This window comes from Phyllobates terribilis, unplaced genomic scaffold (assembly GCF_046119375.1).
Source record: "Phyllobates terribilis strain yellow unplaced genomic scaffold, ASM4611937v1 Scaffold_12__6_contigs__length_324123572, whole genome shotgun sequence".
Classification (NCBI taxonomy): Eukaryota; Metazoa; Chordata; class Amphibia; order Anura; family Dendrobatidae; genus Phyllobates; species Phyllobates terribilis.
The window spans coordinates 103,132,743-103,198,443 of NW_027362772.1; positions in this window are offsets into that span (position 1 = coordinate 103,132,743).

The following is a 65,701-nucleotide window of genomic DNA, read 5'->3' on the forward strand; positions in this document are numbered from 1 at the left end:
GTATGTGCGAGTGTTTGCGAGTGTGTGCGAGTATGTTTGAGTGTGTGTGAGTGTGTGTGCGAGTGTGTGCGAGTGTGTGTGCGAGAGTGTGCGAGTGTGTGCGAGTGTGTGCAAATGTGCGCGAGTGTGCACGAGTGAGTGGGTGTGAGTGTGTGCGAGTGTGTGCGTGCGTGTTTGTGCGAGTGTGTGTGCGAGTGTGTACGAGTGTGTATGAGTGTGTGTGCGTGTGTGTGCAAGTGTGTGCGAGTGCGTGCGAGTGAGTGTGAGTGTGTGCAAATGTGTGCGAGCGTGTGCGAGTGTGTGCGAGTGTGTGTGAGTGTGCATGAGTGTGAGTGAGTGTGTGTGAGTCTGTGTGAGTGTGTGCTTGCGAGTGTGTGCTAGTGTGCGTGAGTGTGTGAGTGTGTGTGAGTGTGCGCGAGTGTGTGCGTGTGAGTAAGTGAGTGTGTGTGTGAGTGTGTGCGAGTGTGTGTGTGAGTGTGTACCACTCTGTGTGCGAGTGTGTGCGTGTGTGTGCGAGTGTGTGCGAGTGTGTGTGCGAGAGTGTGCGAGTGTGTGCGAGTGTGTGCAAATGTGCGCGAGTGTGCACGAGTGAGTGGGTGTGAGTGTGTGTGAGTGTGTGTGCGAGTGTGTGCGTGTGAGTGTGTGCGAGCATGTGCGAGTGTGTGTGCGAGTGTGTGCGAGTGTGTGCGATTGTGTGTGTGAGTGTGTTTGAGTGTGTGCAAGTGTGTGCGAGTATGTGTGTGAGTGCGTACGAGTGTGTGCGAGTGTGTGTGCATGTGTGCGAGTGTGTGTGATTGTGTGCGAGTGTGAGTGAGCTTGTAGGACTGTATGTGCGATTGTTTGTGAGTGTGTGCGAGTGTGTGTGCGAGTGTGTGCGAGTGTGTGTGCGAAAGTGTGTGCGTGTGTGCGAGTTTGTGCAAATGTGCGCGAGTGTGCACGAGTGAGTGGGTGTGTGTGTGTGTGAGTGTGTGTGCGAGTGTGTGCGTTTGAGTGTGTGCGAGTGTGTGTGAGTGTATGTGCGAGTGTGTGTGCGTGTGAATGTGTGCGAGTGTGTGCGAGTGTGTGCGAGTGTGTGTGTGCGAGTGTGTGTGAGTGTGTGCGAGTGTGTGCGAGTGTGTGCGAGTGTGTGCGAGTGTGTGTACGAGTGTGTGTGTGCGATTGTGTATAAGTGTGTGCGAGTGTGTGTGTGAGTGTGTTTGAGTGTGTGCAAGTGTGTGCGAGTGTGTGTGCGAGTGCGTATGAGTGTGTGCGAGTGATTGTGCGTGTGTGTGCGAGTGTATGTGATTGTGTGCGAGTGTGAGTGAGCTTGTAGGACTGTATGTGCGAGTGTTTGCGAGTGTGTGCGAGTATGTTTGAGTGTGTGTGAGTGTGTGTGAGTGTGTGTGCGAGTGTGTGCGAGTGTGTGTGCGAGAGTGTGCGAGTGTGTGCGAGTGTGTGCAAATGTGCGCGAGTGTGCACGAGTGAGTGGGTGTGAGTGTGTGCGAGTGTGTGCGTGCGTGTTTGTGCGAGTGTGTGTGCGAGTGTGTACGAGTGTGTATGAGTGTGTGTGCGTGTGTGTGCAAGTGTGTGCGAGTGCGTGCGAGTGAGTGTGAGTGTGTGCAAATGTGTGCGAGCGTGTGCGAGTGTGTGCGAGTGTGTGTGAGTGTGCATGAGTGTGAGTGAGTGTGTGTGAGTCTGTGTGAGTGTGTGCTTGCGAGTGTGTGCTAGTGTGCGTGAGTGTGTGAGTGTGTGTGAGTGTGCGCGAGTGTGTGCGTGTGAGTAAGTGAGTGTGTGTGTGAGTGTGTGCGAGTGTGTGTGTGAGTGTGTACCACTCTGTGTGCGAGTGTGTGCGTGTGTGTGCGAGTGTATATGAGTGTATGTGCAAGTGTGTGTGCGAGTGTGTGTGCGAGTGTGTTTGAGTGTGTGCAAGTGTGTGCGAGTATGTGTGTGAGTGCGTACGAGTGTGTGCGAGTGTGTGTGCGTGTGTGTGCGAGTGTGTGCGAGTGTGTGTGCGAGAGTGTGCGAGTGTGTGCGAGTGTGTGCAAATGTGCGCGAGTGTGCACGAGTGAGTGGGTGTGAGTGTGTGTGAGTGTGTGTGCAAGTGTGTGCGTGTGAGTGTGTGCGAGCATGTGCGAGTGTGTGTGCGAGTGTGTGCGAGTGTGTGCGATTGTGTGTGTGAGTGTGTTTGAGTGTGTGCAAGTTTGTGCGAGTATGTGTGTGAGTGCGTACGAGTGTGTGCGAGTGTGTGTGCATGTGTGCGAGTGTGTGATTGTGTGCGAGTGTGAGTGAGCTTGTAGGACTGTATGTGCAATTGTTTGTGAGTGTGTGCGAGTGTGTGTGCGAGTGTGTGCGAGTGTGTGTGCGAGAGTGTGTGCGTGTGTGCGAGTTTGTGCAAATGTGCGCGAGTGTGCACGAGTGAGTGGGTGTGTGTGTGTGTGAGTGTGTGTGCGAGTGTGTGCGTTTGAGTGTGTGCGAGTGTGTGTGAGTGTATGTGCGAGTGTGTGTGCGTGTGAATGTGTGCGAGTGTGTGCGAGTGTGTGCGAGTGTGTGTGTGCGAGTGTGTGTGAGTGTGTGCGAGTGTGTGCGAGTGTGTGCGAGTGTGTGCGAGTGTGTGTACGAGTGTGTGTGTGTGATTGTGTATAAGTGTGTGCGAGTGTGTGTGTGAGTGTGTGTGTGAGTGTGTGTGTGCGAGTTTGCTCGATTGTGTGTGAGTGTGTGTGAGTGAGTGTGTACGAGTGTGTGCGAGTGTGTGCGATTGTGTGTGTGAATGTGTGCGATTGTGTGTAGGGCTGTATGTGCGAGTGTGTGCGAGTGTGTATGAGTGTGTGTGCGAGTGTGTGCAAGTGTGTGCGAGTGTGTGCGAGTGTGTGTGCGTGCGAGTGTGTGCGTGCGAGTGTGTGCGACTGTGTGTGTGAGTGTGTGCAAGTGTGTACGAGTGTGTGTGCGAGTGTGTGCCAGTGTGTGCATACGAGTGTGTGCAAGTGAGTGCGAGTGTGTACGAGTGTGTGTGCGTGTGTGTGCAAGTGTGTGCGAGTGCGTGCGGGTGTGTGTGCGAGTGTGTGCGAGTGTGTGCGAGTGTGTGTGTGCGATTGTGTATGAGTGAGTGTGTGCGAGTGTGTGTCAAAGTGTCTACGAGTGTGTGCGAGTGTGTGCGAGTGTGTGTGCGAGAGTGTGTGAGAGTGTGTGCAAATGTGCACAAGTGTGCACGAGTGAGTGGGTGTGTGTGTGTGTGAGTGTGTGTGCGAGTGTGTGCGTTTGAGTGTGTGCGAGTGTGTGTGAGTGTATGTGCGAGTGTGTGTGCGTGTGAATGTGTGCGAATGTGTGCGTGTGTGTGCGAGTGTGTTTGAGTGTGTGCAAGTGTGTGCGAGTGTGTGTGCGAGTGCGTATGAGTGTGTGTGAGTGTGTGTGCGTGTGTGTGCGAGTGTGTGTGATTGTGTGCGAGTGTGAGTGAGCTTGTAGGACTGTATGTGCGAGTGTTTGCGAGTGTGTGCGAGTATGTTCGAGTGTGTGTGAGTGTGTGCGAGTGTGTGTGCAAGTGTGTGCGAGTGTGTGTGCGAGAGTGTGCGAGTGTGTGCGAGTGTGTGCAAATGTGCGCGAGTGTGCACGAGTGAGTGGATGTGAGTGTGTGCGAGTGTGTGTGCGAGTGTGTGCGTGTGAGTGTGTGCGAGCGTGTGTGAGTGTGTGTGCGAGTGTGTGTGCGTGTGAATGTGTGCGAGTGTGTGCAAGTGTGTGTGAGTGTGTGCGAGTGTGTGTGTGCGAGTGTGTGTGAGTGTGTGCGAGTGTGTGTATGAGTGTGTGTGTGCGATTGTGTATAAGTGTGTGCGAGTGTGTGTGTGAGTGTGTGTGCGAGTGTGTGTGAATGTGTGCGATTGTGTGTAGGGCTGTATGTGCGAGTGTGTGCGAGGGTGTATGAGTGTGTGTGCGAGTGTGTGTGCGAGTGTGTTTGAGTGTGTGCAAGTGTGTGCGAGTGTGTGTGCGAGTGCGTATGAGTGTGTGCGAGTGTGTGTGCGTGTGTGTGCGAGTGTGTGTGATTGTGTGCGAGTGTGAGTGAGCTTGTAGGACTGTATGTGCGAGTGTTTGCGAGTGTGTGCTCGTATGTTTGAGTGTGTGTGAGTGTGTGCGAGTGTGTGTGCGAGTGTGTGCGAGAGTGTGTGCGAGAGTGTGCGAGTGTGTGCGAGTGTGTGCAAATGTGCGCGAGTGTGCACGAGTGAGTGGGTGTGAGTGTGTGCGAGTGTGTGCGTGCGTGTTTGTGCGAGTGTGTGTGCGAGTGTGTACGAGTGTGTATGAGTGTGTGTGCGTGTGTGTGCAAGTGTGTGCGAGTGCGTGCGAGTGAGTGTGAGTGTGTGCAAATGTGTGCGAGCGTGTGCGAGTATGTGCGAGTGTGTGTGAGTGTGCACGAGTGTGAGTGAGTGTGTGTGAGTCTGTGTGAGTGTGTGCTTGCGAGTGTGTGCTAGTGTGCGTGAGTGTGTGAGTGTGTGTGAGTGTGCGCGAGTGTGTGCGTGTGAGTAAGTGAGTGTGTGTGTGAGTGTGTGCGAGTGTGTGTGTGAGTGTGTACGACTCTGTGTGCGAGTGTGTGCGAGTGTGTGCGAGTGTGTGTGTGCGAGTGTGTGTGAGTGTGTGCGAGTGTGTTCGAGTGTGTGCGAGTGTGTGTACGAGTGTGTGTGTGCGATTGTGTATAAGTGTGTGCGATTGTGTGTGTGAGTGTGTTTGAGTGTGTGCAAGTGTGTGCGAGTATGTGTGTGAGTGCGTACGAGTGTGTGCGAGTGTGTGTGCATGTTTGCGAGTGTGTGTGATTGTGTGCGAGTGTGAGTGAGCTTGTAGGACTGTATGTTCGATTGTTTGTGAGTGTGTGCGAGTGTGTTCGAGTGTGTGAGTGTGTGTGAGTGTGTGCGAGTCTGTGTGCGAGTGTGTGCGAGTGTGTGTGCGAGAGTGTGTGAGTGTGTGCGAGTGTGTGCAAATGTGCGCGAGTGTGCACGAGTGAGTGTTTGTGTGTGTGTGTGAGTGTGTGTGCGAGTGTGTGCGTTTGAGTGTGTGCGAGTGTGTGTGAGTGTATGTGCGAGTGTGTGTGCGTGTGAATGTGTGCGAGTGTGTGCGAGTGTGTGCGAGTGTGTGCGAGTGTGTGTGCGAGTGTGTTTGAGTGTGTGCAAGTGTGTGCTAGTGTGTGTGCGAGTGCGTATGAGTGTGTGCGAGTGTGTGCAAAAGTGCGCGAGTGTGCACGAGTGAGTGGGTGTGAGTGTGTGCGAGTGTGTGTGCGAGTGTGTGCGTGTGAGTGTGTGCGAGCGTGTGTGAGTGTGTGTGCGAGTGTGTGTGCGTGTGAATGTGTGCGAGTGTGTGCAAGTGTGTGTGAGTGTGTGCGAGTGTGTGTGTGCGAGTGTGTGTGAGTGTGTGCGAGTGTGTGTACGAGTGTGTGTGTGCGATTGTGTATAAGTGTGTGTGTGAGTGTGTGTGCGAGTGTGTGTGAATGTGTGCGATTGTGTGTAGGGCTGTATGTGCGAGTGTGTGCGAGGGTGTATGAGTGTGTGTGCGAGTGTGTGTGCGAGTGTGTTTGAGTGTGTGCAAGTGTGTGCGAGTGTGTGTGCGAGTGCGTATGAGTGTGTGCGAGTGTGTGTGCGTGTGTGTGCGAGTGTGTGTGATTGTGTGCGAGTGTGAGTGAGCTTGTAGGACTGTATGTGCGAATGTTTGCGAGTGTGTGCTCGTATGTTTGAGTGTGTGTGAGTGTGTGCAAGTGTGTGTGCGAGTGTGTGTGAGTGTGTGTGCGAGAGTGTGCGAGTGTGTGCGAGTGTGTGCAAATGTGCGCGAGTGTGCACGAGTGAGTGGGTGTGAGTGTGTGCGTGCGTGTTTGTGCGAGTGTGTGTGCGAGTGTGTACGAGTGTGTATGAGTGTGTGTGCGTGTGTGTGCAAGTGTGTGTGATTGCGTGCGAGTGAGTGTGAGTGTGTGCAAATGTGTGCGAGCGTGTGCGAGTGTGTGCGAGTGTGTGTGAGTGTGCACGAGTGTGAGTGAGTGTGTGTGAGTCTGTGTGAGTGTGTGCTTGCGAGTGTGTGCTAGTGTGTGTGAGTGTGTGAGTGTGTGTGAGTGTGCGCGAGTGTGTGCGTGTGAGTAAGTGAGTGTGTGTGTGAGTGTGTGCGAGTGTGTGTGTGAGTGTGTACGACTCTGTGTGCGAGTGTGTGCGAGTGTGTGCGAGTGTGTGTGTGCGAGTGTGTGTGAGTGTGTGCGAGTGTGTTCGAGTTTGTGCGAGTGTGTGTACGAGTGTGTGTGTGCGATTGTGTATAAGTGTGTGCGATTGTGTGTGTGAGTGTGTTTGAGTGTGTGCAAGTGTGTGCGAGTATGTGTGTGAGTGCGTACGAGTGTGTGCGAGTGTGTGTGCATGTGTGCGAGTGTGTGTGATTGTGTGCGAGTGTGAGTGATCTTGTAGGACTGTATGTGCGAGTGTTTGTGAGTGTGTGCGAGTATGTTTGAGTGTGTGTGAGTGTGTGTGAGTGTGTGTGCGAGTGTGTGTGCGAGAGTGTGCGAGTGTGTGCGAGTGTGTGCAAATGTGCGCGAGTGTGCACGAGTGAGTGGGTGTGAGTGTGTGCGAGTGTGTGTGTGCGTGTTTGTGCGAGTGTGTGTGCGAGTGTGTACGAGTGTGTATGAGTGTGTGTGCGTGTGTGTGCAAGTGTGTGTGAGTGTGTGCGAGTGAGTGTGAGTGTGTGCAAATGTGTGCGAGCGTGTGCGAGTGTGTGCGAGTGTGTGTGAGTGTGCACGAGTGTGAGTGAGTGTGTGTGAGTCTGTGTGAGTGTGTGCTTGCGAGTGTGTGCTAGTGTGCGTGAGTGTGTGAGTGTGTGTGAGTGTGCGCGAGTGTGTGCGTGTGAGTAAGTGAGTGTGTGTGTGAGTGTGTGTGTGAGTGTGTGTGAGTGTGTACGACTCTGTGTGCGAGTGTGTGCGTGTGTGTGCGAGTGTATATGAGTGTATGTGCGAGTGTGTGTGCGAGTGTGTGTGCGAGTGTGTTTGAGTGTGTGCAAGTGTGTGCGAGTATGTGTGTGAGTGCGTACGAGTGTGTGCGAGTGTGTGTGCGTGTGTGTGCGAGTGTGTGCGAGTGTGTGTGTGAGAGTGTGCGAGTGTGTTCGAGTGTGTGCAAATGTGCGCGAGTGTGCACGAGTGAGTGGGTGTGAGTGTGTGTGAGTGTGTGTGCGAGTGTGTGCGTGTGAGTGTGTGCGAGCATGTGCGAGTGTGTGTGAGTGTGTGCGAGTGTGTGTGCGAGTGTGTGCGAGTGTGTGTGCGAGTGTGTTTGAGTGTGTGCAAGTGTGTGCGAGTGTGTGTGCGAGTGCGTATGAGTGTGTGCGAGTGTGTGTGCGTGTGTGTGCGAGTGTGTGTGATTGTGTGTGAGTGTGAGTGAGCTTGTAGGACTGTATGTGCGAGTGCATGCGAGTGTGTGTGAGTATGTTCGAGTGTGTGAGTGTGTGTGAGTGTGTGCGAGTGTGTGTGCAAGTGTGTGCGAGTGTGTGTGCGAGAGTGTGCGAGTGTGTGCAAATGTGCGCGAGTGTGCATGAGTGAGTGGGTGTAGGTGTGTGCGAGTGTGTGTGCGAGAGTGTGCGAGTGTGTGCAAGTGTGTGCGAGTGTGTGCGAGTGTGTTTGCGAGTGTGTGTGCGAGTGTGTTTGAGTGTGTGCGAGTGTGTGTGCGTGTGTGTGCGAGTGTGTGCGAGTGTGTGTGCGAGAGTGTGCGAGTGTGTGCGAGTGTGTGCAAATGTGCGCGAGTGTGCACGAGTGAGTGGGTGGAGTGTGTGTGAGTGTGTGTGCGAGTGTGTGCGTGTGAGTGTGTTCGAGTGTGTGCGAGTGTGTGTACGAGTGTGTGTGTGCGATTGTGTATAAGTGTGTGCGATTGTGTGTGTGAGTGTGTTTGAGTGTGTGCAAGTGTGTGCGAGTATGTGTGTGAGTGCGTACGAGTGTGTGCGAGTGTGTGTGCGTGTGTGCGAGTGTGTGTGATTGAGTGCGAGTGTGAGTGAGCTTGTAGGACTGTATGTGCGATTGTTTGTGAGTGTGTGCGAGTGTGTTCGAGTGTGTGAGTGTGTGTGAGTGTGTGCGAGTGTGTGTGCGAGTGTGTGCGAGTGTGTGTGCGAGAGTGTGTGAGTGTGTGCGAGTGTGTGCAAATGTGCGCGAGTGTGCACGAGTGAGTGGGTGTGTGTGTGTGAGTGTGTGTGCGAGTGTGTGCGTTTGAGTGTGTGCGAGTGTGTGTGAGTGTATGTGCGAGTCTGTGTGCGTGTGAATGTGTGCGAGTGTGTGCGAGTGTGTGCGAGTGTGTGCGAGTGTGTGTGCGAGTGTGTTTGAGTGTGTGCAAGTGTGTGCGAGTGTGTGTGCGAGTGCGTATGAGTGTGTGCGAGTGTGTGTGCGTGTGTGTGCGAGTGTGTGTGATTGTGTGCGAGTGTGAGTGAGCTTGTAGGACTGTATGTGCGAGTGTTTGCGAGTGTGTGCGAGTATGTTCGAGTGTGTGTGAGTGTGTGCGAGTGTGTGTGCGAGTGTGTGCGAGTGTGTGCGTGTGAGTGTGTGCGAGCGTGTGTGAGTGTGTGCAAGTGTGTGTGCGTGTGAATGTGTGCGAGTGTGTGCAAGTGTGTGTGAGTGTGTGCGAGTGTGTGTGTGCGAGTGTGTGTGAGTGTGTGCGAGTGTGTGTACGAGTGTGTGTGTGCGATTGTGTATAAGTGTGTGCGAGTGTGTGTGTGAGTGTGTGTGCGAGTGTGTGTGAATGTGTGCGATTGTGTGTAGGGCTGTATTTGCGAGTGTGTGCGAGGGTGCATGAGTGTGTGTGCGAGTGTGTGTGCGAGTGTGTGTGCGAGTGTGTTTGAGTGTGTGCAAGTGTGTGCGAGTGTGTGTGCGAGTGCGTATGAGTGAGTGTGTGCGAGTGATTGTGCGTGTGTGTGCGAGTGTATGTGATTGTGTGCGAGTGTGAGTGAGCTTGTAGGACTGTATGTGCGAGTGTTTGCGAGTGTGTGCGAGTATGTTTGAGTGTGTGTGAGTGTGTGTGCGAGTGTGTGCGAGTGTGTGTGCGAGAGTGTGCGAGTGTGTGCGAGTGTGTGCAAATGTGCGCGAGTGTGCACGAGTGAGTGGGTGTGAGTGTGTGCGAGTGTGTGCGTGCGTGTTTGTGCGAGTGTGTGTGCGAGTGTGTACGAGTGTGTATGAGTGTGTGTGCGTGTGTGTGCAAGTGTGTGCGAGTGCGTGCGAGTGAGTGTGAGTGTGTGCAAATGTGTGCGAGCGTGTGCGAGTGTGTGCGAGTGTGTGTGAGTGTGCATGAGTGTGAGTGAGTGTGTGTGAGTCTGTGTGAGTGTGTGCTTGCGAGTGTGTGCTAGTGTGCGTGAGTGTGTGAGTGTGTGTGAGTGTGCGCGAGTGTGTGCGTGTGAGTAAGTGAGTGTGTGTGTGAGTGTGTGCGAGTGTGTGTGTGAGTGTGTACCACTCTGTGTGCGAGTGTGTGCGTGTGTGTGCGAGTGTATATGAGTGTATGTGCAAGTGTGTGTGCGAGTGTGTGTGCGAGTGTGTTTGAGTGTGTGCAAGTGTGTGCGAGTATGTGTGTGAGTGCGTACGAGTGTGTGCGAGTGTGTGTGCGTGTGTGTGCGAGTGTGTGCGAGTGTGTGTGCGAGAGTGTGCGAGTGTGTGCGAGTGTGTGCAAATGTGCGCGAGTGTGCACGAGTGAGTGGGTGTGAGTGTGTGTGAGTGTGTGTGCGAGTGTGTGCGTGTGAGTGTGTGCGAGCATGTGCGAGTGTGTGTGCGAGTGTGTGCGAGTGTGTGCGATTGTGTGTGTGAGTGTGTTTGAGTGTGTGCAAGTGTGTGCGAGTATGTGTGTGAGTGCGTACGAGTGTGTGCGAGTGTGTGTGCATGTGTGCGAGTGTGTGTGATTGTGTGCGAGTGTGAGTGAGCTTGTAGGACTGTATGTGCGATTGTTTGTGAGTGTGTGCGAGTGTGTGTGCGAGTGTGTGCGAGTGTGTGTGCGAAAGTGTGTGCGTGTGTGCGAGTTTGTGCAAATGTGCGCGAGTGTGCACGAGTGAGTGGGTGTGTGTGTGTGTGAGTGTGTGTGCGAGTGTGTGCGTTTGAGTGTGTGCGAGTGTGTGTGAGTGTATGTGCGAGTGTGTGTGCGTGTGAATGTGTGCGAGTGTGTGCGAGTGTGTGCGAGTGTGTGTGTGCGAGTGTGTGTGAGTGTGTGCGAGTGTGTGCGAGTGTGTGCGAGTGTGTGCGAGTGTGTGTACGAGTGTGTGTGTGCGATTGTGTATAAGTGTGTGCGAGTGTGTGTGTGAGTGTGTTTGAGTGTGTGCAAGTGTGTGCGAGTGTGTGTGCGAGTGCGTATGAGTGTGTGCGAGTGATTGTGCGTGTGTGTGCGAGTGTATGTGATTGTGTGCGAGTGTGAGTGAGCTTGTAGGACTGTATGTGCGAGTGTTTGCGAGTGTGTGCGAGTATGTTTGAGTGTGTGTGAGTGTGTGTGAGTGTGTGTGCGAGTGTGTGCGAGTGTGTGTGCGAGAGTGTGCGAGTGTGTGCGAGTGTGTGCAAATGTGCGCGAGTGTGCACGAGTGAGTGGGTGTGAGTGTGTGCGAGTGTGTGCGTGCGTGTTTGTGCGAGTGTGTGTGCGAGTGTGTACGAGTGTGTATGAGTGTGTGTGCGTGTGTGTGCAAGTGTGTGCGAGTGCGTGCGAGTGAGTGTGAGTGTGTGCAAATGTGTGCGAGCGTGTGCGAGTGTGTGCGAGTGTGTGTGAGTGTGCATGAGTGTGAGTGAGTGTGTGTGAGTCTGTGTGAGTGTGTGCTTGCGAGTGTGTGCTAGTGTGCGTGAGTGTGTGAGTGTGTGTGAGTGTGCGCGAGTGTGTGCGTGTGAGTAAGTGAGTGTGTGTGTGAGTGTGTGCGAGTGTGTGTGTGAGTGTGTACCACTCTGTGTGCGAGTGTGTGCGTGTGTGTGCGAGTGTATATGAGTGTATGTGCAAGTGTGTGTGCGAGTGTGTGTGCGAGTGTGTTTGAGTGTGTGCAAGTGTGTGCGAGTATGTGTGTGAGTGCGTACGAGTGTGTGCGAGTGTGTGTGCGTGTGTGTGCGAGTGTGTGCGAGTGTGTGTGCGAGAGTGTGCGAGTGTGTGCGAGTGTGTGCAAATGTGCGCGAGTGTGCACGAGTGAGTGGGTGTGAGTGTGTGTGAGTGTGTGTGCAAGTGTGTGCGTGTGAGTGTGTGCGAGCATGTGCGAGTGTGTGTGCGAGTGTGTGCGAGTGTGTGCGATTGTGTGTGTGAGTGTGTTTGAGTGTGTGCAAGTTTGTGCGAGTATGTGTGTGAGTGCGTACGAGTGTGTGCGAGTGTGTGTGCATGTGTGCGAGTGTGTGATTGTGTGCGAGTGTGAGTGAGCTTGTAGGACTGTATGTGCAATTGTTTGTGAGTGTGTGCGAGTGTGTGTGCGAGTGTGTGCGAGTGTGTGTGCGAGAGTGTGTGCGTGTGTGCGAGTTTGTGCAAATGTGCGCGAGTGTGCACGAGTGAGTGGGTGTGTGTGTGTGTGAGTGTGTGTGCGAGTGTGTGCGTTTGAGTGTGTGCGAGTGTGTGTGAGTGTATGTGCGAGTGTGTGTGCGTGTGAATGTGTGCGAGTGTGTGCGAGTGTGTGCGAGTGTGTGTGTGCGAGTGTGTGTGAGTGTGTGCGAGTGTGTGCGAGTGTGTGCGAGTGTGTGCGAGTGTGTGTACGAGTGTGTGTGTGCGATTGTGTATAAGTGTGTGCGAGTGTGTGTGTGAGTGTGTGTGTGATTGTGTGTGTGCGAGTTTGCTCGATTGTGTGTGAGTGTGTGTGAGTGAGTGTGTACGAGTGTGTGCGAGTGTGTGCGATTGTGTGTGTGAATGTGTGCGATTGTGTGTAGGGCTGTATGTGCGAGTGTGTGCGAGTGTGTATGAGTGTGTGTGCGAGTGTGTGCAAGTGTGTGCGAGTGTGTGCGAGTGTGTGTGCGTGCGAGTGTGTGCGTGCGAGTGTGTGCGACTGTGTGTGTGAGTGTGTGCAAGTGTGTACGAGTGTGTGTGCGAGTGTGTGCCAGTGTGTGCATACGAGTGTGTGCAAGTGAGTGCGAGTGTGTACGAGTGTGTGTGCGTGTGTGTGCAAGTGTGTGCGAGTGCGTGCGGGTGTGTGTGCGAGTGTGTGCGAGTGTGTGCGAGTGTGTGTGTGCGATTGTGTATGAGTGAGTGTGTGCGAGTGTGTGTCAAAGTGTGTACGAGTGTGTGCGAGTGTGTGCGAGTGTGTGTGCGAGAGTGTGTGAGAGTGTGTGCAAATGTGCGCGAGTGTGCACGAGTGAGTGGGTGTGTGTGTGTGTGAGTGTGTGTGCGAGTGTGTGCGTTTGAGTGTGTGCGAGTGTGTGTGAGTGTATGTGCGAGTGTGTGTGCGTGTGAATGTGTGCGAATGTGTGCGAGTGTGTGTGCGAGTGCGTATGAGTGTGTGTGAGTGTGTGTGCGTGTGTGTGCGAGTGTGTGTGATTGTGTGCGAGTGTGAGTGAGCTTGTAGGACTGTATGTGCGAGTGTTTGCGAGTGTGTGCGAGTATGTTCGAGTGTGTGTGAGTGTGTGCGAGTGTGTGTGCAAGTGTGTGCGAGTGTGTGTGCGAGAGTGTGCGAGTGTGTGCGAGTGTGTGCAAATGTGCGCGAGTGTGCACGAGTGAGTGGATGTGAGTGTGTGCGAGTGTGTGTGCGAGTGTGTGCGTGTGAGTGTGTGCGAGCGTGTGTGAGTGTGTGTGCGAGTGTGTGTGCGTGTGAATGTGTGCGAGTGTGTGCAAGTGTGTGTGAGTGTGTGCGAGTGTGTGTGTGCGAATGTGTGTGAGTGTGTGCGAGTGTGTGTATGAGTGTGTGTGTGCGATTGTGTATAAGTGTGTGCGAGTGTGTGTGTGAGTGTGTGTGCGAGTGTGTGTGAATGTGTGCGATTGTGTGTAGGGCTGTATGTGCGAGTGTGTGCGAGCGTGTATGAGTGTGTGTGCGAGTGTGTGTGCGAGTGTGTTTGAGTGTGTGCAAGTGTGTGCGAGTGTGTGTGCGAGTGCGTATGAGTGTGTGCGAGTGTGTGTGCGTGTGTGTGCGAGTGTGTGTGATTGTGTGCGAGTGTGAGTGAGCTTGTAGGACTGTATGTGCGAGTTTTTGCGAGTGTGTGCTCGTATGTTTGAGTGTGTGTGAGTGTGTGCGAGTGTGTGTGCGAGTGTGTGCGAGTGTGTGTGCGAGAGTGTGCGAGTGTGTGCGAGTGTGTGCAAATGTGCGCGAGTGTGCACGAGTGAGTGGGTGTGAGTGTGTGCGAGTGTGTGCGTGCGTGTTTGTGCGAGTGTGTGTGCGAGTGTGTACGAGTGTGTATGAGTGTGTGTGCGTGTGTGTGCAAGTGTGTGCGAGTGCGTGCGAGTGAGTGTGAGTGTGTGCAAATGTGTGCGAGCGTGTGCGAGTATGTGCGAGTGTGTGTGAGTGTGCATGAGTGTGAGTGAGTGTGTGTGAGTCTGTGTGAGTGTGTGCTTGTGAGTGTGTGCTAGTGTGCGTGAGTGTGTGAGTGTGTGTGAGTGTGCGCGAGTGTGTGCGTGTGAGTAAGTGAGTGTGTGTGTGAGTGTGTGCGAGTGTGTGTGTGAGTGTGTACGACTCTGTGTGCGAGTGTGTGCGAGTGTGTGCGAGTGTGTGTGTGCGAGTGTGTGCGAGTGTGTTCGAGTGTGTGCGAGTGTGTGTACGAGTGTGTGTGTGCGATTGTGTATAAGTGTGTGCGATTGTGTGTGTGAGTGTGTTTGAGTGTGTGCAAGTGTGTGCGAGTATGTGTGTGAGTGCGTACGAGTGTGTGCGAGTGTGTGTGCATGTGTGTGCGAGTGTGTGCGTTTGAGTGTGTGCGAGTGTGTGTGAGTGTATGTGCGAGTGTGTGTGCGTGTGAATGTGTGCGAGTGTGTGCGAGTGTGTGCGAGTGTGTGCGAGTGTGTTTGAGTGTGTGCAAGTGTGTGCTAGTGTGTGTGCGAGTGCGTGCGTGTGAGTGTGTGCGAGCGTGTGTGCGAGTGTGTGCGTGTGAGTGTGTGCGAGCGTGTGTGAGTGTGTGTGCGAGTGTGTGTGCGTGTGAATGTGTGCGAGTGTGTGCAAGTGTGTGTGAGTGTGTGCGAGTGTGTGTGTGCGAGTGTGTGTGAGTGTGTGCGAGTGTGTGTACGAGTGTGTGTGTGCGATTGTGTATAAGTGTGTGTGTGAGTGTGTGTGCGAGTGTGTGTGAATGTGTGCGATTGTGTGTAGGGCTGTATGTGCGAGTGTGTGCGAGGGTGTATGAGTGTGTGTGCGAGTGTGTGTGCGAGTGTGTTTGAGTGTGTGCAAGTGTGTGCGAGTGTGTGTGCGAGTGCGTATGAGTGTGTGCGAGTGTGTGTGCATGTGTGTGCGAGTGTGTGTGATTGTGTGCGAGTGTGAGTGAGCTTGTAGGACTGTATGTGCGAATGTTTGCGAGTGTGTGCTCGTATGTTTGAGTGTGTGTGAGTGTGTGCAAGTGTGTGTGCGAGTGTGTGTGAGTGTGTGTGCGAGAGTGTGCGAGTGTGTGCGAGTGTGTGCAAATGTGCGCGAGTGTGCACGAGTGAGTGGGTGTGAGTGTGTGCGTGCGTGTTTGAGCGAGTGTGTGTGCGAGTGTGTACGAGTGTGTATGAGTGTGTGTGCGTGTGTGTGCAAGTGTGTGCGAGTGCGTGCGAGTGAGTGTGAGTGTGTGCAAATGTGTGCGAGCGTGTGCGAGTGTGTGCGAGTGTGTGTGAGTGTGCACGAGTGTGAGTGAGTGTGTGTGAGTCTGTGTGAGTGTGTGCTTGCGAGTGTGTGCTAGTGTGCGTGAGTGTGTGAGTGTGTGTGAGTGTGCGCGAGTGTGTGCGTGTGAGTAAGTGAGTGTGTGTGTGAGTGTGTGTGAGTGTGTGTGTGAGTGTGTACGACTCTGTGTGCGAGTGTGTGCGAGTGTGTGCGAGTGTGTGTGTGCGAGTGTGTGTGAGTGTGTGCGAGTGTGTTCGAGTTTGTGCGAGTGTGTGTACGAGGGTGTGTGTGCGATTGTGTATAAGTGTGTGCGATTGTGTGTGTGAGTGTGTTTGAGTGTGTGCAAGTGTGTGCGAGTATGTGTGTGAGTGCGTACGAGTGTGTGCGAGTGTGTGTGCATGTGTGCGAGTGTGTGTGATTGTGTGCGAGTGTGAGTGATCTTGTAGGACTGTATGTGCGAGTGTTTGTGAGTGTGTGCGAGTATGTTTGAGTGTGTGTGAGTGTGTGTGAGTGTGTGTGCGAGTGTGTGTGCGAGAGTGTGCGAGTGTGTGCGAGTGTGTGCAAATGTGCGCGAGTGTGCACGAGTGAGTGGGTGTGAGTGTGTGCGAGTGTGTGTGTGCGTGTTTGTGCGAGTGTGTGTGCGAGTGTGTACGAGTGTGTATGAGTGTGTGTGCGTGTGTGTGCAAGTGTGTGTGAGTGTGTGCGAGTGAGTGTGAGTGTGTGCAAATGTGTGCGAGCGTGTGCGAGTGTGTGCGAGTGTGTGTGAGTGTGCACGAGTGTGAGTGAGTGTGTGTGAGTCTGTGTGAGTGTGTGCTTGCGAGTGTGTGCTAGTGTGCGTGAGTGTGTGAGTGTGTGTGAGTGTGCGCGAGTGTGTGCGTGTGAGTAAGTGAGTGTGTGTGTGAGTGTGTGTGAGTGTGTGTGTGAGTGTGTACGACTCTGTGTGCGAGTGTGTGCGTGTGTGTGCGAGTGTATATGAGTGTATGTGCGAGTGTGTGTGCGAGTGTGTGTGCGAGTGTGTTTGAGTGTGTGCAAGTGTGTGCGAGTATGTGTGTGAGTGCGTACGAGTGTGTGCGAGTGTGTGTGCGTGTGTGTGCGAGTGTGTGCGAGTGTGTGTGTGAGAGTGTGCGAGTGTGTTCGAGTGTGTGCAAATGTGCGCGAGTGTGCACGAGTGAGTGGGTGTGAGTGTGTGTGAGTGTGTGTGCGAGTGTGTGCGTGTGAGTGTGTGCGAGCATGTGCGAGTGTGTGTGAGTGTGTGCGAGTGTGTGTGCGAGTGTGTGCGAGTGTGTGTGCGAGTGTGTTTGAGTGTGTGCAAGTGTGTGCGAGTGTGTGTGCGAGTGCGTATGAGTGTGTGCGAGTGTGTGTGCGTGTGTGTGCGAGTGTGTGTGATTGTGTGTGAGTGTGAGTGAGCTTGTAGGACTGTATGTGCGAGTGCATGCGAGTGTGTGCGAGTATGTTCGAGTGTGTGAGTGTGTGTGAGTGTGTGCGAGTGTGTGTGCAAGTGTGTGCGAGTGTGTGTGCGAGAGTGTGCGAGTGTGTGCAAATGTGCGCGAGTGTGCACGAGTGAGTGGGTGTAGGTGTGTGCGAGTGTGTGTGCGAGAGTGTGCGAGTGTGTGCAAGTGTGTGCAAGTGTGTGCGAGTGTGTTTGCGAGTGTGTGTGCGAGTGTGTTTGAGTGTGTGCGAGTGTGTGTGCGTGTGTGTGCGAGTGTGTGCGAGTGTGTGTGCGAGAGTGTGCGAGTGTGTGCGAGTGTGTGCAAATGTGCGCGAGTGTGCACGAGTGAGTGGGTGGAGTGTGTGTGAGTGTGTGTGCGAGTGTGTGCGTGTGAGTGTGTTCGAGTGTGTGCGAGTGTGTGTACGAGTGTGTGTGTGCGATTGTGTATAAGTGTGTGCGATTGTGTGTGTGAGTGTGTTTGAGTGTGTGCAAGTGTGTGCGAGTATGTGTGTGAGTGCGTACGAGTGTGTGCGAGTGTGTGTGCGTGTGTGCGAGTGTGTGTGATTGAGTGCGAGTGTGAGTGAGCTTGTAGGACTGTATGTGCGATTGTTTGTGAGTGTGTGCGAGTGTGTTCGAGTGTGTGAGTGTGTGTGAGTGTGTGCGAGTGTGTGTGCGAGTGTGTGCGAGTGTGTGTGCGAGAGTGTGTGAGTGTGTGCGAGTGTGTGCAAATGTGCGCGAGTGTGCACGAGTGAGTGGGTGTGTGTGTGTGTGAGTGTGTGTGCGAGTGTGTGCGTTTGAGTGTGTGCGAGTGTGTGTGAGTGTATGTGCGAGTCTGTGTGCGTGTGAATGTGTGCGAGTGTGTGCGAGTGTGTGCGAGTGTGTGCGAGTGTGTGTGCGAGTGTGTTTGAGTGTGTGCAAGTGTGTGCGAGTGTGTGTGCGAGTGCGTATGAGTGTGTGCGAGTGTGTGTGCGTGTGTGTGCGAGTGTGTGTGATTGTGTGCGAGTGTGAGTGAGCTTGTAGGACTGTATGTGCGAGTGTTTGCGATTGTGTGCGAGTATGTTCGAGTGTGTGTGAGTGTGTGCGAGTGTGTGTGCGAGTGTGTGCGAGTGTGTGTGCGAGAGTGTGCGAGTGTGTGCGAGTGTGTGCAAATGTGCGCGAGTGTGCACGAGTGAGTGGGTGTGAGTGTGTGCGAGTGTGTGTGCGAGTGTGTGCGTGTGAGTGTGTGCGAGCGTGTGTGAGTGTGTGCAAGTGTGTGTGCGTGTGAATGTGTGCGAGTGTGTGCAAGTGTGTGTGAGTGTGTGCGAGTGTGTGTGTGCGAGTGTGTGTGAGTGTGTGCGAGTGTGTGTACGAGTGTGTGTGTGCGATTGTGTATAAGTGTGTGCGAGTGCGTGTGTGAGTGTGTGTGCGAGTGTGTGTGAATGTGTGCGATTGTGTGTAGGGCTGTATTTGCGAGTGTGTGCGAGGGTGCATGAGTGTGTGTGCGAGTGTGTGTGCGAGTGTGTGTGCGAGTGTGTTTGAGTGTGTGCAAGTGTGTGCGAGTGTGTGTGCGAGTGCGTATGAGTGTGTGCGAGTGATTGTGCGTGTGTGTGCGAGTGTATGTGATTGTGTGCGAGTGTGAGTGAGCTTGTAGGACTGTATGTGCGAGTGTTTGCGAGTGTGTGCGAGTATGTTTGAGTGTGTGTGAGTGTGTGTGAGTGTGTGTGCGAGTGTGTGCGAGTGTGTGTGCGAGAGTGTGCGAGTGTGTGCGAGTGTGTGCAAATGTGCGCGAGTGTGCACGAGTGAGTGGGTGTGAGTGTGTGCGAGTGTGTGCGTGCGTGTTTGTGCGAGTGTGTGTGCGAGTGTGTACGAGTGTGTATGAGTGTGTGTGCGTGTGTGTGCAAGTGTGTGCGAGTGCGTGCGAGTGAGTGTGAGTGTGTGCAAATGTGTGCGAGCGTGTGCGAGTGTGTGCGAGTGTGTGTGAGTGTGCATGAGTGTGAGTGAGTGTGTGTGAGTCTGTGTGAGTGTGTGCTTGCGAGTGTGTGCTAGTGTGCGTGAGTGTGTGAGTGTGTGTGATTGTGCGCGAGTGTGTGCGTGTGAGTAAGTGAGTGTGTGTGTGAGTGTGTGCGAGTGTGTGTGTGAGTGTGTACGACTCTGTGTGCGAGTGTGTGCGTGTGTGTGCGAGTGTATATGAGTGTATGTGCAAGTGTGTGTGCGAGTGTGTGTGCGAGTGTGTTTGAGTGTGTGCAAGTGTGTGCGAGTATGTGTGTGAGTGCGTACGAGTGTGTGCGAGTGTGTGTGCGTGTGTGTGCGAGTGTGTGCGAGTGTGTGTGCGAGAGTGTGCGAGTGTGTGCGAGTGTGTGCAAATGTGCGCGAGTGTGCACGAGTGAGTGGGTGTGAGTGTGTGTGAGTGTGTGTGCGAGTGTGTGCGTGTGAGTGTGTGCGAGCATGTGCGAGTGTGTGTGCGAGTGTGTGCGAGTGTGTGCGATTGTGTGTGTGAGTGTGTTTGAGTGTGTGCAAGTGTGTGCGAGTATGTGTGTGAGTGCGTACGAGTGTGTGCGAGTGTGTGTGCATGTGTGCGAGTGTGTGTGATTGTGTGCGAGTGTGAGTGAGCTTGTAGGACTGTATGTGCGATTGTTTGTGAGTGTGTGCGAGTGTGTGTGCGAGTGTGTGCGAGTGTGTGTGCGAGAGTGTGTGCGTGTGTGCGAGTTTGTGCAAATGTGCGCGAGTGTGCACGAGTGAGTGGGTGTGTGTGTGTGTGAGTGTGTGTGCGAGTGTGTGCGTTTGAGTGTGTGCGAGTGTGTGTGAGTGTATGTGCGAGTGTGTGTGCGTGTGAATGTGTGCGAGTGTGTGCGAGTGTGTGCGAGTGTGTGTGTGCGAGTGTGTGTGAGTGTGTGCGAGTGTGTGCGAGTGTGTGCGAGTGTGTGCGAGTGTGTGTACGAGTGTGTGTGTGCGATTGTGTATAAGTGTGTGCGAGTGTGTGTGTGAGTGTGTTTGAGTGTGTGCAAGTGTGTGCGAGTGTGTGTGCGAGTGCGTATGAGTGTGTGCGAGTGATTGTGCGTGTGTGTGCGAGTGTATGTGATTGTGTGCGAGTGTGAGTGAGCTTGTAGGACTGTATGTGCGAGTGTTTGCGAGTGTGTGCGAGTATGTTTGAGTGTGTGTGAGTGTGTGTGAGTGTGTGTGCGAGTGTGTGCGAGTGTGTGTGCGAGAGTGTGCGAGTGTGTGCGAGTGTGTGCAAATGTGCGCGAGTGTGCACGAGTGAGTGGGTGTGAGTGTGTGCGAGTGTGTGCGTGCGTGTTTGTGCGAGTGTGTGTGCGAGTGTGTACGAGTGTGTATGAGTGTGTGTGCGTGTGTGTGCAAGTGTGTGCGAGTGCGTGCGAGTGAGTGTGAGTGTGTGCAAATGTGTGCGAGCGTGTGCGAGTGTGTGCGAGTGTGTGTGAGTGTGCATGAGTGTGAGTGAGTGTGTGTGAGTCTGTGTGAGTGTGTTCTTGCGAGTGTGTGCTAGTGTGCGTGAGTGTGTGAGTGTGTGTGAGTGTGCGCGAGTGTGTGCGTGTGAGTAAGTGAGTGTGTGTGTGAGTGTGTGCGAGTGTGTGTGTGAGTGTGTACCACTCTGTGTGCGAGTGTGTGCGTGTGTGTGCGAGTGTATATGAGTGTATGTGCAAGTGTGTGTGCGAGTGTGTGTGCGAGTGTGTTTGAGTGTGTGCAAGTGTGTGCGAGTATGTGTGTGAGTGCGTACGAGTGTGTGCGAGTGTGTGTGCGTGTGTGTGCGAGTGTGTGAGTGTGTGTGCGAGAGTGTGCGAGTGTGTGCGAGTGTGTGCAAATGTGCGTGAGTGTGCACGAGTGAGTGGGTGTGAGTGTGTGTGAGTGTGTGTGCGAGTGTGTGCGTGTGAGTGTGTGCGAGCATGTGCGAGTGTGTGTGCGAGTGTGTGCGAGTGTGTGCGATTGTGTGTGTGAGTGTGTTTGAGTGTGTGCAAGTGTGTGCGAGTATGTGTGTGAGTGCGTACGAGTGTGTGCGAGTGTGTGTGCATGTGTGCGAGTGTGTGTGATTGTGTGCGAGTGTGAGTGAGCTTGTAGGACTGTATGTGCGATTGTTTGTGAGTGTGTGCGAGTGTGTGTGCGAGTGTGTGCGAGTGTGTGTGCGAGAGTGTGTGCGTGTGTGCGAGTTTGTGCAAATGTGCGCGAGTGTGCACGAGTGAGTGTGTGTGTGTGTGTGTGAGTGTGTGTGCGAGTGTGTGCGTTTGAGTGTGTGCGAGTGTGTGTGAGTGTATGTGCGAGTGTGTGTGCGTGTGAATGTGTGCGAGTGTGTGCGAGTGTGTGCGAGTGTGTGTGTGCGAGTGTGTGTGAGTGTGTGCGAGTGTGTGCGAGTGTGTGTGCGAGAGTGTGTGTGTGTGTGCGAGTTTGTGCAAATGTGCGCGAGTGTGCACGAGTGAGTGTGTGTGTGTGTGTGTGAGTGTGTGTGCGAGTGTGTGCGTTTGAGTGTGTGCGAGTGTGTGTGAGTGTATGTGCGAGTGTGTGTGCGTGTGAATGTGTGCGAGTGTGTGCGAGTGTGTGCGAGTGTGTGTGTGCGAGTGTGTGTGAGTGTGTGCGAGTGTGTGCGAGTGTGTGCGAGTGTGTGTACGAGTGTGTGTGTGCGATTGTGTATAAGTGTGTGCGAGTGTGTGTGTGAGTGTGTGTGTGAGTGTGTGTGTGCGAGTTTGCTCGATTGTGTGTGAGTGTGTGAGTGAGTGTGTACGAGTGTGTGCGAGTGTGTGCGAGTGTGTGTGTGAATGTGTGCGATTGTGTGTAGGGCTGTATGTGCGAGTGTGTGCGAGTGTGTATGAGTGTGTGTGCGAGTGTGTGCAAGTGTGTGCGAGTGTGTGCGAGTGTGTGTGCGTGCGAGTGTGTGCGTGCGAGTGTGTGCGACTGTGTGTGTGAGTGTGTGCAAGTGTGTACGAGTGTGTGTGCGAGTGTGTGCCAGTGTTTGCATACGAGTGTGTGCAAGTGAGTGCGAGTGTGTACGAGTGTGTGTGCGTGTGTGTGCAAGTGTGTGCGAGTGCGTGCGGGTGTGTGTGCGAGTGTGTGCGAGTGTGTGCGAGTGTGTGTGTGCGATTGTGTATGAGTGAGTGTGTGCGAGTGTGTGTCAAAGTGTGTACGAGTGTGTGCGAGTGTGTGCGAGTGTGTGTGCGAGAGTGTGTGAGAGTGTGTGCAAATGTGCGCGAGTGTGCACGAGTGAGTGGGTGTGTGTGTGTGTGAGTGTGTGTGCGAGTGTGTGCGTTTGAGTGTGTGCGAGTGTGTGTGAGTGTATGTGCGAGTGTGTGTGAATGTGTGCGAATGTGTGCGAGTGTGTGTGCGATTGTGTTTGAGTGTGTGCAAGTGTGTGCGAGTGTGTGTGCGAGTGCGTATGAGTGTGTGCGAGTGTGTGTGCGTGTGTGTGCGAGTGTGTGTGATTGTGTGCGAGTGTGAGTGAGCTTGTAGGACTGTATGTGCGAGTGTTTGCGAGTGTGTGCGAGTATGTTCGAGTATGTGTGAGTGTGTGCGAGTGTGTGTGCGAGTGTGTGCGAGTGTGTGTGCGAGAGTGTGCGAGTGTGTGCGAGTGTGTGCAAATGTGCTCGAGTGTGCACGAGTGAGTGGGTGTGAGTGTGTGCGAGTGTGTGTGCGAGTGTGTGCGTGTGAGTGTGTGCGAGCGTGTGTGAGTGTGTGTGCGAGTGTGTGTGCGTGTGAATGTGTGCGAGTGTGTGCAAGTGTGTGTGAATGTGTGCGAGTGTGTGTGTGTGAGTGTGTGTGAGTGTGTGCGAGTGTGTGTACGAGTGTGTGTGTGCGATTGTGTATAAGTGTGTGCGAGTGTGTGTGTGAGTGTGTGTGCGAGTGTGTGTGAATGTGTGCGATTGTGTGTAGGGCTGTATGTGCGAGTGTGTGCGAGGGTGTATGAGTGTGTGTGCGAGTGTGTGTGCGAGTGTGTTTGTGTGTGTGCAAGTGTGTGCGAGTGTGTGTGCGAGTGCGTATGAGTGTGTGCGAGTGTGTGTGCGTGTGTGTGCGAGTGTGTGTGATTGTGTGCGAGTGTGAGTGAGCTTGTAGGACTGTATGTGCGAGTGTTTGCGAGTGTGTGCTCGTATGTTTGAGTGTGTGTGAGTGTGTGCGAGTGTGTGTGCGAGTGTGTGCGAGTGTGTGTGCGAGAGTGTGCGAGTGTGTGCGAGTGTGTGCAAATGTGCGCGAGTGTGCACGAGTGAGTGGGTGTGAGTGTGTGCGAGTGTGTGCGTGCGTTTTTGTGCGAGTGTGTGTGCGAGTGTGTACGAGTGTGTATGAGTGTGTGTGCGTGTGTGTGCAAGTGTGTGCGAGTGCGTGCGAGTGAGTGTGAGTGTGTGCAAATGTGTGCGAGCGTGTGCGAGTGTGTGCGAGTGTGTGTGAGTGTGCACGAGTGTGAGTGAGTGTGTGTGAGTCTGTGTGAGTGTGTGCTTGCGAGTGTGTGCTAGTGTGCGCGAGTGTGTGCGTGTGAGTAAGTGAGTGTGTGTGTGAGTGTGTGCGAGTGTGTGTGTGAGTGTGTACAACTCTGTGTGCGAGTGTGTGCGAGTGTGTGCGAGTGTGTGTGTGCGAGTGTGTGTGAGTGTGTGCGAGTGTGTTCGAGTGTGTGCGAGTGTGTGTACGAGTGTGTGTGTGTGCGATTGTGTATAAGTGTGTGCGATTGTGTGTGTGAGTGTGTTTGAGTGTGTGCAAGTGTGTGCGAGTATGTGTGTGAGTGCGTACGAGTGTGTGCAAGTGTGTGTGCATGTGTGCGAGTGTGTGTGATTGTGTGCGAGTGTGAGTGAGCTTGTAGGACTGTATGTGCGATTGTTTGTGAGTGTGTGCGAGTGTGTTCGAGTGTGTGAGTGTGTGTGAGTGTGTGCGAGTGTGTGTGCGAGTGTGTGCGAGTGTGTGTGCGAGAGTGTGTGAGTGTGTGCGAGTGTGTGCAAATGTGCGCGAGTGTGCACGAGTGAGTGTGTGTGTGTGTGAGTGTGTGTGCGAGTGTGTGCGTTTGAGTGTGTGCGAGTGTGTGTGAGTGTATGTGCGAGTGTGTGTGCGTGTGAATGTGTGCGAGTGTGTGCGAGTGTGTGCGAGTGTGTGCGAGTGTGTGTGCGAGTGTGTTTGAGTGTGTGCAAGTGTGTGCTAGTGTGTGTGCGAGTGCGTATGAGTGTGTGCGAGTGTGTGCGAGTGTGTGTGCGTGTGTGCGAGTGTGTGTGATTGTGTGCGAGTGTGAGTGAGCTTGTAGGACTGTATGTGCGAGTGTTTGCGAGTGTGTGCGAGTATGTTCGAGTGTGTGTGAGTGTGTGCGAGTGTGTGTGCGAGTGTGTGCGAGTGTGTGTGCGAGAGTGTGCGAGTGTGTGCGAGTGTGTGCAAATGTGCGCGAGTGTGCACGAGTGAGTGGGTGTGAGTGTGTGCGAGTGTGTGTGCGAGTGTGTGCGTGTGAGTATGTGCGAGCATGTGTGAGTGTGTGTGCAAGTGTGTGTGCGTGTGAATGTGTGCGAGTGTGTGCAAGTGTGTGTGAGTGTGTGCGAGTGTGTGTGTGCGAGTGTGTGTGAGTGTGTGCGAGTGTGTGTACGAGTGTGTGTGTGCGATTGTGTATAAGTGTGTGCGAGTGTGTGTGTGAGTGTGTGTGCGAGTGTGTGTGAATGTGTGCGATTGTGTGTAGGGCTGTATGTGCGAGTGTGTGCGAGGGTGCATGAGTGTGTGTGCGAGTGTGTGTGCGAGTGTGTGTGCGAGTGTGTTTGAGTGTGTGCAAGTGTGTGCGAGTGTGTGTGCGAGTGCGTATGAGTGTGTGCAAGTGTGTGTGCGTGTGTGTGCGAGTGTGTGTGATTGTGTGCGAGTGTGAGTGAGCTTGTAGGACTGTATGTGCGAGTGTTTGCGAGTGTGTGCGAGTATGTTTGAGTGTGTGTGAGTGTGTGTGAGTGTGTGTGCGAGTGTGTGCGAGTGTGTGTGCGAGAGTGTGCGAGTGTGTGCGAGTGTGTGCAAATGTGCGCGAGTGTGCACGAGTGAGTGGGTGTGAGTGTGTGCGAGTGTGTGCGTGCATGTTTGTGCGAGTGTGTGTGAGTGTGTACGAGTGTGTATGAGTGTGTGTGCGTGTGTGTGCAAGTGTGTGCGAGTGCGTGCGAGTGAGTGTGAGTGTGTGCAAATGTGTGCGAGCGTGTGCGAGTGTGTGCGAGTGTGTGTGAGTGTGCACGAGTGTGAGTGAGTGTGTGTGAGTCTGTGTGAGTGTGTGCTTGCGAGTGTGTGCTAGTGTGCGTGAGTGTGTGAGTGTGTGTGAGTGTGCGCGAGTGTGTGCGTGTGAGTAAGTGAGTGTGTGTGTGAGTGTGTGCGAGTGTGTGTGTGAGTGTGTACGACTCTGTGTGCGAGTGTGTGCGTGTGTGTGCGAGTGTATATGAGTGTATGTGCGAGTGTGTGTGCGAGTGTGTGTGCGAGTGTGTTTGAGTGTGTGCAAGTGTGTGTGAGTATGTGTGTGAGTGCGTACGAGTGTGTGCGAGTGTGTGTGCGTGTGTGTGCGAGTGTGTGCGAGTGTGTGTGCGAGAGTGTGCGAGTGTGTGCGAGTGTGTGCAAATGTGCGTGAGTGTGCACGAGTGAGTGGGTGTGAGTGTGTGTGAGTGTGTGTGCGAGTGTGTGCGTGTGAGTGTGTGCGAGCATGTGCGAGTGTGTGTGAGTGTGTGCGAGTGTGTGTGCGAGTGTGTGCGAGTGTGTGTGCGAGTGTGTTTGAGTGTGTGCAAGTGTGTGCGAGTGTGTGTGCGAGTGCGTATGAGTGTGTGCGAGTGTGTGTGCGTGTGTGTGCGAGTGTGTGTGATTGTGTGTGAGTGTGAGTGAGCTTGTAGGACTGTATGTGCGAGTGTATGCGAGTGTGTGCGAGTATGTTCGAGTGTGTGAGTGTGTGTGAGTTTGTGCGAGTGTGTGTGCGAGTGTGTGCGAGTGTGTGTGCGAGAGTGTGCGAGTGTGTGCGAGTGTGTGCAAATGTGCGCGAGTGTGCACGAGTGAGTGGGTGTGAGTGTGTGCGAGTGTGTGTGCGAGAGTGTGCGAGTGTGTGCGAGTGTGTGCAAGTGTGTGCGAGTGTGTTTGCGAGTGTGTGTGCGAGTGTGTTTGAGTGTGTGCGAGTGTGTGTGCGTGTGTGTGCGAGAGTGTGCGAGTGTGTGCGAGTGTGTGCAAATGTGCGCGAGTGTGCACGAGTGAGTGGGTGTGAGTGTGTGCGAGTGTGTGTGCGAGTGTGTGCGAGTGTGTGCGAGTGTGTGCGAGTGTGTTTGCGAGTGTGTGTGCGAGTGTGTTTGAGTGTGTGCGAGTGTGTGTGCGTGTGTGTGCAAGTGTGTGCGAGTGTGTGTGCGAGAGTGTGCGAGTGTGTGCGAGTGTGTGCAAATGTGCGTGAGTGTGCACGAGTGAGTGGGTGTGAGTGTGTGTGAGTGTGTGTGCGAGTGTGTGCGTGTGAGTGTGTTCGAGTGTGTGCGAGTGTGTGTACGAGTGTGTGTGTGCGATTGTGTATAAGTGTGTGCGATTGTGTGTGTGAGTGTGTTTGAGTGTGTGCAAGTGTGTGCGAGTATGTGTGTGAGTGCGTACGAGTGTGTGCGAGTGTGTGTGCGTGTGTGCGAGTGTGTGTGATTGAGTGCGAGTGTGAGTGAGCTTGTAGGACTGTATGTGCGGTTGTGAGTGTGTGCGAGTGTGTTCGAGTGTGTGAGTTTGTGTGAGTGTGTGCGAGTGTGTGTGCGAGTGTGTGCGAGTGTGTGTGCGAGAGTGTGTGAGTGTGTGCGAGTGTGTGCAAATGTGCGCGAGTGTGCACGAGTGAGTGGGTGTGTGTGTGTGTGAGTGTGTGTGCGAGTGTGTGCGTTTGAGTGTGTGCGAGTGTGTGTGAGTGTATGTGCGAGTGTGTGTGCGTGTGAATGTGTACGATTGTGTGCGAGTGTGTGCGAGTGTGTGCGAGTGTGTGTGCGAGTGTGTTTGAGTGTGTGCAAGTGTGTGCGAGTGTGTGTGCGAGTGCGTATGAGTGTGTGCGAGTGTGTGTGCGTGTGTGTGCGAGTGTGTGTGATTGTGTGCGAGTGTGAGTGAGCTTGTAGGACTGTATGTGCGAGTGTTTGCGAGTGTGTGCGAGTATGTTCGAGTGTGTGTGAGTGTGTGCGAGTGTGTGTGCGAGTGTGTGCGAGTGTGTGTGCGAGAGTGTGCGAGTGTGTGCGAGTGTGTGCAAATGTGCGCGAGTGTGCACGAGTGAGTGGGTGTGAGTGTGTGCGAGTGTGTGTGCGAGTGTGTGCGTGTGAGTGTGTGCGAGCGTTTGTGAGTGTGTGCAAGTGTGTGTGCGTGTGAATGTGTGCGAGTGTGTGCAAGTGTGTGTGAGTGTGTGCGAGTGTGTGTGTGCGAGTGTGTGTGAGTGTGTGCGAGTGTGTGTACGAGTGTGTGTGTGCGATTGTGTATAAGTGTGTGCGAGTGTGTGTGAATGTGTGCGATTGTGTGTAGGGCTGTATTTGCGAGTGTGTGCGAGGGTGCATGAGTGTGTGTGCGAGTGTGTGTGCGAGTGTGTGTGCGAGTGTGTTTGAGTGTGTGCAAGTGTGTGCGAGTGTGTGTGCGAGTGCGTATGAGTGTGTGCGAGTGTGTGTGCGAGTGTATGTGATTGTGTGCGAGTGTGAGTGAGCTTGTAGGACTGTATGTGCGAGTGTTTGCGAGTGTGTGCGAGTATGTTTGAGTGTGTGTGAGTGTGTGTGAGTGTGTGTGCGAGTGTGTGCGAGTGTGTGTGCGAGAGTGTGCGAGTGTGTGCGAGTGTGTGCAAATGTGCGCGAGTGTGTACGAGTGAGTGGGTGTGAGTGTGTGCGAGTGTGTGCGTGCGTGTTTGTGCGAGTGTGTGTGCGAGTGTGTACGAGTGTGTATGAGTGTGTGTGCGTGTGTGTGCAAGTGTGTGCGAGTGCGTGCGAGTGAGTGTGAGTGTGTGCAAATGTGTGCGAGCGTGTGCGAGTGTGTGCGAGTGTGTGTGAGTGTGCACGAGTGTGAGTGAGTGTGTGTGAGTCTGTGTGAGTGTGTGCTTGCGAGTGTGTGCTAGTGTGCGTGAGTGTGTGAGTGTGTGTGAGTGTGCGCGAGTGTGTGCGTGTGAGTAAGTGAGTGTGTGTGTGAGTGTGTGCGAGTGTGTGTGTGAGTGTGTACGACTCTGTGCGAGTGTGTGCGTGTGTGTGCGAGTGTATATGAGTGTATGTGCGAGTGTGTGTGCGAGTGTGTGTGCGAGTGTGTTTGAGTGTGTGCAAGTGTGTGCGAGTATGTGTGTGAGTGCGTACGAGTGTGTGCGAGTGTGTGTGCGTGTGTGTGCGTGTGTGTGCGAGTGTGTGCGAGTGTGTGTGCGAGAGTGTGCGAGTGTGTGCGAGTGTGTGCAAAAGTGCGCGAGTGTGCACGAGTGAGTGGGTGTGAGTGTATGTGAGTGTGTGTGCGAGTGTGTGCGAGTGTGTGCGATTATGTGTGTGAGTGTGTTTGAGTGTGTGCAAGTGTGTGCGAGTATGTGTGTGAGTGCGTACGAGTGTGTGCGAGTGTGTGTGCGTGTGTGTGCGAGTGTGTGTGATTGTGTGTGCGTGCGAGTGTGTGCGTGCGAGTGTGTGCGACTGTGTGTTTGAGTGTGTGCAAGTGTGTACGAGTGTGTGTGCGAGTGTGTGCCAGTGTGTGCATACGAGTGTGTGCGAGTGTGTGCGAGTGTGTGTACGAGTGTGTGTGTGCGATTGTGTATAAGTGTGTGTGAGTGTGTGTGCGAGTCTGTGTGCGAGTGTGTTTGAGTGTGTGCAAGTGTGTGCGAGTATGTGTGTGAGTGCGTACGAGTGTGTGCGAGTGTGTGTGCGTGTGTGTGCGAGTGTGTGTGATTGTGTGCGAGTGTGAGTGAGCTTGTAGGACTGTATGTGCGATTGTTTGTGAGTGTGTGCGAGTGTGTTTGAGTGTGTGAGTGTGTGTGAGTGTGTGCGAGTGTGTGTGCGAGTGTGTGCGAGTGTGTGTGCGAGAGTGTGCGAGTGTGTGCAAATGTGCGCGAGTGTGCACGAGTGAGTGGGTGTGTGTGTGTGCGAGTGTGTGTGCGAGTGTGTGCGTTTGAGTGTGTGCGAGCATGTGCGAGTGTGTGCGAGTGTGTGCAAATGTGCGCGAGTGTGCACGAGTGAGTGTGTGTGTGTGTGTGCGAGTGTGTGTGCGAGTGTGTGCGTTTGAGTGTGTGCGAGCGTGTGCGAGTGTGTGTGAGTGTATGTGCGAGTGTGTGTGCGTGTGAATGTGTGCGAGTGTGTGCGAGTGTGTGTGTGCGAGTGTGTGTGAGTGTGTGCGAGTGTGTGCGAGTCTGTGTACGAGTGTGTGTGTGCGATTGTGTATAAGTGTGTGCGATTGTGTGTTTGAGTGTGTGCAAGTGTGTGCGAGTATGTGTGTGAGTGCGTACGAGTGTGTGCGAGTGTGTGTGCGTGTGTGTACGAGTGTGTGTGATTGTGTGCGAGTGTGAGTGAGCTTGTAGGACTGTATGTGCGATTGTTTGTGAGTGTGTGCGAGTGTGTTCGAGTGTGTGAGTGTGTGTGAGTGTGTGCGAGTGTGTGTGCGAGTGTGTGTGAGTGTGTGTGCGAGAGTGTGTGAGTGTGTGCGAGTGTGTGCAAATGTGCGCGAGTGTGCACGAGTGAGTGGGTGTGTGTGTGTGTGAGTGTGTGTGCGAGTGTGTGCGTTTGAGTGTGTGCGAGTGTGTGTGAGTGTATGTGCGAGTGTGTGTGCGTGTGAATGTGTGCGAGTGTGTGCGAGTGTGTGCGAGTGTGTGTACGAGTGTGTGTGTGCGATTGTGTATAAGTGTGTGCGAGTGTGTGTGTGAGTGTGTGTGCGAGTGTGTGTGCGAGTTTGCTCGATTGTGTGTGAGTGTGTGTGAGTGTGTGTGAGTGAGTGTGTACGAGTGTGTGCGAGTGTGTGTGTGAATGTGTGCGATTGTGTGTAGGGCTGTATGTGCGAGTGTGTGCGAGTGTGTATGAGTGTGTGCGAGTGTGTGCAAGTGTGTGCGAGTGTGTGCGAGTGTGTGTGCGTGCGAGTGTGTGCGTGCGAGTGTGTGCGACTGTGTGTGTGAGTGTGTGCAATTGTGTACGAGTGTGTGTGCGAGTGTGTGCCAGTGTGTGCATACGAGTGTGTGCAAGTGAGTGCGAGTGTGTACGAGTGTGTGTGCGTGTGTGTGCAAGTGTGTGCGAATGCGTGCGGGTGTGTGTGCGAGTGTGTGCGAGTGTGTGTGTGCGATTGTGTATGAGTGAGTGTGTGCGAGTGTGTGTCAAAGTGTGTACGAGTGTGTGCGAGTGTGTGCGAGTGTGTGTGCGAGAGTGTGTGAGTGTGTGAGAGTGTGTGCAAATGTGCGCGAGTGTGCACGAGTGAGTGGGTGTGTGTGTGTGTGAGTGTGTGCGAGTGTGTGTACGAGTGTGTGTGTGCGATTGTGTATAAGTGTGTGCGAGTGTGTGTGTGAGTGTGTGTGCGAGTGTGTGTGTGCGAGTTTGCTCGATTGTGTGTGAGTGAGTGTGTGCGAGTGTGTGCGAGTGTGTGCGAGTGTGTGTGAATGTGTGCGATTGTGTGTAGGGCTGTATGTGCGAGTGTGTGCGAGTGTGTATGAGTGTGTGTGCGAGTGTGTGCAAGTGTGTGTGCGAGTGTGTTTGAGTGTGTGCAAGTGTGTCTGAGTGTATGTGCGAGTGTGTGTGCGTGTGAATGTGTGCGAGTGTGTGCGAGTGTGTGTGCGAGTGTGTGTGAGTGTGTGTGAGTGTGTGTGTGCGAGTGTGTGCGAGTGTGTGTACGAGTGTGTGTGTGCGATTGTGTATAAGTGTGTGCGAGTGTGTGTGTGAGTGTGTGTGCGAGTGTGTGTGTGCGAGTTTGCTCGATTGTGTGTGAGTGAGTGTGTGCGAGTGTGTGCGAGTGTGTGCGAGTGTGTGTGAATGTGTGCGATTGTGTGTAGGGCTGTATGTGCGAGTGTGTGCGAGTGTGTATGAGTGTGTGTGCGAGTGTGTGCAAGTGTGTGCGAGTGTGTGCGAGTGTGTGTGCGTGCGAGTGTGTGCGTGCGAGTGTGTGCGACTGTGTGTGTGAGTGTGTGCAAGTGTGTACGAGTGTGTGTGCGAGTGTGTGCCAGTGTGTGTATACGAGTGTGTGCAAGTGAGTGCAAGTGTGTACGAGTGTGTGTGCGTGTGTGTGCAAGTGTGTGCGAGTGTGTGCGGGTGTGTGTGCGAGTGTGTGCGAGTGTGTGCGAGTGTGTGTGTGCGATTGTGTATGAGTGAGTGTGTGCGAGTGTGTGTCAAAGTGTGTACGAGTGTGTGCGAGTGTGTGCGAGTGTGTGTGCGATTGTGTATGAGTGAGTGTGTGCGAGTGTGTGTGAAAGTGTGTGCGAGTGTGTGTGTGAGTGTGCACGGGTGTGTGCGTGCGAGTGCGTGCAAGTGAGTGCGAGTGTGTGCAAATGTGTGCGAGCGTGTGCGAGTGTGTGCGAGTGTGTGTGAGTGTGTTTGAGTGTGTGAGTGTGTGTGAGTATGTGCGAGTGTGTGTGCGAGTGTGTGCGAGTGTGTTTGAGTGTGTGAGTGTGTGTGAGTATGTGCGAGTGTGTGTGCGAGTGTGTGCGAGTGTGTGTGCGAGAGTGTGCGAGTGTGTGCAAATGTGCCCGAGTGTGAGTGAGTGTGCACGAGTGAGTGGGTGTGAGTGTGTGCGAGTGTGTGCGTGTGAGTGTGTGCGAGCATGTGCGGGTGTGTGTGAGTGTGTGCGAGTGTGTGTGCGAGTGTGTGCGAGTGTGTGCGCAAGTGTGTGTGCAAGTGTGTTTGAGTGTGTGCAAGTGTGTGCGAGTGTGTGTGCGAGTGCGTATGAGTGTGTGCGAGTGTGTGTGCATGTGTGTGCGAGTGTGTGTGATTGTGTGCGAGTGTGAGTGAGCTTGTAGGACTGTATGTGCGAGTGTTTGTGAGTGTGTGCGAGTGTGTGCAAGTGTGTGTGAGTGTGTGCGAGTGTGTGTGCGCGAGTGTGTGTGAGTGTGTGCGAGTGTGTGCGAGTGTGTGCGAGTGTGTGTACGAGTGTGTGTGTGCGATTGTGTATAAGTGTGTGCGAGTGTGTGTGTGAGTATGTGTGTGAGTGTGTGTGTGCGAGTTTGCTCGATTGTGTGTGAGTGTGTGTGAGTGAGTGGGTACGAGTGTGTGTGAATGCGTGCAATTGTGTGTAGGGCTGTATGTGCGAGTGTGTATGAGTGTGTGTGCGAGTGTGTGCAAGTGTGTGCGAGTGTGTGTGCTAGTGTGTGCCAGTGTGTGCGTACGAGTGTGTGCAAGTGAGTGCGAGTGTGTGCGTGTGAGTGTGTGCGAGTGTGTGCAAGTGTGTGTGAGTGTGTGCGAGTGTGTGTGCGCGAGTGTGTGTGAGTGTGTGCGTGTGTGTGAGTTTGTGTACGAGTGTGTGTGTGCGATTGTGTATAAGTGTGTGCGAGTGTGTGTGCGAGTGTGTGTGCGAGTGTGTGCGAGTATGTGCGTGAGTGCGTACGAGTGTGTGCGAGTGTGTGTGCGTGTGTGTGCGAGTGTGTGTGCGTGTGAATGTGTGCGAGTGTGTGCGAGTGTGTTCGAGTGTGTGCGAGTGTGTGTGAGTGTGTGCGAGTGTGTTCGAGTGTGTGCGAGTGTGTGTATGAGTGTGTGTGTGCGATTGTGTATAAGTGTGTGCGATTGTGTGTGTGAGTGTGTTTGAGTGTGTGCAAGTGTGTGCGAGTATGTGTGTGAGTGCGTACGAGTGTGTGCGAGTGTGTGTGCATGTGTGCGAGTGTGTGTGATTGTGTGCGAGTGTGAGTGAGCTTGTAGGACTGTATGTGTGATTGTTTGTGAGTGTGTGCGAGTGTGTTCGAGTGTGTGAGTGTGTGTGAATGTGTGCGAGTGTGTGTGCGAGTGTGTGCGAGTGTGTGTGCGAGAGTGTGTGAGTGTGTGCGAGTGTGTGCAAATGTGCACGAGTGTGCACGAGTGAGTGGGTGTGTGTGTGTGTGAGTGTGTGTGCGAGTGTGTGCGAGTGTGTGTGAGTGTATGTGCGAGTGTGTGTGCGTGTGAATGTGTGCGAGTGTGTGCGAGTGTGTGCGAGTGTGTGTGCGAGTGTGTTTGAGTGTGTGCAAGTGTGTGCGAGTGTGTGTGCGAGTGCGTATGAGTGTGTGCGAGTGTGTGCGAGTGTGTGTGCGTGTGTGTTCGAGTGTGTGTGATTGTGTGCGAGTGTGAGTGAGCTTGTAGGACTGTATGTGCGAGTGTTTGCGAGTGTGTGCGAGTATGTTCGAGTGTGTGTGAGTGTGTGCGAGTGTGTGTGCGAGTGTGTGCGAGTGTGTGTGCGAGAGTGTGCGAGTGTGTGCGAGTGTGTGCAAATGTGCGCGAGTGTGCACGAGTGAGTGGGTGTGAGTGTGTGCGAGTGTGTGTGCGAGTGTGTGCGTGTGAGTGTGTGCGAGCGTGTGTGCGAGTGTGCATGAGTGTGTGTGCGTCTGTGTGCAAGTGTGTGCGAGTGCGTGCGAGTGAGTGTGAGTGTGTGCAAGTGTGTGTGCGTGTGAATGTGTGCGAGTGTGTGCAAGTGTGTGTGAGTGTGTGCGAGTGTGTGTGTGCGAGTATGTGTGAGTGTGTGCGAGTGTGTGTGCGTGTGAATGTGTGCGAGTGTGTGCGAGTGTGTGCGAGTGTGTGTGTGCGAGTGTGTGTGAGTGTGTGCGAGTGTGTGCGAGTGTGTGTGAGTGTGTGCGAGTGTGTGTACGAGTGTGTGTGTGCGATTGTGTATAAGTGTGTGCGAGTGTGTGTGTGAGTGTGTGTGCGAGTGTGTGTGTGCGAGTTTGCTCGATTGTGTGTGAGTGTGTGCGAGTGTGTGCGAGTGTGTGTGCGATTGTGTATGAGTGAGTGTGTGCGAGTGTGTGTGAAAGTGTGTGCGAGTGTGTGTGTGAGTGTGCACGGGTGTGTGCGTGCGAGTGCGTGCAAGTGAGTGCGAGTGTGTGCAAATGTGTGCGAGCGTGTGCGAGTGTGTGCGAGTGTGTGTGAGTGTGTTTGAGTGTGTGAGTGTGTGTGAGTATGTGCGAGTGTGTGTGCGAGTGTGTGCGAGTGTGTTTGAGTGTGTGAGTGTGTGTGAGTATGTGCGAGTGTGTGTGCGAGTGTGTGCGAGTGTGTGTGCGAGAGTGTGCGAGTGTGTGCAAATGTGCCCGAGTGTGAGTTAGTGTGCACGAGTGAGTGGGTGTGAGTGTGTGCGAGTGTGTGCGTGTGAGTGTGTGCGAGCATGTGCGGGTGTGTGTGAGTGTGTGCGAGTGTGTGTGCGAGTGTGTGCGAGTGTGTGCGCAAGTGTGTGTGCAAGTGTGTTTGAGTGTGTGCAAGTGTGTGCGAGTGTGTGTGCGAGTGCGTATGAGTGTGTGCGAGTGTGTGTGCATGTGTGTGCGAGTGTGTGTGATTGTGTGCGAGTGTGAGTGAGCTTGTAGGACTGTATGTGCGAGTGTTTGTGAGTGTGTGCGAGTGTGTGCAAGTGTGTGTGAGTGTGTGCGAGTGTGTGTGCGCGAGTGTGTGTGAGTGTGTGCGAGTGTGTGCGAGTGTGTGCGAGTGTGTGTACGAGTGTGTGTGTGCGATTGTGTATAAGTGTGTGCGAGTGTGTGTGTGAGTATGTGTGTGAGTGTGTGTGTGCGAGTTTGCTCGATTGTGTGTGAGTGTGTGTGAGTGAGTGGGTACGAGTGTGTGTGAATGCGTGCAATTGTGTGTAGGGCTGTATGTGCGAGTGTGTATGAGTGTGTGTGCGAGTGTGTGCAAGTGTGTGCGAGTGTGTGTGCTAGTGTGTGCCAGTGTGTGCGTACGAGTGTGTGCAAGTGAGTGCGAGTGTGTGCGTGTGAGTGTGTGCGAGTGTGTGCAAGTGTGTGTGAGTGTGTGCGAGTGTGTGTGCGCGAGTGTGTGTGAGTGTGTGCGTGTGTGTGAGTTTGTGTACGAGTGTGTGTGTGCGATTGTGTATAAGTGTGTGCGAGTGTGTGTGCGAGTGTGTGTGCGAGTGTGTGCGAGTATGTGCGTGAGTGCGTACGAGTGTGTGCGAGTGTGTGTGCGTGTGTGTGCGAGTGTGTGTGCGTGTGAATGTGTGCGAGTGTGTGCGAGTGTGTTCGAGTGTGTGCGAGTGTGTGTGAGTGTGTGCGAGTGTGTTCGAGTGTGTGCGAGTGTGTGTATGAGTGTGTGTGTGCGATTGTGTATAAGTGTGTGCGATTGTGTGTGTGAGTGTGTTTGAGTGTGTGCAAGTGTGTGCGAGTATGTGTGTGAGTGCGTACGAGTGTGTGCGAGTGTGTGTGCATGTGTGCGAGTGTGTGTGATTGTGTGCGAGTGTGAGTGAGCTTGTAGGACTGTATGTGTGATTGTTTGTGAGTGTGTGCGAGTGTGTTCGAGTGTGTGAGTGTGTGTGAATGTGTGCGAGTGTGTGTGCGAGTGTGTGCGAGTGTGTGTGCGAGAGTGTGTGAGTGTGTGCGAGTGTGTGCAAATGTGCACGAGTGTGCACGAGTGAGTGGGTGTGTGTGTGTGTGAGTGTGTGTGCGAGTGTGTGCGAGTGTGTGTGAGTGTATGTGCGAGTGTGTGTGCGTGTGAATGTGTGCGAGTGTGTGCGAGTGTGTGCGAGTGTGTGTGCGAGTGTGTTTGAGTGTGTGCAAGTGTGTGCGAGTGTGTGTGCGAGTGCGTATGAGTGTGTGCGAGTGTGTGCGAGTGTGTGTGCGTGTGTGTTCGAGTGTGTGTGATTGTGTGCGAGTGTGAGTGAGCTTGTAGGACTGTATGTGCGAGTGTTTGCGAGTGTGTGCGAGTATGTTCGAGTGTGTGTGAGTGTGTGCGAGTGTGTGTGCGAGTGTGTGCGAGTGTGTGTGCGAGAGTGTGCGAGTGTGTGCGAGTGTGTGCAAATGTGCGCGAGTGTGCACGAGTGAGTGGGTGTGAGTGTGTGTGAGTGTGTGTGCGAGTGTGTGCGTGTGAGTGTGTGCGAGCGTGTGTGCGAGTGTGCATGAGTGTGTGTGCGTCTGTGTGCAAGTGTGTGCGAGTGCGTGCGAGTGAGTGTGAGTGTGTGCAAGTGTGTGTGCGTGTGAATGTGTGCGAGTGTGTGCAAGTGTGTGTGAGTGTGTGCGAGTGTGTGTGTGCGAGTATGTGTGAGTGTGTGCGAGTGTGTGTGCGTGTGAATGTGTGCGAGTGTGTGCGAGTGTGTGCGAGTGTGTGTGTGCGAGTGTGTGTGAGTGTGTGCGAGTGTGTGCGAGTGTGTGTGAGTGTGTGCGAGTGTGTGTACGAGTGTGTGTGTGCGATTGTGTATAAGTGTGTGCGAGTGTGTGTGTGAGTGTGTGTGCGAGTGTGTGTGTGCGAGTTTGCTCGATTGTGTGTGAGTGTGTGTGAGTGTGTGTGAGTGAGTGTGTGCGAGTGTGTGTGTGAATGTGTGCGATTGTGTGTAGGGCTGTATGTGCGAGTGTGTGCGAGTGTGTATGAGTGTGTGCGAGTGTGTGCAAGTGTGTGCGAGTGTGTGCGAGTGTGTGTGCGTGCGAGTGTGTGCGTGCGAGTGTGTGCGACTGTGTGTGTGAGTGTGTGCAATTGTGTACGAGTGTGTGTGCGAGTGTGTGCCAGTGTGTGCATACGAGTGTGTGCAAGTGAGTGCGAGTGTGTACGAGTGTGTGTGCGTGTGTGTGCAAGTGTGTGCGAGTGCGTGCAGGTGTGTGTGCGAGTGTGTGCGAGTGTGTGTGTGCGATTGTGTATGAGTGAGTGTGTGCGAGTGTGTGTCAAAGTGTGTACGAGTGTGTGCGAGTGTGTGCGAGTGTGTGCGATAGTGTGTGGGTGTGTGCGAGTGTGTGCAAATGTGCGCGAGTGTGCACGAGTGAGTGGGTGTGTGTGAGTGTGTGTGCGAGTGTGTGCGTTTGAGTGTGTGCGAGTGTGTGTGAGTGTATGTGCGAGTGTGTGTGCGTGTGAATGTGTGCGAGTGTGTGCGAGTGTGTGTGCGAGTGTGTGTGAGTGTGTGTGAGTGTGTGTGTGCGAGTGTGTGTGAGTGTGTGTACGAGTGTGTGTGTGCGATTGTGTATAAGTGTGTGCGAGTGTGTGTGTGAGTGTGTGTGCGAGTGTGTGTGTGCGAGTTTGCTCGATTGTGTGTGAGTGAGTGTGTGCGAGTGTGTGCGAGTGTGTGTGTGAGTGTGTGCAAGTGTGTACGAGTGTGTGTGCGAGTGTGTGCCAGTGTGTGCATACGAGTGTGTGCAAGTGTGTGCAAGTGTGTACGAGTGTGTGTGCGTGTGTGTGCAAGTGTGTGCGAGTGTGTGCGGGTGTGTGTGCGAGTGTGTGCGAGTGTGTGTGGGCGATTGTGTATGAGTGTGTGTGTGCGAGTGTGTGTCAAAGTGTGTACGAGTGTGTGCGAGTGTGTGCGAGTGTGTGTGCGATTGTGTATGAGTGAGTGTGTGCGAGTGTGTGTGAAAGTGTGTGCGAGTGTGTGTGTGAGTGTGCACGGGTGTGTGCTTGCGAGTGCGTGCAAGTGAGTGCGAGTGTGTGCAAATGTGTGCGAGCGTGTGCGAGTGTGTGCGAGTGTGTGTGAGTGTGTTTGAGTGTGTGAGTGTGTGTGAGTATGTGCGAGTGTGTGTGCGAGTGTGTGCGAGTGTGTGTGAGTGTGTTTGAGTGTGTAAGTGTGTGTGAGTATGTGCGAGTGTGTGTGCGAGTGTGTGCGAGTGTGTGTGCGAGAGTGTGCGAGTGTGTGCAAATGTGCCCGAGTGTGAGTGAGTGTGCACGAGTGAGTGGGTGTGAGTGTGTGCGAGTGTGTGCGTGTGAGTGTGTGCGAGCATGTGCGGGTGTGTGTGAGTGTGTGCGAGTGTGTGTTCGAGTGTGTGCGAGTGTGTGCGCAAGTGTGTGTGCAAGTGTGTTTGAGTGTGTGCAAGTGTGTGCGAGTGTGTGTGCGAGTGCGTATGAGTGTGTGCGAGTGTGTGTGCATGTGTGTGCGAGTGTGTGTGATTGTGTGCGAGTGTGAGTGAGCTTGTAGGACTGTATGTGCGAGTGTTTGTGAGTGTGTGCGAGTGTGTGCAAGTGTGTGTGAGTGTGTGCGAGTGTGTGTGCGCGAGTGTGTGTGAGTGTGTGCGAGTGTGTGCGAGTGTGTGCGAGTGTGTGTACGAGTGTGTGTGTGCGATTGTGTATAAGTGTGTGCGAGTGTGTGTGTGAGTATGTGTGTGAGTGTGTGTGTGCGAGTTTGCTCGATTGTGTGTGAGTGTGTGTGAGTGAGTGGGTACGAGTGTGTGTGAATGCGTGCAATTGTGTGTAGGGCTGTATGTGCGAGTGTGTATGAGTGTGTGTGCGAGTGTGTGCAAGTGTGTGCGAGTGTGTGTGCTAGTGTGTGCCAGTGTGTGCGTACGGGTGTGTGCAAGTGAGTGCGAGTGTGTGCGTGTGAGTGTGTGCGAGTGTGTGCAAGTGTGTGTGAGTGTGTGCGAGTGTGTGTGCGCGAGTGTGTGTGAGTGTGTGCGAGTGTGTGTGAGTTTGTGTACGAGTGTGTGTGTGCGATTGTGTATAAGTGTGTGCGAGTGTGTGTGCGAGTGTGTGTGCGAGTGTGTGCGAGTATGTGCGTGAGTGCGTACGAGTGTGTGCGAGTGTGTGTGCGTGTGAATGTGTGCGAGTGTGTGCGAGTGTGTTCGAGTGTGTGCGAGTGTGTGTGAGTGTGTGCGAGTGTGTTCGAGTGTGTGCGAGTGTGTGTACGAGTGTGTGTGTGCGATTGTGTATAAGTGTGTGCGATTGTGTGTGTGAGTGTGTTTGAGTGTGTGCAAGTGTGTGCGAGTATGTGTGTGAGTGCGTACGAGTGTGTGCGAGTGTGTGTGCATGTGTGCGAGTGTGTGTGATTGTGTGCGAGTGTGAGTGAGCTTGTAGGACTGTATGTGTGATTGTTTGTGAGTGTGTGCGAGTGTGTTCGAGTGTGTGAGTGTGTGTGAGTGTGTGCGAGTGTGTGTGCGAGTGTGTGTGAGTGTGTGTGCGAGAGTGTGTGAGTGTGTGCGAGTGTGTGCAAATGTGCACGAGTGTGCACGAGTGAGTGGGTGTGTGTGTGTGTGAGTGTGTGTGCGAGTGTGTGCGTTTGAGTGTGTGCGAGTGTGTGTGAGTGTATGTGCGAGTGTGTGTGCGTGTGAATGTGTGCGAGTGTGTGCGAGTGTGTGCGAGTGTGTGTGCGAGTGTGTTTGAGTGTATGCAAGTGTGTGCGAGTGTGTGTGCGAGTGCGTATGAGTGTGTGCGAGTGTGTGCGAGTGTGTGTGCGTCTGTGTTCGAGTGTGTGTGATTGTGTGCGAGTGTGAGTGAGCTTGTAGGACTGTATGTGCGAGTGTTTGCGAGTGTGTGCGAGTATGTTCGAGTGTGTGTGAGTGTGTGCGAGTGTGTGTGCGAGTGTGTGCGAGTGTGTGTGTGAGAGTGTGCGAGTGTGTGCGAGTGTGTGCAAATGTGCGCGAGTGTGCACGAGTGAGTGGGTGTGAGTGTGTGCGAGTGTGTGTGCGAGTGTGTGCGTGTGAGTGTGTGCGAGCGTGTGTGAGTGTGTGTGCAAGTGTGTGTGCGTGTGAATGTGTGCGAGTGTGTGCAAGTGTGTGTGAGTGTGTGCGAGTGTGTGTGTGCGAGTGTGTGTGAGTGTGTGCGAGTGTGTGCGAGTGTGTGCGAGAGTGTGTGTGCGATTGTGTGTAAGTGTGTGCGATTGTGTGTGTGAGTGTGTTTGAGTGTGTGCAAGTGTGTGCGAGTATGTGTGTGAGTGCGTACGAGTGTGTGTGAGTGTGTGTGCGTGTGTGTGCGAGTGTGTGTGATTGTGTGCGAGTGTGAGTGAGCTTGTAGGACTGTATGTGCGATTGTTTGTGAGTGTGCGAGTGTGTTCGAGTGTGTGAGTGTGTGTGAGTGTGTGCGAGTGTGTGTGCGAGTGTGTGCGAGTGTGTGTGCGAGAGTGTGTGCGTGTGTGCGAGTTTGTGCAAATGTGCGCGAGTGTGCACGAGTGAGTGGGTGTGTGTGTGTGTGTGTGAGTGTGTGTGCGAGTGTGTGCGTTTGAGTGTGTGCGAGTGTGTGTGAGTGTATGTGCGAGTGTGTGTGCGTGTGAATGTGTGCGAGTGTGTGCGAGTGTGTGCGAGTGTGTGTGTGCGAGTGTGTGTGAGTGTGTGCGAGTGTGTGCGAGTGTGTGCGAGTGTGTGCGAGTGTGTGTACGAGTGTGTGTGTGCGATTGTGTATAAGTGTGTGCGAGTGTGTGTGTGAGTGTTTGTGTGAGTGTGTGTGTGCGAGTTTGCTCGATTGTGTGTGAGTGTGTGTGAGTGAGTGTGTGCGAGTGTGTGCGAGTGTGTGTGTGAATGTGTGCGATTGTGTGTAGGGCTGTATGTGCGAGTGTGTGCGAGTGTGTATGAGTGTGTGTGCGAGTGTGTGCAAGTGTGTGCGAGTGTGTGCGAGTGTGTGTGCGTGCGAGTGTGTGCGTGCGAGTGTGTGCGACTGTGTGTGTGAGTGTGTGCAAGTGTGTACGAGTGTGTGTGCGAGTGTGTGCCAGTGTGTGCATACGAGTGTGTGCAAGTGAGTGCGAGTGTGTACGAGTGTGTGTGCGTGTGTGTGCAAGTGTGTGCGAGTGCGTGCGGGTGTGTGTGCGAGTGTGTGCGAGTGTGTGCGAGTGTGTGTGTGCGATTGTGTATGAGTGAGTGTGTGCGAGTGTGTGTCAAAGTGTGTACGAGTGTGTGCGAGTGTGTGTGAGTGTGTGTGCGAGAGTGTGTGAGAGTGTGTGCAAATGTGCGCGAGTGTGCACGAGTGAGTGGGTGTGTGTGTGTGTGAGTGTGTGTGCGAGTGTGTGCGTTTGAGTGTGTGCGAGTGTGTGTGAGTGTATGTGCGAGTGTCTGTGCGTGTGAATGTGTGCGAATGTGTGCGAGTGTGTGTGTGAGTGTGTTTGAGTGTGTGCAAGTGTGTGCGAGTGTGTGTGCGAGTGCGTATGAGTGTGTGCGAGTGTGTGTGCGAGTGTGTGTGCGTGTGTGTGCGAGTGTGTGTGATTGTGTGCGAGTGTGAGTGAGCTTGTAGGACTGTATGTGCGAGTGTTTGCGAGTGTGTGCGAGTATGTTCGAGTGTGTGTGAGTGTGTGCGAGTGTGTGTGCGAGTGTGTGCGAGTGTGTGTGCAAGAGTGTGCGAGTGTGTGCGAGTGTGTGCAAATGTGCGCGAGTGTGCACGAGTGAGTGGGTGTGAGTGTGTGCGAGTGTGTGTGCGAGTGTGTGCGTGTGAGTGTGTGCGAGCGTGTGTGAGTGTGTGTGCAAGTGTGTGTGCGTGTGAATGTGTGCGAGTGTGTGCAAGTGTGTGTGAGTGTGTGTGTGCGAGTGTGTGTGAGTGTGTGCGAGTGTGTGTACGAGTGTGTGTGTGCGATTGTGTATAAGTGTGTGCGAGTGTGTGTGTAAGTGTGTGTGCGAGTGTGTGTGAATGTGTGCGATTGTGTGTAGGGCTGTATGTGCGAGTGTGTGCGAGGGTGTATGAGTGTGTGTGCGAGTGTGTGTGCGAGTGTGTTTGAGTGTGTGCGAGTGTGTGTGCGAGTGTGTGTGCGAGAGTGTGCGAGTGTGTGCGAGTGTGTGCAAATGTGCGCGAGTGTGCACGAGTGAGTGGGTGTGAGTGTGTGCGAGTGTGTGCGTGTTTGTGCGAGTGTGTGTGCGAGTGTGTACGAGTGTGTATGAGTGTGTGTGCGTGTGTGTGCAAGTGTGTGCGAGTGCGTGCGAGTGAGTGTGAGTGTGTGCAAATGTGTGCGAGCGTGTGCGAGTGTGTGCGAGTGTGTGTGAGTGTGCACGAGTGTGAGTGAGTGTGTGTGAGTCTGTGTGAGTGTGTGCTTGCGAGTGTGTGCTAGTGTGCGTGAGTGTGTGAGTGTGTGTGAGTGTGCGTGAGTGTGTGCGTGTGAGTAAGTGAGTGTGTGTGTGAGTGTGTGCGAGTGTGTGTGAGTGTGTACGACTCTGTGTGCGAGTGTGTGCGAGTGTGTGCGAGTGTGTGTGTGCGAGTGTGTGTGAGTGTGTGCGAGTGTGTTCGAGTGTGTGCGAGTGTATGTACGAGTGTGTGTGTGCGATTGTGTATAAGTGTGTGCGATTGTGTGTGTGAGTGTGTTTGAGTGTGTGCAAGTGTGTGCGAGTATGTGTGTGAGTGCGTACGAGTGTGTGCGAGTGTGTGTGCATGTGTGCGAGTGTGTGTGATTGTGTGCGAGTGTGAGTGAGCTTGTAGGACTGTATGTGCGATTGTTTGTGAGTGTGTGCGAGTGTGTTCGAGTGTGTGAGTGTGTGTGAGTGTGTGCGAGTGTGTGTGCGAGTGTGTGCGAGTGTGTGTGCGAGAGTGTGTGAGTGTGTGCGAGTGTGTGCAAATGTGCGCGAGTGTGCACGAGTGAGTGGGTGTGTGTGTGTGTGAGTGTGTGTGCGAGTGTGTGCGTTTGAGTGTGTGCGAGTGTGTGTGAGTGTATGTGCGAGTGTGTGTGCGTGTGAATGTGTGCGAGTGTGTGCGAGTGTGTGCGAGTGTGTGCGAGTGTGTGTGCGAGTGTGTTTGAGTGTGTGCAAGTGTGTGCTAGTGTGTGTGCGAGTGCGTATGAGTGTGTGCGAGTGTGTGCAAATGTGCGCGAGTGTGCACGAGTGAGTGGGTGTGAGTGTGTGCGAGTGTGTGTGCGAGTGTGTGCATGTGAGTGTGTGCGAGCGTGTGTGAGTGTGTGTGCCAGTGTGTGTGCGTGTGAATGTGTGCGAGTGTGTGCAAGTGTGTGTGAGTGTGTGCGAGTGTGTGTGTGCGAGTGTGTGTGAGTGTGTGCGAGTGTGTGTACGAGTGTGTGTGTGCGATTGTGTATAAGTGTGTGCGAGTGTGTGTGTGAGTGTGTGTGCTAGTGTGTGTGCGAGTGCATATGAGTGTGTACGAGTGTGTGCAAATGTGCGCGAGTGTGCACGAGTGAGTGGGTGTGAGTGTGTGCGAGTGTGTGTGCGAGTGTGTGCGTGTGAGTGTGTGCGAGCGTGTGCGAGTGTGTGTGCGAGTGTGTGTGCGTGTGAATGTGTGCGAGTGTGTGCAAGTGTGTGTGAGTGTGTGCGAGTGTGTGTGTGCGAGTGTGTGTGAGTGTGTGCGAGTGTGTGTACGAGTGTGTGTGTGCGATTGTGTATAAGTGTGTGCGAGTGTGTGTGTGAGTGTGTGTGCGAGTGTGTGTGAATGTGTGCGATTGTGTGTAGGGCTGTATGTGTGAGTGTGTGCGAGGGTGTATGAGTGTGTGTGCGAGTGTGTGTGCGAGTGTGTTTGAGTGTGTGCAAGTGTGTGCGAGTGTGTGTGCGAGTGCGTATGAGTGTGTGCGAGTGTGTGTGCGTGTGTGTGCGAGTGTGTGTGATTGTGTGCGAGTGTGAGTGAGCTTGTAGGACTGTATGTGCGAGTGTTTGCGAGTGTGTGCTCGTATGTTTGAGTGTGTGTGAGTGTGTGCGAGTGTGTGTGCGAGTGTGTGCGAGTGTGTGTGCGAGAGTGTGCGAGTGTGTGCGAGTGTGTGCAAATGTGCGCGAGTGTGCACGAGTGAGTGGGTGTGAGTGTGTGCGAGTGTGTGCGTGCGTGTTTGTGCGAGTGTGTGTGCGAGTGTGTACGAGTGTGTATGAGTGTGTGTGCGTGTGTGTGCAAGTGTGTGCGAGTGCGTGCGAGTGAGTGTGAGTGTGTGCAAATGTGTGCGAGCGTGTGCGAGTGTGTGCGAGTGTGTGTGAGTGTGCACGAGTGTGAGTGAGTGTGTGTGAGTCTGTGTGAGTGTGTGCTTGCGAGTGTGTGCTAGTGTGCGTGAGTGTGTGAGTGTGTGTGAGTGTGCACGAGTGTGTGCGTGTGAGTAAGTGAGTGTGTGTGTGAGTGTGTGCGAGTGTGTGTGTGAGTGTGTACGACTCTGTGTGCGAGTGTGTGCGAGTGTGTGCGAGTGTGTGTGTGCGAGTGTGTGTGAGTGTGTGCGAGTGTGTTCGAGTGTGTGCGAGTGTGTGTACGAGTGTGTGTGTGCGATTGTGTATAAGTGTGTGCGATTGTGTGTGTGAGTGTGTTTGAGTGTGTGCAAGTGTGTGCGAGTATGTGTGTGAGTGCGTACGAGTGTGTGCGAGTGTGTGTGCATGTGTGCGAGTGTGTGTGATTGTGTGCGAGTGTGAGTGAGCTTGTAGGACTGTATGTGCGATTGTTTGTGAGTGTGTGCGAGTGTGTTCGAGTGTGTGAGTGTGTGTGAGTGTGTGCGAGTGTGTGTGCGAGTGTGTGCGAGTGTGTGTGCGAGAGTGTGTGAGTGTGTGCGAGTGTGTGCAAATGTGCGCGAGTGTGCACGAGTGAGTGGGTGTGTGTGTGTGTGCGAGTGTGTGCGTTTGAGTGTGTGCGAGTGTGTGTGAGTGTATGTGCGAGTGTGTGTGCGTGTGAATGTGTGCGAGGGTGTGCGAGTGTGTGCGAGTGTGTGTGCGAGTGTGTTTGAGTGTGTGCAAGTGTGTGCTAGTGTGTGTGCGAGTGCGTATGAGTGTGTGCGAGTGTGTGCAAATGTGCGCGAGTGTGCACGAGTGAGTGGGTGTGAGTGTGTGCGAGTGTGTGTGCGAGTGTGTGCGTGTGAGTGTGTGCGAGCGTGTGTGAGTGTGTGTGCGAGTGTGTGTGCGTGTGAATGTGTGCGAGTGTGTGCAAGTGTGTGTGAGTGTGTGCGAGTGTGTGTGTGCGAGTGTGTGTGAGTGTGTGCGAGTGTGTGTACGAGTGTGTGTGTGCGATTGTGTATAAGTGTGTGCGAGTGTGTGTGTGAGTGTGTGTGCGAGTGTGTGTGAATGTGTGCGATTGTGTGTAGGGCTGTACGTGCGAGTGTGTGCGAGGGTGTATGAGTGTGTGTGCGAGTGTGTGTGCGAGTATGTTTGAGTGTGTGCAAGTGTGTGCGAGTGTGTGTGCGAGTGCGTATGAGTGTGTGCGAGTGTGTGTGCGTGTGTGTGCGAGTGTGTGTGATTGTGTGCGAGTGTGAGTGAGCTTGTAGGACTGTATGTGCGAGTGTTTGCGAGTGTGTGCTCGTATGTTTGAGTGTGTTTGAGTGTGTGCGAGTGTGTGTGAGTGTGTGCGAGTGTGTGTGCGAGAGTGTGCGAGTGTGTGCGAGTGTGTGCAAATGTGCGCGAGTGTGCACGAGTGAGTGGGTGTGAGTGTGTGCGAGTGTGTGCGTGCGTGTTTGTGCGAGTGTGTGTGCGAGTGTGTACGAGTGTGTATGAGTGTGTGTGCGTGTGTGTGCAAGTGTGTGGGAGTGCGTGCGAGTGAGTGTGAGTGTGTGCAAATGTGTGCGAGCGTGTGCGAGTGTGTGCGAGTGTGTGTGAGTGTGCACGAGTGTGAGTGAGTGTGTGTGAGTCTGTGTGAGTGTGTGCTTGCGAGTGTGTGCTAGTGTGCGTGAGTGTGTGAGTGTGTGTGAGTGTGCGCGAGTGTGTGCGTGTGAGTAAGTGAGTGTGTGTGTGAGTGTGTGCGAGTGTGTGTGTGAGTGTGTACGACTCTGTGTGCGAGTGTGTGCGAGTGTGTGCGAGTGTGTGTGTGCGAGTGTGTGTGAGTGTGTGCGAGTGTGTTCGAGTGTGTGCGAGTGTGTGTACGAGTGTGTGTGTGCGATTGTGTATAAGTGTGTGCGATTGTGTGTGTGAGTGTGTTTGAGTGTGTGCAAGTGTGTGCGAGTATGTGTGTGAGTGCGTACGAGTGTGTGCGAGTGTGTGTGCATGTGTGCGAGTGTGTGTGATTGTGTGCGAGTGTGAGTGAGCTTGTAGGACTGTATGTGCGATTGTTTGTGAGTGTGTGCGAGTGTGTTCGAGTGTGTGAGTGTGTGTGAGTGTGTGCGAGTGTGTGTGCGAGTGTGTGCGAGTGTGTGTGTGAGAGTGTGTGAGTGTGTGCGAGTGTGTGCAAATGTGCGCGAGTGTGCACGAGTGAGTGGGTGTGTGTGTGTGTGAGTGTGTGTGCGAGTGTGTGCGTTTGAGTGTGTGCGAGTGTGTGTGAGTGTATGTGCGAGTGTGTGTGCGTGTGAATGTGTGCGAGTGTGTGCGAGTGTGTGCGAGTGTGTGTGCGAGTGTTTTTGAGTGTGTGCAAGTGTGTGCTAGTGTGTGTGCGAGTGCGTATGAGTGTGTGCGAGTGTGTGCAAATGTGCGCGAGTGTGCACGAGTGAGTGGGTGTGAGTGTGTGCGAGTGTGTGTGCGAGTGTGTGCGTGTGAGTGTGTGCGAGCGTGTGTGAGTGTGTGTGCGAGTGTGTGTGCGTGTGAATGTGTGCGAGTGTGTGCAAGTGTGTGTGAGTGTGTGCGAGTGTGTGTGTGCGAGTGTGTGTGAGTGTGTGCGAGTGTGTGTACGAGTATGTGTGTGCGATTGTGTACAAGTGTGTGCGAGTGTGTGTGTGAGTGTGTGTGCGAGTGTGTGTGAATGTGTGCGATTGTGTGTAGGGCTGTATGTGCGAGTGTGTGCGAGTGTGTGTGCGAGTGTGTTTGAGTGTGTGCAAGTGTGTGCGAGTGTGTGTGCGAGTGCGTATGAGTGTGTGCGAGTGTGTGTGCGTGTGTGTGCGAGTGTGTGTGATTGTGTGCGAGTGTGAGTGAGCTTGTAGGACTGTATGTGCGAGTGTTTGCGAGTGTGTGCTCGCATGTTTGAGTGTGTGTGAGTGTGTGCGAGTGTGTGTGCGAGTGTGTGCGAGTGTGTGTGCGAGAGTGTGCGAGTGTGTGCGAGTGTGTGCAAATGTGCGCGAGTGTGCACGAGTGAGTGGGTGTGAGTGTGTGCGAGTGTGTGCGTGCGTGTTTGTGCGAGTGTGTGTGCGAGTGTGTACGAGTGTGTATGAGTGTGTGTGCGTGTGTGTGCAAGTGTGTGCGAGTGCGTGCGAGTGAGTGTGAGTGTGTGCAAATGTGTGCGAGCGTGTGCGAGTGTGTGCGAGTGTGTGTGAGTGTGCACGAGTGTGAGTGAGTGTGTGTGAGTCTGTGTGAGTGTGTGCTTGCGAGTGTGTGCTAGTGTGCGTGAGTGTGTGAGTGTGTGTGAGTGTGCGCGAGTGTGTGCGTGTGAGTAAGTGAGTGTGTGTGTGAGTGTGTGCGAGTGTGTGTGTGAGTGTGTACGACTCTGTGTGCGAGTGTGTGCGAGTGTGTGCGAGTGTGTGTGTGCGAGTGTGTGTGAGTGTGTGCGAGTGTGTTCGAGTGTGTGCGAGTGTGTGTACGAGTGTGTGTGTGCGATTGTGTATAAGTGTGTGCGATTGTGTGTGTGAGTGTGTTTGAGTGTGTGCAAGTGTGTGCGAGTATGTGTGTGAGTGCGTACGAGTGTGTGCGAGTGTGTGTGCATGTGTGCGAGTGTGTGTGATTGTGTGCGAGTGTGAGTGAGCTTGTAGGACTGTATGTGCGATTGTTTGTGAGTGTGTGCGAGTGTGTTCGAGTGTGTGAGTGTGTGTGAGTGTGTGCGAGTGTGTGTGCGAGTGTGTGCGAGTGTGTGTGCGAGAGTGTGTGAGTGTGTGCGAGTGTGTGCAAATGTGCGCGAGTGTGCACGAGTGAGTGGGTGTGTGTGTGTGTGAGTGTGTGTGCGAGTGTGTGCGTTTGAGTGTGTGCGAGTGTGTGTGAGTGTATGTGCGAGTGTGTGTGCGTGTGAATGTGTGCGAGTGTGTGCGAGTGTGTGCGAGTGTGTGCGAGTGTGTGTGCGAGTGTGTTTGAGTGTGTGCAAGTGTGTGCGAGTGTGTGTGCGAGTGCGTATGAGTGTGTGCGAGTGTGTGCGAGTGTGTGTGTGTGTGTGTGCGAGTGTGTGTGATTGTGTGCGAGTGTGAGTGAGCTTGTAGGACTGTATGTGCGAGTGTTTGCGAGTGTGTGCGAGTATGTTCGAGTGTGTGTGAGTGTGTGCGAGTGTGTGTGCGAGTGTGTGCGAGTGTGTGTGCGAGATTGTGCGAGTGTGTGCGAGTGTGTGCAAATGTGCGCGAGTGTGCACGAGTGAGTGGGTGTGAGTGTGTGCGAGTGTGTGTGCGAGTGTGTGCGTGTGAGTGTGTGCGAGCATGTGTGAGTGTGTGTGCAAGTGTGTGTGCGAGTGTGTGTGCGAGTGTGTGCGAGTGTGTGTGTGAGAGTGTGTGAGTGTGTGCGAGTGTGTGCAAATGTGCGCGAGTGTGCACGAGTGAGTGGGTGTGTGTGTGTGTGAGTGTGTGTGCGAGTGTGTGCGTTTGAGTGTGTGCGAGTGTGTGTGAGTGTATGTGCGAGTGTGTGTGCGTGTGAATGTGTGCGAGTGTGTGCGAGTGTGTGCGAGTGTGTGTGCGAGTGTTTTTGAGTGTGTGCAAGTGTGTGCTAGTGTGTGTGCGAGTGCGTATGAGTGTGTGCGAGTGTGTGCAAATGTGCGCGAGTGTGCACGAGTGAGTGGGTGTGAGTGTGTGCGAGTGTGTGTGCGAGTGTGTGCGTGTGAGTGTGTGCGAGCGTGTGTGAGTGTGTGTGCGAGTGTGTGTGCGTGTGAATGTGTGCGAGTGTGTGCAAGTGTGTGTGAGTGTGTGCGAGTGTGTGTGTGCGAGTGTGTGTGAGTGTGTGCGAGTGTGTGTACGAGTATGTGTGTGCGATTGTGTACAAGTGTGTGCGAGTGTGTGTGTGAGTGTGTGTGCGAGTGTGTGTGAATGTGTGCGATTGTGTGTAGGGCTGTATGTGCGAGTGTGTGCGAGTGTGTGTGCGAGTGTGTTTGAGTGTGTGCAAGTGTGTGCGAGTGTGTGTGCGAGTGCGTATGAGTGTGTGCGAGTGTGTGTGCGTGTGTGTGCGAGTGTGTGTGATTGTGTGCGAGTGTGAGTGAGCTTGTAGGACTGTATGTGCGAGTGTTTGCGAGTGTGTGCTCGTATGTTTGAGTGTGTGTGAGTGTGTGCGAGTGTGTGTGCGAGTGTGTGCGAGTGTGTGTGCGAGAGTGTGCGAGTGTGTGCGAGTGTGTGCAAATGTGCGCGAGTGTGCACGAGTGAGTGGGTGTGAGTGTGTGCGAGTGTGTGCGTGCGTGTTTGTGCGAGTGTGTGTGCGAGTGTGTACGAGTGTGTATGAGTGTGTGTGCGTGTGTGTGCAAGTGTGTGCGAGTGCGTGCGAGTGAGTGTGAGTGTGTGCAAATGTGTGCGAGCGTGTGCGAGTGTGTGCGAGTGTGTGTGAGTGTGCACGAGTGTGAGTGAGTGTGTGTGAGTCTGTGTGAGTGTGTGCTTGCGAGTGTGTGCTAGTGTGCGTGAGTGTGTGAGTGTGTGTGAGTGTGCGCGAGTGTGTGCGTGTGAGTAAGTGAGTGTGTGTGTGAGTGTGTGCGAGTGTGTGTGTGAGTGTGTACGACTCTGTGTGCGAGTGTGTGCGAGTGTGTGCGAGTGTGTGTGTGCGAGTGTGTGTGAGTGTGTGCGAGTGTGTTCGAGTGTGTGCGAGTGTGTGTACGAGTGTGTGTGTGCGATTGTGTATAAGTGTGTGCGATTGTGTGTGTGAGTGTGTTTGAGTGTGTGCAAGTGTGTGCGAGTATGTGTGTGAGTGCGTACGAGTGTGTGCGAGTGTGTGTGCATGTGTGCGAGTGTGTGTGATTGTGTGCGAGTGTGAGTGAGCTTGTAGGACTGTATGTGCGATTGTTTGTGAGTGTGTGCGAGTGTGTTCGAGTGTGTGAGTGTGTGTGAGTGTGTGCGAGTGTGTGTGCGAGTGTGTGCGAGTGTGTGTGCGAGAGTGTGTGAGTGTGTGCGAGTGTGTGCAAATGTGCGCGAGTGTGCACGAGTGAGTGGGTGTGTGTGTGTGTGAGTGTGTGTGCGAGTGTGTGCGTTTGAGTGTGTGCGAGTGTGTGTGAGTGTATGTGCGAGTGTGTGTGCGTGTGAATGTGTGCGAGTGTGTGCGAGTGTGTGCGAGTGTGTGCGAGTGTGTGTGCGAGTGTGTTTGAGTGTGTGCAAGTGTGTGCGAGTGTGTGTGCGAGTGCGTATGAGTGTGTGCGAGTGTGTGCGAGTGTGTGTGTGTGTGTGTGCGAGTGTGTGTGATTGTGTGCGAGTGTGAGTGAGCTTGTAGGACTGTATGTGCGAGTGTTTGCGAGTGTGTGCGAGTATGTTCGAGTGTGTGTGAGTGTGTGCGAGTGTGTGTGCGAGTGTGTGCGAGTGTGTGTGCGAGATTGTGCGAGTGTGTGCGAGTGTGTGCAAATGTGCGCGAGTGTGCACGAGTGAGTGGGTGTGAGTGTGTGCGAGTGTGTGTGCGAGTGTGTGCGTGTGAGTGTGTGCGAGCATGTGTGAGTGTGTGTGCAAGTGTGTGTGCGTGTGAATGTGTGCGAGTGTGTGCAAGTGTGTGTGAGTGTGTGCGAGTGTGTGTGTGCGAGTGTGTGTGAGTGTGTGCGAGTGTGTGTACGAGTGTGTGTGTGCGATTGTGTATAAGTGTGTGCGAGTGTGTGTGTGAGTGTGTGTGCGAGTGTGTGTGAATGTGTGCGATTGTGTGTAGGGCTGTATGTGCGAGTGTGTGCGAGGGTGCATGAGTGTGTGTGCGAGTGTGTGTGCGAGTGTGTGTGCGAGTGTGTTTGAGTGTGTGCAAGTGTGTGCGAGTGTGTGTGCGAGTGCGTATGAGTGTGTGCAAGTGTGTGTGTGTGTGTGTGCGAGTGTGTGTGATTGTGTGCGAGTGTGAGTGAGCTTGTAGGACTGTATGTGCGAGTGTTTGCGAGTGTGTGCGAGTATGTTTGAGTGTGTGTGAGTGTGTGTGAGTGTGTGTGCGAGTGTGTGCAAATGTGCGCGAGTGTGCACGAGTGAGTGGGTGTGAGTGTGTGCGAGTGTGTGCGTGCGTGTTTGTGCGAGTGTGTGTGCGAGTGTGTACGAGTGTGTATGAGTGTGTGTGCGTGTGTGTGCAAGTGTGTGCGAGTGCGTGCGAGTGAGTGTGAGTGTGTGCAAATGTGTGCGAGCGTGTGCGAGTGTGTGCGAGTGTGTGTGAGTGTGCACGAGTGTGAGTGAGTGTGTGTGAGTCTGTGTGAGTGTGTGCTTGCGAGTGTGTGCTAGTGTGCGTGAGTGTGTGAGTGTGTGTGAGTGTGCGCGAGTGTGTGCGTGTGAGTAAGTGAGTGTGTGTGTGAGTGTGTGCGAGTGTGTGTGTGAGTGTGTACGACTCTGTGTGCGAGTGTGTGCGTGTGTGTGCGAGTGTATATGAGTGTATGTGCGAGTGTGTGTGCGAGTGTGTGTGCGAGTGTGTTTGAGTGTGTGCAAGTGTGTGCGAGTATGTGTGTGAGTGCGTACGAGTGTGTGCGAGTGTGTGTGCGTGTGTGTGCGAGTGTGTGCGAGTGTGTGTGCGAGAGTGTGTGAGTGTGTGCGAGTGTGTGCAAATGTGCGCGAGTGTGCACGAGTGAGTGGGTGTGAGTGTGTGTGCGAGCATGTGCGAGTGTGTGTGAGTGTGTGCGAGCATGTGCGAGTGTGTGTGAGTGTGTGCGAGTGTGTGTGCGAGTGTGTGCGAGTGTGTGTGCGAGTGTGTTTGAGTGTGTGCAAGTGTGTAGGAGTGTGTGTGCGAGTGCGTATGAGTGTGTGCGAGTGTGTGTGCTAGTGTGTGCGAGTGTGTGTGATTGTGTGTGAGTGTGAGTGAGCTTGTAGGACTGTATGTGCGAGTGTATGCGAGTGTGTGCGAGTATGTTCGAGTGTGTGAGTGTGTGTGAGTGTGTGTGCGAGTGTGTGTGCGTGTGAATGTGTGCGAGTGTGTGCGAGTGTGTGCGAGTGTGTGTGCGAGTGTTTTTGAGTGTGTGCAAGTGTGTGCTAGTGTGTGTGCGAGTGCGTATGAGTGTGTGCGAGTGTGTGCAAATGTGCGCGAGTGTGCACGAGTGAGTGGGTGTGAGTGTGTGCGAGTGTGTGTGCGAGTGTGTGCGTGTGAGTGTGTGCGAGCGTGTGTGAGTGTGTGTGCGAGTGTGTGTGCGTGTGAATGTGTGCGAGTGTGTGCAAGTGTGTGTGAGTGTGTGCGAGTGTGTGTGTGCGAGTGTGTGTGAGTGTGTGCGAGTGTGTGTACGAGTATGTGTGTGCGATTGTGTACAAGTGTGTGCGAGTGTGTGTGTGAGTGTGTGTGCGAGTGTGTGTGAATGTGTGCGATTGTGTGTAGGGCTGTATGTGCGAGTGTGTGCGAGTGTGTGTGCGAGTGTGTTTGAGTGTGTGCAAGTGTGTGCGAGTGTGTGTGCGAGTGCGTATGAGTGTGTGCGAGTGTGTGTGCGTGTGTGTGCGAGTGTGTGTGATTGTGTGCGAGTGTGAGTGAGCTTGTAGGACTGTATGTGCGAGTGTTTGCGAGTGTGTGCTCGCATGTTTGAGTGTGTGTGAGTGTGTGCGAGTGTGTGTGCGAGTGTGTGCGAGTGTGTGTGCGAGAGTGTGCGAGTGTGTGCGAGTGTGTGCAAATGTGCGCGAGTGTGCACGAGTGAGTGGGTGTGAGTGTGTGCGAGTGTGTGCGTGCGTGTTTGTGCGAGTGTGTGTGCGAGTGTGTACGAGTGTGTATGAGTGTGTGTGCGTGTGTGTGCAAGTGTGTGCGAGTGCGTGCGAGTGAGTGTGAGTGTGTGCAAATGTGTGCGAGCGTGTGCGAGTGTGTGCGAGTGTGTGTGAGTGTGCACGAGTGTGAGTGAGTGTGTGTGAGTCTGTGTGAGTGTGTGCTTGCGAGTGTGTGCTAGTGTGCGTGAGTGTGTGAGTGTGTGTGAGTGTGCGCGAGTGTGTGCGTGTGAGTAAGTGAGTGTGTGTGTGAGTGTGTGCGAGTGTGTGTGTGAGTGTGTACGACTCTGTGTGCGAGTGTGTGCGAGTGTGTGCGAGTGTGTGTGTGCGAGTGTGTGTGAGTGTGTGCGAGTGTGTTCGAGTGTGTGCGAGTGTGTGTACGAGTGTGTGTGTGCGATTGTGTATAAGTGTGTGCGATTGTGTGTGTGAGTGTGTTTGAGTGTGTGCAAGTGTGTGCGAGTATGTGTGTGAGTGCGTACGAGTGTGTGCGAGTGTGTGTGCATGTGTGCGAGTGTGTGTGATTGTGTGCGAGTGTGAGTGAGCTTGTAGGACTGTATGTGCGATTGTTTGTGAGTGTGTGCGAGTGTGTTCGAGTGTGTGAGTGTGTGTGAGTGTGTGCGAGTGTGTGTGCGAGTGTGTGCGAGTGTGTGTGCGAGAGTGTGTGAGTGTGTGCGAGTGTGTGCAAATGTGCGCGAGTGTGCACGAGTGAGTGGGTGTGTGTGTGTGTGAGTGTGTGTGCGAGTGTGTGCGTTTGAGTGTGTGCGAGTGTGTGTGAGTGTATGTGCGAGTGTGTGTGCGTGTGAATGTGTGCGAGTGTGTGCGAGTGTGTGCGAGTGTGTGCGAGTGTGTGTGCGAGTGTGTTTGAGTGTGTGCAAGTGTGTGCGAGTGTGTGTGCGAGTGCGTATGAGTGTGTGCGAGTGTGTGCGAGTGTGTGTGTGTGTGTGTGCGAGTGTGTGTGATTGTGTGCGAGTGTGAGTGAGCTTGTAGGACTGTATGTGCGAGTGTTTGCGAGTGTGTGCGAGTATGTTCGAGTGTGTGTGAGTGTGTGCGAGTGTGTGTGCGAGTGTGTGCGAGTGTGTGTGCGAGATTGTGCGAGTGTGTGCGAGTGTGTGCAAATGTGCGCGAGTGTGCACGAGTGAGTGGGTGTGAGTGTGTGCGAGTGTGTGTGCGAGTGTGTGCGTGTGAGTGTGTGCGAGCATGTGTGAGTGTGTGTGCAAGTGTGTGTGCGAGTGTGTGTGCGAGTGTGTGCGAGTGTGTGTGTGAGAGTGTGTGAGTGTGTGCGAGTGTGTGCAAATGTGCGCGAGTGTGCACGAGTGAGTGGGTGTGTGTGTGTGTGAGTGTGTGTGCGAGTGTGTGCGTTTGAGTGTGTGCGAGTGTGTGTGAGTGTATGTGCGAGTGTGTGTGCGTGTGAATGTGTGCGAGTGTGTGCGAGTGTGTGCGAGTGTGTGTGCGAGTGTTTTTGAGTGTGTGCAAGTGTGTGCTAGTGTGTGTGCGAGTGCGTATGAGTGTGTGCGAGTGTGTGCAAATGTGCGCGAGTGTGCACGAGTGAGTGGGTGTGAGTGTGTGCGAGTGTGTGTGCGAGTGTGTGCGTGTGAGTGTGTGCGAGCGTGTGTGAGTGTGTGTGCGAGTGTGTGTGCGTGTGAATGTGTGCGAGTGTGTGCAAGTGTGTGTGAGTGTGTGCGAGTGTGTGTGTGCGAGTGTGTGTGAGTGTGTGCGAGTGTGTGTACGAGTATGTGTGTGCGATTGTGTACAAGTGTGTGCGAGTGTGTGTGTGAGTGTGTGTGCGAGTGTGTGTGAATGTGTGCGATTGTGTGTAGGGCTGTATGTGCGAGTGTGTGCGAGTGTGTGTGCGAGTGTGTTTGAGTGTGTGCAAGTGTGTGCGAGTGTGTGTGCGAGTGCGTATGAGTGTGTGCGAGTGTGTGTGCGTGTGTGTGCGAGTGTGTGTGATTGTGTGCGAGTGTGAGTGAGCTTGTAGGACTGTATGTGCGAGTGTTTGCGAGTGTGTGCTCGTATGTTTGAGTGTGTGTGAGTGTGTGCGAGTGTGTGTGCGAGTGTGTGCGAGTGTGTGTGCGAGAGTGTGCGAGTGTGTGCGAGTGTGTGCAAATGTGCGCGAGTGTGCACGAGTGAGTGGGTGTGAGTGTGTGCGAGTGTGTGCGTGCGTGTTTGTGCGAGTGTGTGTGCGAGTGTGTACGAGTGTGTATGAGTGTGTGTGCGTGTGTGTGCAAGTGTGTGCGAGTGCGTGCGAGTGAGTGTGAGTGTGTGCAAATGTGTGCGAGCGTGTGCGAGTGTGTGCGAGTGTGTGTGAGTGTGCACGAGTGTGAGTGAGTGTGTGTGAGTCTGTGTGAGTGTGTGCTTGCGAGTGTGTGCTAGTGTGCGTGAGTGTGTGAGTGTGTGTGAGTGTGCGCGAGTGTGTGCGTGTGAGTAAGTGAGTGTGTGTGTGAGTGTGTGCGAGTGTGTGTGTGAGTGTGTACGACTCTGTGTGCGAGTGTGTGCGAGTGTGTGCGAGTGTGTGTGTGCGAGTGTGTGTGAGTGTGTGCGAGTGTGTTCGAGTGTGTGCGAGTGTGTGTACGAGTGTGTGTGTGCGATTGTGTATAAGTGTGTGCGATTGTGTGTGTGAGTGTGTTTGAGTGTGTGCAAGTGTGTGCGAGTATGTGTGTGAGTGCGTACGAGTGTGTGCGAGTGTGTGTGCATGTGTGCGAGTGTGTGTGATTGTGTGCGAGTGTGAGTGAGCTTGTAGGACTGTATGTGCGATTGTTTGTGAGTGTGTGCGAGTGTGTTCGAGTGTGTGAGTGTGTGTGAGTGTGTGCGAGTGTGTGTGCGAGTGTGTGCGAGTGTGTGTGCGAGAGTGTGTGAGTGTGTGCGAGTGTGTGCAAATGTGCGCGAGTGTGCACGAGTGAGTGGGTGTGTGTGTGTGTGAGTGTGTGTGCGAGTGTGTGCGTTTGAGTGTGTGCGAGTGTGTGTGAGTGTATGTGCGAGTGTGTGTGCGTGTGAATGTGTGCGAGTGTGTGCGAGTGTGTGCGAGTGTGTGCGAGTGTGTGTGCGAGTGTGTTTGAGTGTGTGCAAGTGTGTGCGAGTGTGTGTGCGAGTGCGTATGAGTGTGTGCGAGTGTGTGCGAGTGTGTGTGTGTGTGTGTGCGAGTGTGTGTGATTGTGTGCGAGTGTGAGTGAGCTTGTAGGACTGTATGTGCGAGTGTTTGCGAGTGTGTGCGAGTATGTTCGAGTGTGTGTGAGTGTGTGCGAGTGTGTGTGCGAGTGTGTGCGAGTGTGTGTGCGAGATTGTGCGAGTGTGTGCGAGTGTGTGCAAATGTGCGCGAGTGTGCACGAGTGAGTGGGTGTGAGTGTGTGCGAGTGTGTGTGCGAGTGTGTGCGTGTGAGTGTGTGCGAGCATGTGTGAGTGTGTGTGCAAGTGTGTGTGCGTGTGAATGTGTGCGAGTGTGTGCAAGTGTGTGTGAGTGTGTGCGAGTGTGTGTGTGCGAGTGTGTGTGAGTGTGTGCGAGTGTGTGTACGAGTGTGTGTGTGCGATTGTGTATAAGTGTGTGCGAGTGTGTGTGTGAGTGTGTGTGCGAGTGTGTGTGAATGTGTGCGATTGTGTGTAGGGCTGTATGTGCGAGTGTGTGCGAGGGTGCATGAGTGTGTGTGCGAGTGTGTGTGCGAGTGTGTGTGCGAGTGTGTTTGAGTGTGTGCAAGTGTGTGCGAGTGTGTGTGCGAGTGCGTATGAGTGTGTGCAAGTGTGTGTGTGTGTGTGTGCGAGTGTGTGTGATTGTGTGCGAGTGTGAGTGAGCTTGTAGGACTGTATGTGCGAGTGTTTGCGAGTGTGTGCGAGTATGTTTGAGTGTGTGTGAGTGTGTGTGAGTGTGTGTGCGAGTGTGTGCAAATGTGCGCGAGTGTGCACGAGTGAGTGGGTGTGAGTGTGTGCGAGTGTGTGCGTGCGTGTTTGTGCGAGTGTGTGTGCGAGTGTGTACGAGTGTGTATGAGTGTGTGTGCGTGTGTGTGCAAGTGTGTGCGAGTGCGTGCGAGTGAGTGTGAGTGTGTGCAAATGTGTGCGAGCGTGTGCGAGTGTGTGCGAGTGTGTGTGAGTGTGCACGAGTGTGAGTGAGTGTGTGTGAGTCTGTGTGAGTGTGTGCTTGCGAGTGTGTGCTAGTGTGCGTGAGTGTGTGAGTGTGTGTGAGTGTGCGCGAGTGTGTGCGTGTGAGTAAGTGAGTGTGTGTGTGAGTGTGTGCGAGTGTGTGTGTGAGTGTGTACGACTCTGTGTGCGAGTGTGTGCGTGTGTGTGCGAGTGTATATGAGTGTATGTGCGAGTGTGTGTGCGAGTGTGTGTGCGAGTGTGTTTGAGTGTGTGCAAGTGTGTGCGAGTATGTGTGTGAGTGCGTACTAGTGTGTGCGAGTGTGTGTGCGTGTGTGTGCGAGTGTGTGCGAGTGTGTGTGCGAGAGTGTGTGAGTGTGTGCGAGTGTGTGCAAATGTGCGCGAGTGTGCACGAGTGAGTGGGTGTGAGTGTGTGTGCGAGCATGTGCGAGTGTGTGTGAGTGTGTGCGAGCATGTGCGAGTGTGTGTGAGTGTGTGCGAGTGTGTGTGCGAGTGTGTGCGAGTGTGTGTGCGAGTGTGTTTGAGTGTGTGCAAGTGTGTAGGAGTGTGTGTGCGAGTGCGTATGAGTGTGTGCGAGTGTGTGTGCTAGTGTGTGCGAGTGTGTGTGATTGTGTGTGAGTGTGAGTGAGCTTGTAGGACTGTATGTGCGAGTGTATGCGAGTGTGTGCGAGTATGTTCGAGTGTGTGAGTGTGTGTGAGTGTGTGTGCGAGTGTGTGTGCGTGTGAATGTGTGCGAGTGTGTGCGAGTGTGTGCGAGTGTGTGTGCGAGTGTTTTTGAGTGTGTGCAAGTGTGTGCTAGTGTGTGTGCGAGTGCGTATGAGTGTGTGCGAGTGTGTGCAAATGTGCGCGAGTGTGCACGAGTGAGTGGGTGTGAGTGTGTGCGAGTGTGTGTGCGAGTGTGTGCGTGTGAGTGTGTGCGAGCGTGTGTGAGTGTGTGTGCGAGTGTGTGTGCGTGTGAATGTGTGCGAGTGTGTGCAAGTGTGTGTGAGTGTGTGCGAGTGTGTGTGTGCGAGTGTGTGTGAGTGTGTGCGAGTGTGTGTACGAGTATGTGTGTGCGATTGTGTACAAGTGTGTGCGAGTGTGTGTGTGAGTGTGTGTGCGAGTGTGTGTGAATGTGTGCGATTGTGTGTAGGGCTGTATGTGCGAGTGTGTGCGAGTGTGTGTGCGAGTGTGTTTGAGTGTGTGCAAGTGTGTGCGAGTGTGTGTGCGAGTGCGTATGAGTGTGTGCGAGTGTGTGTGCGTGTGTGTGCGAGTGTGTGTGATTGTGTGCGAGTGTGAGTGAGCTTGTAGGACTGTATGTGCGAGTGTTTGCGAGTGTGTGCTCGCATGTTTGAGTGTGTGTGAGTGTGTGCGAGTGTGTGTGCGAGTGTGTGCGAGTGTGTGTGCGAGAGTGTGCGAGTGTGTGCGAGTGTGTGCAAATGTGCGCGAGTGTGCACGAGTGAGTGGGTGTGAGTGTGTGCGAGTGTGTGCGTGCGTGTTTGTGCGAGTGTGTGTGCGAGTGTGTACGAGTGTGTATGAGTGTGTGTGCGTGTGTGTGCAAGTGTGTGCGAGTGCGTGCGAGTGAGTGTGAGTGTGTGCAAATGTGTGCGAGCGTGTGCGAGTGTGTGCGAGTGTGTGTGAGTGTGCACGAGTGTGAGTGAGTGTGTGTGAGTCTGTGTGAGTGTGTGCTTGCGAGTGTGTGCTAGTGTGCGTGAGTGTGTGAGTGTGTGTGAGTGTGCGCGAGTGTGTGCGTGTGAGTAAGTGAGTGTGTGTGTGAGTGTGTGCGAGTGTGTGTGTGAGTGTGTACGACTCTGTGTGCGAGTGTGTGCGAGTGTGTGCGAGTGTGTGTGTGCGAGTGTGTGTGAGTGTGTGCGAGTGTGTTCGAGTGTGTGCGAGTGTGTGTACGAGTGTGTGTGTGCGATTGTGTATAAGTGTGTGCGATTGTGTGTGTGAGTGTGTTTGAGTGTGTGCAAGTGTGTGCGAGTATGTGTGTGAGTGCGTACGAGTGTGTGCGAGTGTGTGTGCATGTGTGCGAGTGTGTGTGATTGTGTGCGAGTGTGAGTGAGCTTGTAGGACTGTATGTGCGATTGTTTGTGAGTGTGTGCGAGTGTGTTCGAGTGTGTGAGTGTGTGTGAGTGTGTGCGAGTGTGTGTGCGAGTGTGTGCGAGTGTGTGTGCGAGAGTGTGTGAGTGTGTGCGAGTGTGTGCAAATGTGCGCGAGTGTGCACGAGTGAGTGGGTGTGTGTGTGTGTGAGTGTGTGTGCGAGTGTGTGCGTTTGAGTGTGTGCGAGTGTGTGTGAGTGTATGTGCGAGTGTGTGTGCGTGTGAATGTGTGCGAGTGTGTGCGAGTGTGTGCGAGTGTGTGCGAGTGTGTGTGCGAGTGTGTTTGAGTGTGTGCAAGTGTGTGCGAGTGTGTGTGCGAGTGCGTATGAGTGTGTGCGAGTGTGTGCGAGTGTGTGTGTGTGTGTGTGCGAGTGTGTGTGATTGTGTGCGAGTGTGAGTGAGCTTGTAGGACTGTATGTGCGAGTGTTTGCGAGTGTGTGCGAGTATGTTCGAGTGTGTGTGAGTGTGTGCGAGTGTGTGTGCGAGTGTGTGCGAGTGTGTGTGCGAGATTGTGCGAGTGTGTGCGAGTGTGTGCAAATGTGCGCGAGTGTGCACGAGTGAGTGGGTGTGAGTGTGTGCGAGTGTGTGTGCGAGTGTGTGCGTGTGAGTGTGTGCGAGCATGTGTGAGTGTGTGTGCAAGTGTGTGTGCGAGTGTGTGTGCGAGTGTGTGCGAGTGTGTGTGTGAGAGTGTGTGAGTGTGTGCGAGTGTGTGCAAATGTGCGCGAGTGTGCACGAGTGAGTGGGTGTGTGTGTGTGTGAGTGTGTGTGCGAGTGTGTGCGTTTGAGTGTGTGCGAGTGTGTGTGAGTGTATGTGCGAGTGTGTGTGCGTGTGAATGTGTGCGAGTGTGTGCGAGTGTGTGCGAGTGTGTGTGCGAGTGTTTTTGAGTGTGTGCAAGTGTGTGCTAGTGTGTGTGCGAGTGCGTATGAGTGTGTGCGAGTGTGTGCAAATGTGCGCGAGTGTGCACGAGTGAGTGGGTGTGAGTGTGTGCGAGTGTGTGTGCGAGTGTGTGCGTGTGAGTGTGTGCGAGCGTGTGTGAGTGTGTGTGCGAGTGTGTGTGCGTGTGAATGTGTGCGAGTGTGTGCAAGTGAGTGTGAGTGTGTGCGAGTGTGTGTGTGCGAGTGTGTGTGAGTGTGTGCGAGTGTGTGTACGAGTATGTGTGTGCGATTGTGTACAAGTGTGTGCGAGTGTGTGTGTGAGTGTGTGTGCGAGTGTGTGTGAATGTGTGCGATTGTGTGTAGGGCTGTATGTGCGAGTGTGTGCGAGTGTGTGTGCGAGTGTGTTTGAGTGTGTGCAAGTGTGTGCGAGTGTGTGTGCGAGTGCGTATGAGTGTGTGCGAGTGTGTGTGCGTGTGTGTGCGAGTGTGTGTGATTGTGTGCGAGTGTGAGTGAGCTTGTAGGACTGTATGTGCGAGTGTTTGCGAGTGTGTGCTCGTATGTTTGAGTGTGTGTGAGTGTGTGCGAGTGTGTGTGCGAGTGTGTGCGAGTGTGTGTGCGAGAGTGTGCGAGTGTGTGCGAGTGTGTGCAAATGTGCGCGAGTGTGCACGAGTGAGTGGGTGTGAGTGTGTGCGAGTGTGTGCGTGCGTGTTTGTGCGAGTGTGTGTGCGAGTGTGTACGAGTGTGTATGAGTGTGTGTGCGTGTGTGTGCAAGTGTGTGCGAGTGCGTGCGAGTGAGTGTGAGTGTGTGCAAATGTGTGCGAGCGTGTGCGAGTGTGTGCGAGTGTGTGTGAGTGTGCACGAGTGTGAGTGAGTGTGTGTGAGTCTGTGTGAGTGTGTGCTTGCGAGTGTGTGCTAGTGTGCGTGAGTGTGTGAGTGTGTGTGAGTGTGCGCGAGTGTGTGCGTGTGAGTAAGTGAGTGTGTGTGTGAGTGTGTGCGAGTGTGTGTGTGAGTGTGTACGACTCTGTGTGCGAGTGTGTGCGAGTGTGTGCGAGTGTGTGTGTGCGAGTGTGTGTGAGTGTGTGCGAGTGTGTTCGAGTGTGTGCGAGTGTGTGTACGAGTGTGTGTGTGCGATTGTGTATAAGTGTGTGCGATTGTGTGTGTGAGTGTGTTTGAGTGTGTGCAAGTGTGTGCGAGTATGTGTGTGAGTGCGTACGAGTGTGTGCGAGTGTGTGTGCATGTGTGCGAGTGTGTGTGATTGTGTGCGAGTGTGAGTGAGCTTGTAGGACTGTATGTGCGATTGTTTGTGAGTGTGTGCGAGTGTGTTCGAGTGTGTGAGTGTGTGTGAGTGTGTGCGAGTGTGTGTGCGAGTGTGTGCGAGTGTGTGTGCGAGAGTGTGTGAGTGTGTGCGAGTGTGTGCAAATGTGCGCGAGTGTGCACGAGTGAGTGGGTGTGTGTGTGTGTGAGTGTGTGTGCGAGTGTGTGCGTTTGAGTGTGTGCGAGTGTGTGTGAGTGTATGTGCGAGTGTGTGTGCGTGTGAATGTGTGCGAGTGTGTGCGAGTGTGTGCGAGTGTGTGCGAGTGTGTGTGCGAGTGTGTTTGAGTGTGTGCAAGTGTGTGCGAGTGTGTGTGCGAGTGCGTATGAGTGTGTGCGAGTGTGTGCGAGTGTGTGTGTGTGTGTGTGCGAGTGTGTGTGATTGTGTGCGAGTGTGAGTGAGCTTGTAGGACTGTATGTGCGAGTGTTTGCGAGTGTGTGCGAGTATGTTCGAGTGTGTGTGAGTGTGTGCGAGTGTGTGTGCGAGTGTGTGCGAGTGTGTGTGCGAGATTGTGCGAGTGTGTGCGAGTGTGTGCAAATGTGCGCGAGTGTGCACGAGTGAGTGGGTGTGAGTGTGTGCGAGTGTGTGTGCGAGTGTGTGCGTGTGAGTGTGTGCGAGCATGTGTGAGTGTGTGTGCAAGTGTGTGTGCGTGTGAATGTGTGCGAGTGTGTGCAAGTGTGTGTGAGTGTGTGCGAGTGTGTGTGTGCGAGTGTGTGTGAGTGTGTGCGAGTGTGTGTACGAGTGTGTGTGTGCGATTGTGTATAAGTGTGTGCGAGTGTGTGTGTGAGTGTGTGTGCGAGTGTGTGTGAATGTGTGCGATTGTGTGTAGGGCTGTATGTGCGAGTGTGTGCGAGGGTGCATGAGTGTGTGTGCGAGTGTGTGTGCGAGTGTGTGTGCGAGTGTGTTTGAGTGTGTGCAAGTGTGTGCGAGTGTGTGTGCGAGTGCGTATGAGTGTGTGCAAGTGTGTGTGTGTGTGTGTGCGAGTGTGTGTGATTGTGTGCGAGTGTGAGTGAGCTTGTAGGACTGTATGTGCGAGTGTTTGCGAGTGTGTGCGAGTATGTTTGAGTGTGTGTGAGTGTGTGTGAGTGTGTGTGCGAGTGTGTGCAAATGTGCGCGAGTGTGCACGAGTGAGTGGGTGTGAGTGTGTGCGAGTGTGTGCGTGCGTGTTTGTGCGAGTGTGTGTGCGAGTGTGTACGAGTGTGTATGAGTGTGTGTGCGTGTGTGTGCAAGTGTGTGCGAGTGCGTGCGAGTGAGTGTGAGTGTGTGCAAATGTGTGCGAGCGTGTGCGAGTGTGTGCGAGTGTGTGTGAGTGTGCACGAGTGTGAGTGAGTGTGTGTGAGTCTGTGTGAGTGTGTGCTTGCGAGTGTGTGCTAGTGTGCGTGAGTGTGTGAGTGTGTGTGAGTGTGCGCGAGTGTGTGCGTGTGAGTAAGTGAGTGTGTGTGTGAGTGTGTGCGAGTGTGTGTGTGAGTGTGTACGACTCTGTGTGCGAGTGTGTGCGTGTGTGTGCGAGTGTATATGAGTGTATGTGCGAGTGTGTGTGCGAGTGTGTGTGCGAGTGTGTTTGAGTGTGTGCAAGTGTGTGCGAGTATGTGTGTGAGTGCGTACGAGTGTGTGCGAGTGTGTGTGCGTGTGTGTGCGAGTGTGTGCGAGTGTGTGTGCGAGAGTGTGTGAGTGTGTGCGAGTGTGTGCAAATGTGCGCGAGTGTGCACGAGTGAGTGGGTGTGAGTGTGTGTGCGAGCATGTGCGAGTGTGTGTGAGTGTGTGCGAGCATGTGCGAGTGTGTGTGAGTGTGTGCGAGTGTGTGTGCGAGTGTGTGCGAGTGTGTGTGCGAGTGTGTTTGAGTGTGTGCAAGTGTGTAGGAGTGTGTGTGCGAGTGCGTATGAGTGTGTGCGAGTGTGTGTGCTAGTGTGTGCGAGTGTGTGTGATTGTGTGTGAGTGTGAGTGAGCTTGTAGGACTGTATGTGCGAGTGTATGCGAGTGTGTGCGAGTATGTTCGAGTGTGTGAGTGTGTGTGAGTTTGTGCGAGTGTGTGTGCGAGTGTGTGCGAGTGTGTGTGCGAGAGTGTGTGAGTGTGTGCGAGTGTGTGCAAATGTGCGTGAGTGTGCACGAGTGAGTGGGTGTGAGTGTGTGCGAGTGTGTGTGCGAGAGTGTGCGAGTGTGTGCGAGTGTGTGCAAGTGTGTGCGAGTGTGTTTGCGAGTGTGTGTGCGAGTGTGTTTGAGTGTGTGCGAGTGTGTGTGCGTGTGTGTGCGAGAGTGTGCGAGTGTGTGCGAGTGTGTGCAAATGTGCGCGAGTGTGCACGAGTGAGTGGGTGTGAGTGTGTGCGAGTGTGTGTGCGAGAGTGTGCGAGTGTGTGCGAGTGTGTGCAAGTGTGTGCGAGTGTGTTTGCGAGTGTGTGTGCGAGTGTGTTTGAGTGTGTGCGAGTGTGTGTGCGTGTGTGTGCAAGTGTGTGCGAGTGTGTGTGCGAGAGTGTGCGAGTGTGTGCGAGTGTGTGCAAATGTGCGTGAGTGTGCACGAGTGAGTGGGTGTGAGTGTGTGTGAGTGTGTGTGCGAGTGTGTGCGTGTGAGTGTGTTCGAGTGTGTGCGAGTGTGTGTACGAGTGTGTGTGTGCGATTGTGTATAAGTGTGTGCGATTGTGTGTGTGAGTGTGTTTGAGTGTGTGCAAGTGTTTGCGAGTATGTGTGTGAGTGCGTACGAGTGTGTGTGCGTGTGTGCGAGTGTGTGTGATTGAGTGCGAGTGTGAGTGAGCTTGTAGGACTGTATGTGCGATTGTTTGTGAGTGTGTGCGAGTGTGTTCGAGTGTGTGATTGTGTGTGAGTGTGTGCGAGTGTGTGTGCGAGTGTGTGCGAGTGTGTGTGCGAGAGTGTGTGAGTGTGTGCGAGTGTGTGCAAATGTGCGCGAGTGTGCACGAGTGAGTGGGTGTGTGTGTGTGTGAGTGTGTGTGCGAGTGTGTGCGTTTGAGTGTGTGCGAGTGTGTGTGAGTGTATGTGCGAGTGTGTGTGCGTGTGAATGTGTACGAGTGTGTGCGAGTGTGTGCGAGTGTGTGCGAGTGTGTGTGCGAGTGTGTTTGAGTGTGTGCAAGTGTGTGCGAGTGTGTGTGCGAGTGCGTATGAGTGTGTGCGAGTGTGTGTGCGTGTGTGTGCGAGTGTGTGTGATTGTGTGCGAGTGTGAGTGAGCTTGTAGGACTGTATCTGCGAGTGTTTGCGAGTGTGTGCGAGTATGTTCGAGTGTGTGTGAGTGTGTGCGAGTGTGTGTGCGAGTGTGTGCGAGTGTGTGTGCGAGAGTGTGCGAGTGTGTGCGAGTGTGTGCAAATGTGCGCGAGTGTGCACGAGTGAGTGGGTGTGAGTGTGTGCGAGTGTGTGTGCGAGTGTGTGCGTGTGAGTGTGTGCGAGCGTGTGTGAGTGTGTGCAAGTGTGTGTGCGTGTGAATGTGTGCGAGTGTGTGCAAGTGTGTGTGAGTGTGTGCGAGTGTGTGTGTGCGAGTGTGTGTGAGTGTGTGCGAGTGTGTGTACGAGTGTGTGTGTGCGATTGTGTATAAGTGTGTGCGAGTGTGTGTGTGAGTGTGTGTGCGAGTGTGTGTGAATGTGTGCGATTGTGTGTAGGGCTGTATTTGCGAGTGTGTGCGAGGGTGCATGAGTGTGTGTGCGAGTGTGTGTGCGAGTGTGTGTGCGAGTGTGTTTGAGTGTGTGCAAGTGTGTGCGAGTGTGTGTGCGAGTGCGTATGAGTGTGTGCGAGTGTGTGTGCGAGTGTATGTGATTGTGTGCGAGTGTGAGTGAGCTTGTAGGACTGTATGGGCGAGTGTTTGCGAGTGTGTGCGAGTATGTTTGAGTGTGTGTGAGTGTGTGTGAGTGTGTGTGCGAGTGTGTGCGAGTGTGTGTGCGAGAGTGTGCGAGTGTGTGCGAGTGTGTGCAAATGTGCGCGAGTGTGCACGAGTGAGTGGGTGTGAGTGTGTGCGAGTGTGTGCGTGCGTGTTTGTGCGAGTGTGTGTGCGAGTGTGTACGAGTGTGTATGAGTGTGTGTGCGTGTGTGTGCAAGTGTGTGCGAGTGCGTGCGAGTGAGCGTGAGTGTGTGCAAATGTGTGCGAGCGTGTGCGAGTGTGTGCGAGTGTGTGTGAGTGTGCACGAGTGTGAGTGAGTGTGTGTGAGTCTGTGTGAGTGTGTGCTTGTGAGTGTGTGCTATTGTGCGTGAGTGTGTGAGTGTGTGTGAGTGTGTGCGAGTGTGTGCATGTGAGTAAGTGAGTGTGTGTGTGAGTGTGTGCGAGTGTGTGTGTGAGTGTGTACAACTCTGTGTGCGAGTGTGTGCGTGTGTGTGCGAGTGTATATGAGTGTATGTGCGAGTGTGTGTGCGAGTGTGTGTGCGAGTGTGTTTGAGTGTGTGCAAGTGTGTGCGAGTATGTGTGTGAGTGCGTACGAGTGTGTGCGAGTGTGTGTGCGTGTGTGTGCGAGTGTGTGCGAGTGTGTGTGCGAGAGTGTGCGAGTGTGTGCGAGTGTGTGCAAATGTGCGTGAGTGTGCACGAGTGAGTGGGTGTGAGTGTGTGTGAGTGTGTGTGCGAGTGTGTGCGTGTGAGTGTGTGCGAGCATGTGCGAGTGTGTGTGCGAGTGTGTGCAAGTGTGTGCGATTGTGTGTGTGAGTGTGTTTGAGTGTGTGCAAGTGTGTGCGAGTATGTGTGTGAGTGCGTACGAGTGTGTGCGAGTGTGTGTGCGTGTGTGTGCGAGTGTGTGTGATTGTGTGTGCGTGTGAGTGTGTGCGTGCGAGTGTGTGTGACTGTGTGTGTGAGTGTGTGCAAGTGTGTACGAGTGTGTGTGCGAGTGTGTGCGAGAGTGTGTACGAGTGTGTGTGTGCGATTGTGTATAAGTGTGTGTGAGTGTGTGTGCGAGTGTGTGTGCGAGTGTGTGTGCGAGTGTGTTTGAGTGTGTGCAAGTGTGTGCGAGTATGTGTGTGAGTGCGTACGAGTGTGTGCGAGTGTGTGTGCGTGTGTGTGCGAGTGTGTGTGATTGTGTGCGAGTGTGAGTGAGCTTGTAGGACTGTATGTGCGATTGTTTGTGAGTGTGTGCGAGTGTGTTTGAGTGTGTGAGTGTGTGTGAGTGTGTGCGAGTGCGTGTGCGAGTGTGTGCGAGTGTGAGTGAGCTTGTAGGACTGTATCTGTGAGTGTTTGCGAGTGTGTGCGAGTATGTTCGAGTGTGTGTGAGTGTGTGCGAGTGTGTGTGCGAGTGTGTGCGAGTGTGTGTGCGAGAGTGTGCGAGTGTGTGCGAGTGTGTGCAAATGTGCGCGAGTGTGCACGAGTGAGTGGGTGTGAGTGTGTGCGAGTGTGTGTGCGAGTGTGTGCGTGTGAGTGTGTGCGAGCGTGTGTGAGTGTGTGCAAGTGTGTGTGCGTGTGAATGTGTGCGAGTGTGTGCAAGTGTGTGTGAGTGTGTGCGAGTGTGTGTGTGCGAGTGTGTGTGAGTGTGTGCGAGTGTGTGTACGAGTGTGTGTGTGTGCGATTGTGTATAAGTGTGTGCGAGTGTGTGTGTGAGTGTGTGTGCGAGTGTGTGTGAATGTGTGCGATTGTGTGTAGGGCTGTATTTGCGAGTGTGTGCGAGGGTGCATGAGTGTGTGTGCGAGTGTGTGTGCGAGTGTGTGTGCGAGTGTGTTTGAGTGTGTGCAAGTGTGTGCGAGTGTGTGTTCGAGTGCGTATGAGTGTGTGCGAGTGTGTGTGCGAGTGTATGTGATTGTGTGCGAGTGTGAGTGAGCTTGTAGGACTGTATGTGCGAGTGTTTGCGAGTGTGTGCGAGTATGTTTGAGTGTGTGTGAGTGTGTGTGAGTGTGTGTGCGAGTGTGTGCGAGTGTGTGTGCGAGAGTGTGCGAGTGTGTGCGAGTGTGTGCAAATGTGCGCGAGTGTGCACGAGTGAGTGGGTGTGAGTGTGTGCGACTGTGTGCGTGCGTGTTTGTGCGAGTGTGTGTGCGAGTGTGTACGAGTGTGTATGAGTGTGTGTGCGTGTGTGTGCAAGTGTGTGCGAGTGTGTGCGAGTGTGTGTGAGTGTGCACGAGTGTGAGTGAGTGTGTGTGAGTCTGTGTGAGTGTGTGCTTGCGAGTGTGTGCTAGTGTGCGTGAGTGTGTGAGTGTGTGTGAGTG